This window comes from Pseudophryne corroboree, chromosome 1 (assembly GCF_028390025.1).
Source record: "Pseudophryne corroboree isolate aPseCor3 chromosome 1, aPseCor3.hap2, whole genome shotgun sequence".
In the NCBI taxonomy this organism is placed as follows: Eukaryota; Metazoa; Chordata; class Amphibia; order Anura; family Myobatrachidae; genus Pseudophryne; species Pseudophryne corroboree.
In genome coordinates this window covers 121,790,154-121,862,242 of record NC_086444.1, presented here as the reverse complement: position 1 = coordinate 121,862,242, position 72,089 = coordinate 121,790,154, and the positions used below count along the sequence as shown (strand labels likewise).

The 72,089-nt window shown below is 46.2% G+C and overlaps 1 protein-coding gene across 3 annotated transcripts; it reads left to right on the top strand.

Annotated features, from left to right (window-relative positions):
- Window positions 1-15,974: 15,974 nt before the first annotated feature.
- Window positions 15,975-68,532, top strand: MIER3 (MIER family member 3). 3 transcript variants are annotated; one of them, XM_063962644.1, is made up of 14 exons: window positions 15,975-16,047; window positions 26,454-26,478; window positions 29,774-29,833; window positions 31,257-31,402; window positions 43,492-43,626; window positions 50,584-50,704; window positions 56,194-56,279; window positions 56,384-56,456; window positions 56,574-56,722; window positions 59,878-59,956; window positions 60,760-60,854; window positions 61,287-61,414; window positions 62,778-62,923; window positions 63,020-68,532. In XM_063962644.1, the coding sequence occupies exons 4-14, from the start codon at window positions 31,304-31,306 to the stop codon at window positions 63,472-63,474; spliced, it is 1,566 nt and encodes a 521-aa protein (XP_063818714.1). In that variant the 5' UTR covers window positions 15,975-16,047; window positions 26,454-26,478; window positions 29,774-29,833; window positions 31,257-31,303; the 3' UTR covers window positions 63,475-68,532. The 3 variants fall into 3 exon arrangements, with proteins under 3 accessions (XP_063818714.1, XP_063818705.1, XP_063818722.1); XM_063962652.1 differs by lacking the exon at window positions 15,975-16,047 and adding an exon at window positions 16,314-16,427; XM_063962635.1 differs by lacking the exon at window positions 29,774-29,833 and having other exon boundaries at window positions 15,998-16,047.
- The last annotated feature ends 3,557 nt before the right edge of the window (window positions 68,533-72,089 follow it).

Below are 72,089 nucleotides of genomic sequence, written 5' to 3'. Positions count from 1 at the left end.
TAAGGGAGGATGGGTATGGAGCACATAGGATGGATGCAGGGAGCCGCTGAGCCCAGTGTGTGATGATGAATATACTGTAGTTTACGAGTTGGCCTCCCTTTACCACCCACCCATTTCCCCCTGCTGGGTGACTCACCAGACTGCTGACTCACTGCAACGGTTTGCCACTGCTCCGGACTCCCGACGCTCCTCATTCAATACTGTGGGAGAGACGCCGTCACCGCCACGCAGTGAACTGGAAGGCGGAGCTCCAGACTCTGCTTACATAGAAACACAGACTGTGGGGTATATTTACTAAAATTCGTATTTTCCCGTCTGAGGTCAAAGTTCAATCACGAATGACATCGAAAGTGTAAAGTTGCAACTTTTTGAATTTATTACGACTAATTTACTAAGCTGTCGTATTCTGCATTTTCGGATTTACCGATGTCGATGTCATTCGTTTTTTTTTGCAGTGTTTTACGTGAGTGACTTGTAAAACACTGCCGACTTTAATACAATGAATCTCGGCCGGATCTGAGAGATCCGTGCTGGGCTTCATTGTGCACCTTTTTAAAAATTGAAATCAGTGTTAAAATAAAAATAAAAATTGCGTGGGGTCCCCCCTCCTAAGCCAAACCAGCCTCGGGCTCTTTGAGCCGGTCCTGGTTGAAAAAATATGGGGAAAAAAATGTCAGGGGTTCCCCCATATTTAAACAACCAGCACCGGGTTCTGCGCCTGGTCCTGGTTCCAAAAATACGGGGGACAAAAAGCGTAGGGGTCCCCCGTATTTCTGAAACCAGCACCGGGCTCCACTAGCCAGATACATAATGCCACAGCCGGGGGACACTTTTATCTAGGTCCCTGCGACCCTGGCATTACATAACCAACTAGTCACCCCTGGCCGGGGTACCCTGGAGGAGTGGGGACCCCTTCAATCAAGGGGTCCCCCCCCTCCAGCCACCCAAGGACCAGGGGTGAAGCCCGAGGCTGTCCCCCCCATCCAAGGGCTGCGGATGGGAGGCTGATAGCCTTTTTGTCAAAAAATGAATATTGTTTTTAGTAGCAGTACTACAAGTCCCAGCAAGCCTCCCCCGCAAGCTGGTACTTGGAGAACCTCAAGTACCAGCATGCGGTGGAAAACCGGGCCCGCTGGTACCTGTAGTACTACTACTAAAAAAATACCCCAATAAAAACAGAAGACACACACCTTGAAAGTAAAACTTTAAAACATACATCCACACCTCCATATACACATACTTACCTATGTTCACACGAGGGTCGGTCCTCTTCTCCATGTAGAATCCATGGTGTACCTGTTGAAAAAATTATACTCACAAAATCCAGTGTAGATGGCTCCTCTTTTAATCCATTTGTAATCCAGGTACTTTGCAAAATAACAAAACGGACACCCGACCTCGCACTGAAAGGGGCCCCATGTTTTAACATGGGACCCCTTTCCCCGAATGCCAGGAACCCCCTCTGACTTATGTCTGAGGGTTCCATCAGCCAATCAGGGAGCGCCACGTTGTGGCACCCTCCTGATTGGCTGTGTGCTCCTGTAGTGTATGACAGGCAGCACACGGCAGTGTTACAATGTAGCGCCTATGGGCTCCATTGTAACCAATGGTGGGAACTTTGTGGTCAGCGGTTGACCGAAAGTAACCTCACCGCTGACCACAAAGTTCCCACCATTGGTTATAATGGAGCGCATAGGCGCTACATTGTAACATTGCCATGTGCTGCCTGTCATACACTACAGGAGCACACAGCCAATCAGGAGGGTGCCACAACGTGGCGCTCCCTGATTGGCTGATGGAACCGTCTTAGACATAAGTCAGAGGGGGTTCCTGGCATTCGGGGAAAGGGGTCCCATGTGAAAACATGGGGCCCCTTTCAGTGCGAGGTCGGGTGTCCGTTTTGTTATTTTGCAAAGTACCTGGATTACAAATGGATTAAAAGAGGAGCCATCTACACTGGATTTTGTGAGTATAATTTTTTCAACAGGTACACCATGGATTCTACATGGAGAAGAGGACCGACCCTCGTGTGAACATAGGTAAGTATGTGTATATGGAGGTGTGGATGTATGTATTAAAGTTTTACTTTCAAGGTGTGTGTCTTCTGTTTTTATTGGGGTATTTTTTTAGTAGTAGTACTACAGGTACCAGCGGGCACGGTTTTCAACCGCATGCTGGTACTTGTGGTTCTCCAAGTATCAGCTTGCGGGGGAGGCTTGCTGGGACTTGTAGTACTGCTACTAAAAACAATATTCATTTTTTGACAAAAAGGCTATCAGCCTCCCATCCGCAGCCCTTGGATGGGGGGGACAGCCTCGGGCTTCCCCCCTGGTCCTTGGGTGGCTGGAGGGGGGGCACCCCTTGATTGAAGGGGTCCCCACTCCTCCAGGGTACCCCGGCCAGGGGTGACTAGTTGGTTATGTAATGCCAGGGCCGCAGGGACCTAGATAAAAGTGTCCCCCAGCTGTGGCATTATGTATCTGGCTAGTGGAGCCCGGTGCTGGTTTCAGAAATACGGGGGACCCCTACGCTTTTTTTCCCCTATATTTTTGGAACCAGGACCAGGCGCAGAGCCCGGTGCTGTTTGTTTAAATATGGGGAACCCCTATCATTTTCCCCCCCATATTTTTGCAACCAGGGCCGGCTCAAAGAGCCCAAGGCTGGTTTGGCTTAGGAGGGGGGACCCCACGCATTTTTTTTTTTTAAATAACACTTTCCCACCCCTTCCCACTGAAAAACATGCACGGATCTCATGGATCCGTGCATGCCTATCCAAACACGGGGGGAAAAAGCAGGTCTGTTTTTTTTTAGCACTTTTTCACGAATTGTATTTCAGCACGGCAGTGTTTGGCTATTGTCGGCAGTGTTTGTGATTTGCACTTTTTAGTAAATGACCGATTTCTACCAAATTGCAGGCGTATTTGACCGATGGTGTATTGATTCGTAATTTTTTCCTAGGACTTCCAAAATAATACGAATGCCCTCATCACTGCCGAGATTTTTGCTTCGTAAATTCCCGAGATGACACTTTGAAGAAAAAACGTCATCTCGGTCAAAATCGGGACCTTAGTAAATATACCCCTGTGATGGCAGATAAGAACCACTTGGCCTTTCTAGACTGCCACTTTTTTATCCTTTAGGTAACCTTAACCCTGTTTTGATCCTTTATTCTTTGTAAGAAGTAGGTGGAAGATCGTTGTATGTGTATATAATATATATTATTTTGGATGTCTGCGCTGTAATATCGGAGGCGGCCATGACATACTGTACACTGAACTGCACCCATACTGCATACATTAAGGGTATCCCTGACGGGATGTAGTGGGCATCCCGACGGTCAGGATACCAGCTCCAGAATCCCGACACTTGTCAGAATGCCGGCACTGGAATCCGACAGCTGGAATTCTGAACGTAGGTATGCCGGGGAGGGTTAGGTTTAGGCTGTGGGGGGAAGTTAGGGTTATGCACTAGACAGAGGGAGGGTTGGGATTAGGGTTACTTTAGTGCAGTGCCCCTGTTGGGATTCTGAGCAGTTGGGATGCATGGGTCAGTATTTTGACTGCCGGCATCCTTACTGTAGGTCTCCCATACCCAACCTGTCCCTGACACAGGATCACTGGGTACTACATGGCACATGTCACAGCATAACACAGGCCCTACAACACCCAGGAGTCCCCAGCATCTGGAGGAGCACCCCACCACCACAGGCCAGTCACCCAGGGTAGCACTGTCAGCCAAAGACCCAGCACCCAGAGAAGCAACCCCCCCCCCCCCCTCCCCAAAGACCCAGCACCAACAGGAGAATCACACACACAGATCCAGCACCCCTACACTTCCCTCACACACACATCCAGGAACCAGAGGAGCTCCCCCCACCAGAACCAGCACCCAAGTGACCACCTTCACACACAGAGACCCACCACCTATGAGAGCACACCCCACCCACACACCCTGGAGAGCACCCCTCATCCCCTCCCCCAGACCCAATACCCTGGACAGTAACCCCCAGACCCAACATGCACATATCCCCATTTCCCTGCAGGTGCTCAGGCCAGTGGCCCTGCTCGGCGGGGTGGCAGCTTACTTTGTCCTCGGCGGGGTGGGAGTGCAGCTGCTGGGAGTGCTGGAAAGGAGACCTCCTGAACTCCCGATTCTAGCATTGCTCCCTCCGCTCACCACACCATGCTATCCCTGCAGTGCTGCCGCCGCTTTCTTGTTCCCGGACAGCAAGCTGCCTCTGCGCAACCTTCCTGACACACCCCCTGTCAAGGCGCTATAGCATACACTCAGTTGTCAAGTCTCCCGCTGGAGAGCGCTCAGCCCTGGTGAGTTTATAGCTCCGCCCACACACGTCCTCAACCGCTGAGCTGCCCCTCTGATCTCGGCAGCCAGACACGCCATCCATGATGTGTTTCAAAACTCTGTCGGCACTAGGCTTAGAATTGCAATTGCCTATAGCTAGCGCCGGCTCTGGGAGGGGGTCCCTGCATGGAGGTTGTGAAGTGCGGTCTTTCAACTGACCACACATCGCTCCTCCTGTAAATCAACCGGCGCCTCTGATGTTTGGGGGGGCGAGCTGCCCCCTTGCCCCCCCCTGTTCCGACGCCTCTAATGGTGACTGAAAATCACAGCGAAAAATACAAAATAAGTATATCCTGTGAACTACCTATATCAAACAAAAACGCTGACGCACTTAGCCACCCTCAGGGTACAGAATATAGGGATAGCAGTATGAGTGAGATACACGGAGTAGATATCACACAGCAGCTATATGCACACACACAGTCACATGTACAATGCAGAAATTATGACAAACAATAAAACTGCACTGGACTAGCAATACTAAGTAACACCAAGTAACGCTATATAGGCTTATAGTTATATCAGTGCACAGTAAAGACTGGATGTATATCACAGGGTACTTGCACTAAATAACCCTGCAGTAATGCACTGTTTATTAACTAACACTGGCCCTCATTCCGAGTTGTTCGCTCGCTAGCTGTTTTTAGCAGCAGTGCAAACGCTAAGCCGCCACCCTCTGGGAGTGTATCTTAGCTTAGCAGTAGTGCGACCGAAAGGATCGCCGCGCTGCTACAAAAAAAATTGTGCAGTTTCAGAGTAGCTCGATACTTACTCCTAGCTAGCGATCACTTCAGACTGTTTAGTTCCTGTTTTGACGTCACAAACACGCCCTGCGTTCGTCCAGCCACTCCTGCGTTTTTATCTGGCACGCCTGCGTTTTTTAGCACACTCCCTGAAAACGGTCAGTTACCACCCAGAAACACCCACTTCCTGTCAATCACTCAACGATCAACAGTGCGGCTGTGAAAGTACGACGCGCGTGCACACTGCGCCCCATACGCATGCGCATAATTGCCGTTTTTTAAACTAATCGTTGCGCTGCGAACAACGGCAGCTAGCGATCAACTCGGAATGACCCCCATTGTCTAAAGACATGTAGAATACTTAAGTGTCCTGTAAATGCACAGCGCTGATGAGGCAGGCGGGTTTACAGAAGAGACATTGCCCATGCAGTCCCAGAATCAGCTCAGCATGTAGTGATGGCACCAAATTCTGACAGGGAGTGAGGGAGAGAAATATGCAGCTCCAGGGCGAGAACATTTCAGTAAATGGTGCCAGGGGCTGGGGGAGGAGCTATAGGCCAGAGCCTTATCCCCTTGCAGAACTTCACCATCGGGTACTGCGGGCCTTGTAAAACGGATTAATAATGTAATCCGACCAGTGCCCTTGCCCTGGTGGTCTAGTGGGGTCCCTGTACTACCACAGTGTTCACGCCAGCGCGCGCGGCCCGTATCCCAAAGGCCGCGCCGGATCGCGGTTTGCAGCGGGTCCCCCCTGGGGGACCCTCTTACCTCCTCCCTTGGTGTGACCACGCGATCCCGGAGAGCAGCGGCAGGTGTGTGTGTGCTAGGCAGCGCCGGAGCCCTCCGCTGTAAGTACCTGGCAACGCGGGAGTATACAGTGCCGCCGGGGGAGGTGATGGAGCTGCAGCATGAGATGTCAGAATGACATCTAGCACTGTGAGTGCCTATGCTGCAGCCCTGGAAGTCTTCTTTTTCTTCTTATAAAAGCTTTTTTCAGGGCTGCTGGAGCAGCCCCCAGTTAGTGACCTGCCTGCAGGGCACCAACTTACAAACTGTGAGCTCCTGTGCACGGAGGCGGGGTTATAGAGGAGGCGGCGCTGTGCATCCTGGGAACAGTCAAAGCTTTCAGCCTGTTGGTGCCTCGGATCAAGATCCTACTCTACACCCTGATGTTATCTAGAGATGAGCGGGTTCGGATTTAACGCCAGAATTAACGCCAGTTCGGTTTTATCCGGATTTTTTCTATTGGCTATCCAAAACACGTGACATCCGTGAGCCAATAAGATGCCGTTTTGAGAACCGAGTAAATCCGAGTAAAACCGAACCCGCTCATCTCTAATTTTATCCCTGTGGAACCCCAGTGTACCCCACTGCAGAAATGTTTTTGTAGAGCTTGGCTGCACAGGCATTTGCGCACTTGCAAAGCGAAAAAACACTCCCCTATAGGTGGCGACTATCTGATCGCAACGCTGCAAAAAGTAGCTAGTAAGCAATCAACTCAGAATGACCCCCACAGTGTAGGAACCACTGACCTATTGCATAAACCCCCACAAAGTTAACTAATAGCAAGTAGAAAAGAAAGGAGGGGAAAAATTTACTCAGGTTCACAGTTAGTCTGGGTATAAGTACCCTAGAGGTGCATATACACACTGCCCAGTGTGTATGCTGCGAGATGATGTGAAAATCCCTGGCAGGAAAATCGCACAGTGCATACACACTGAGCGATTTTCACCCGGCCCAGTGATTTTCACGATGTCGAACCACTTTCAACAGTAGGAGACTGTGGAAAGTGGTTCACTCGGTCGGTAAAACAGGCCGACGGGCAGCGGCGGCCGGCAATGATGCAGGAGTGTGCATCAGCACTCACCGCTCATCTCCCAGCCATACACTTTAGGCTATTTTAAACTCAAAGTGGCTCAAAACGCCAAAAGTGAGCTTCTTTGAGCTTAAAATCATCCAGTGTGTATGCAACTTAAGATCCTCTGATATTATCACCGATATATAAAGGGGCATAGGGGCCGATTCAGACCCTGACGCTGATGTGCAAAAATCAACTGCATTCCCTTCAGAATGCAGTTTAAGACCTGGAGGGGGGCAGGAACGGGGAGTCAACGGCAGTTTTTGTGGTCATCAACGCTCCATTTTAGTATCGCGGTCCAGACAACAGAGAGGTAGCCATCTGCCTTCACAGCTAGGCTGCACAGACAGAGGGCTACTCAAAACATGCAAAAGCATCGCCGCCATACGATGCTCTTCCATGTCTGCGGGGTAGCTGGATCTGGCGTCCCCCCGTATGTCAAAGGAATTGATCGTAGATGTGCGAGAAAATGATCAAGTCTGAATTAGGCCCCTACTCATTTAGCCACATCAACCAACATTCCAACATAATGCGGCCAGCCACTAGAATTTTCCTATTCAATTAGCAGCGCAAATGTATTAGTGCAAATTTTAAGTAGGATTTAAGGACCTAATTCACACCTGATCGTAAAGCGAAAAAACACACATCTACCACCAAAATCTTTGCCATGCGGGGGGATGCCCAGCACAGGGCAAGTCTGCCCCGCATGCCGGCTCCTGCCCCCCCCTCCCCCCTCCACCTCACGTGCCTAGCGGTAAATCCGCCACTGCTCAGTGTCAGAGAATATGCTGCTCCAATGATCACTGCAGTTGTATAGTGGGATACCGATGCCTGCACTGACAAATCACATGGGGAATATAGCGTATTCATGCTGATCTTGGAAGGCGCGGATCAAAAGAGAGGAGGTCGTGTGTGTAGCCTCTGTGCCCCCTCTCACTGGCTTTTTCCTGTCGTGGCTCCGTCTGTGACTAGGCGCGCCAAGAGCATCCCCGTCCAGCTGGGTGCGTGCTCCCGCGACGGAGACGCACCCCATTCACTTGAATGGTGAGCGTCTCCATCCGAGTGCCCGGACAGCGACGCTCAGAATGGGAGCGTCTCTGTGCACTCCCAGCGTGACTAGGTGAACGGATTGCGATGGAGCCGCCTCAGATGAGCGCGGCTCCATCTGTATATGTATATTCTCCCGTATGCAGAGTTGTACGCATCACGCTTTGCCGCAATGTGTTTGTTTAGTTGACTGCTAGTCATCATCATCATCAGTGTGCACTTTCACCTACCGTGTACTAGATGCACTCTCATATCCAGGTCTGTATAGGCCGCAGTTCAGCCAATAAACTCTCACTGAAAGTTGCACATGTAAGAAAAGGATCTGTTTCGCCCGTACTCCTGAGCATTAGCCGTGCAAAAGCTTGCAAGACGTGTGACGCCAACAGCCATTCATTCACATCAGGGGGGTGAGGAGGAAGCAGGGCCGGATTTAGGGGGGGACGAAGGGGGCGGTCGCCCCCCCCTAACACAGTCATAGCCACACCCACTTTTGAGCTGAAGAGAGCTCTCCAGGGAGAGCCTGAGGCAGAACGCTGTCCTGCAGCATCTGCAGCCTATACCACAGCAGCACAGAGGAGCCAGGAGAGCAAGGGTTATAGAGCATATGCCCCTCACTTGCAGGTGTGTGGGTACTAGGGCTAATAAATACAATTACCCCACAGCACAGTAACATGTACATAGAACAATCACAAAGCACTATCTCAGTCTCACTCAAAAAGTTCAGTTTTTCAGGAATTGAGAGAGGAGGAGTTAGGATTGCAGATGGGAGGAGTTGGGACTAGAGAGGGGAGGAGTCAAGATTAAACAGTAAACCGCCCCCCCTAAAAGAAAAGTCTAGATCCGTCCCTGGGAGGAAGCCAGAGGCACAACTGCCACATGACCTTTGAAGAGGGTTGTTATCGGGATCCCGGATGTCAACATACCATATGCTTGATTGTATTGAGATTTGGGAAATTTGGAGGACAAGTCACCACCTTGAACTTTGAACAGGGTGCATTATCCTGCTGAAAGAGGACACTGCTATCTGGGAACACCATTGCCCTGAAGGGGTGTACTTGGTCTGCAACAAAGGTGGTGCGTATCAAAGTAACATTCGCATGAATGCTAGGACCCAAGGTTTCCCAGCCTGACATTGCATTCTGGTGCCATCTCTGCCCCAGGTAAACAACGCACATGCACCCGGTTTTCCACATGGTGTAAAACAAAACGTGATTCATTGTACCATTTCACCTTCTTCCAATGCTCCGTGGTCCAGTTGGGATGTAGTTATAATCCCGGCGGTCGGGATCCTGGTGGTCAGCATACCGATGCCGCGATCCCAGCCGTCAGAATGCCTATTCCACTCGTGGGTGTCCCAGGGGCTTCATTGTGCTCGCCCCCCTGTCGGCATTCTGGCGGCCCAGATCCCAGCGTCGGTATGCTGACTGCCGGGATCCCTCGCACCGGTCACCCGTCCCCCAGTTCTGATGCTCACGTGCCCATTATAGGTGATTTTGGTGGTGGACAGAGGTCAGCAGGGGCACTTTTCTATAATAGCCAGCATTAACTTTTTCAGCACGTTATGCTACAGTAGCTCTTCAGTGAGATCAGACCAGACAGGATGGTCTTCGCTCCTCACATGCCTCAATGCCTTGGGCGCACATGACCCTGTTGCCGGTTCTCCGGTTCTCTTCCCTTGGACCACTTTTGGTAAGTACTAATCACTGCATACTGGGAACACCCCACAAGATCTGCCGTTTTGGAGATGTTCTGACCCAGTCATTTACATATAACATGTAGCGTAACGCTGTATATAACAAGATACACTGTAAGAGATGTGCAGTAATTATACAGACAGTATATACATATTACATGACTCACAATGCTGTATATATAACATGCAAACTAATGACATATGCTGTGCTTTTATTTTATATATATATATATATATATATATATATAAAATATATATATATAAAATAAATATATATATATATATATATATTAAAAAAAATAATATATATATATATATGTGTAACAGCACAAAAAAATAAGATTTTACTTACCGATAAATCTATTTCTCATAGTCCTAAGTGGATGCTGGGACTCCGTAAGGACCATGGGGAATAGCGGCTCCGCAGGAGACAGGGCACAAAATAAAAGCTTAAGGATCAGGTGGTGTGCACTGGCTCCTCCCCCTATGACCCTCTTCCAAGCCCCAGTTAGGATACTGTGCCCGGACGAGCGTACATAATAAGGAAGGATATTGAATCCCGGGTAAGACTCATACCAGCCACACCAATCACACCGTACAACTTGTGATCTGAACCCAGTTAACAGTATGATAAACGCAAGGGAGCCTCTGAAAAGATGGCTCACAACAATAATAACCCGAATTTTTGTAACAATAACTATATACAAGTATTGCAGACAATCCGCACTAGGGATGGGCGCCCAGCATCCACTACGGACTATGAGAAATAGATTTATCGGTAAGTAAAATCTTATTTTCTCTGACGTCCTAGTGGATGCTGGGACTCCGTAAGGACCATGGGGATTATACCAAAGCTCCCAAACGGGCGGGAGAGTGCGGATGACTCTGCAGCACCGAATGAGAGAACTCCAGGTCCTCCTCAGCCAGGGTATCAAATTTGTAGAATTTAGCAAACGTGTTTGCCCCTGACCAAGTAGCTGCTCGGCAAAGTTGTAAAGCCGAGACCCCTCGGGCAGCCGCCCAAGATGAGCCCACTTTCCTTGTGGAATGGGCTTTTACTGATTTTGGCTGTGGCAATCCTGCCACAGAATGTGCAAGCTGAATTGTACTACAAATCCAATGAGCAATCGTCTGCTTAGAAGCAGGAGCACCCAGTTTGTTAGGTGCATACAGGATAAACAGCGAGTCAGATTTTCTGACTCCAGCCGTCCTGGAGAGTGCATACAGGATAAACAGCGAGTCAGATTTTCTGACTCCAGCCGTCCTGGAAACATATATTTTCAAGGCCCTGACAACGTCAAGCAACTTAGAGTCCTCTAAGTCCCTGGTAGCCGCAGGTACCACAATAGGTTGGTTCATGTGAAATGCAGAAACCACCTTAGGTAGAAATTGAGGACGAGTCCTCAATTCCGCCCTGTCAGAATGAAAAATTAAGTAAGGGCTTTTATATGATAAAGCCGCCAATTCTGACACGCCTGGCTGAAGCCAAGGCTAACAGCATCGACACCTTCCATGTGAGATATTTTAAGTCCACAGTGGAAAGTGGTTCAAACCAATGTGACTTTAGAAAACTCAACACCACATTGAGATCCCAAGGTGCCACTGGAGGCACAAAAGGAGGCTGTATGTGCAGCACCCCTTTTACAATGTCTGAACTTCAGGTACTGAAGCCAGTTCTTTTTGGAAGAAAATCGACAGGGCCGAAATTTGAACCTTAATGGACCCTAATTTTAGGCCCATAGACAGTCCTGTTTGCAGGAAATGAAGGAAACGACCCAGTTGAAATTCCTCTGTAGGGGCCCTCTTGGCCTCACACCACGCAACATATTTACGCCAAATGCGGTGATAATGTTTTGCGGTTACGTCCTTCCTGGCTTTGACCAGAGTAGGAATGACTTCTTCTGGAATGCCTTTTTCCCTCAGGATCCGGCGTTCAACCGCCATGCCGTCAAACGCAGCCGCGGTAAGTCTTGAAACAGACAAGGCCCCTGCAGTAGCTGGTCCTGTCTTAGAGGTAGAGGCCACGGTTCGTCCGTGAGCATCTCTTGAAGTTCCGGGTACCAAGTCCTTCTTGGCCAATCCGGGATCACGAGTATAGTTCTTACTCCTCTCCTTCTTATGATTCTCAGTACTTTTGGTATGAGAGGCAGAGGAGGGAACACATACACTGACTGGTACACCCACGGCGTTACCAGAGCGTCCACTGCTATTGCCTGAGGGTCCCTTGACCTGGCGCAATATCTGTCCAGTTTTTTGTTTAGACGTGACGCCATCATGTCCACCTTTGGTTTTTCCCAACGGTTTACAATCAGGTGGAAGACTTCTGGGTGAAGTCCCCACTCTCCCGGGTGAAGGTCGTGTCTGCTGAGGAAGTCTGCTTCCCAGTTGTCCACTCCCGGAATGAACACTGCTGACAGTGCTATCACATGATTTTCCGCCCAGCGAAGAATCCTTGCAGCTTCTGCCATTGCCCTCCTGCTTCTCGTGCCGCCCTGTCTGTTTACGTGGGCGACTGACGTGATGTTGTCCGATTGGATCAACACCGCCTGACCCTGAAGCAGAGGTTTTGCTTGACTTAGGGCATTGTAAATGGCCCTTAGTTCCAGAATGTTTATATGAAGAGATGTTTCCATGCTTGACCACAAGCCCTGGAAATTCCTTCCCTGTGTGACTGCTCCCCAGCCTCTCAGGCTGGCATCCGTGGTTACCAGGATCCAATCCTGAATGCCAAATCTGCGGCCCTCTAGTAGATGAGCACTTTGCAGCCACCACAGGAGAGACACCCTTGTCCTTGGCGACAGGGTTATCCGCTGATGCATCTGCAGATGCGATCCGGACCATTTGTCCAGTAGATCCCACTGAAATGTTCTTGCATGGAATCTTCCGAATGGAATCGCTTCGTAAGAAGCCACCATTTTTCCCAGGACCCTCGTGCACTGATGCACTGAGACCTGGCCTGGTTTTAGGAGGTTCCTGACTAGCTCGGATAACTCCCTGGCCTTCTCCTCCGGGAGAAACACCTTCTTCTGGACTGTGTCCAGAATCATTCCTAGGAACAGTAGACGTGTCGTTGGAATCAGCTGCGATTTTGGAATATTTAGAATCCACCCGTGCTGACGTAACACTACCTGAGATAGTGCTACTCCGACTTCTAACTGTTCCCTGGATCTTGCCCTTATCAGGAGATCGTCCAAGTAAGGGATAATTAAAATGCCTTTTCTTCGTAGAAGAATCATCATTTCGGCCATTACCTTGGTAAAGACCCGAGGTGCCGTGGACAATCCAAACGGCAGCGTCTGAAACTGATAATGACCGTTTTGTACTACAAACCTGAGGTACCCTTGGTGAGAAGGGTATATTGGGACGTGGAGATAAGCATCTTTGATGTCCAGAGACACCATATAGTCCCCTTCTTCCAGGTTCGCTATCACTGCTCTGAGTGACTCCATCTTGAATTTGAACCTTTTTATGTAAGTGTTCAAGGATTTCAGATTTAAAATTGGTCTCACCGAGCCGTCCGGCATCAGTACCACAAACAGCGTGGAATAATACCCCTTTCCTTGTTGCAGGAGGGGTACCTTGATTATCACCTGCTGGGAATACAGCTTGTGAATGGCTTCCAAAACTGCCTCCCTGTCGGAGGGAGACTTTGGTAAAACAGACTTCAGGAACCGACGAGGGGGAAACGCCTCGAATTCCAGTTTGTACCCTTGCGATACTACCTGTAGAATCCAGGGATCCACTTGCGAGTGAGCCCACTGCGCGTTGAAATTCTTGAGACGGGCCCCCACCATATCTGAGTCTGCTTGTAAAGCCCCAGCGTCATGCTGAAGACTTGGCAGAAGCAGGGGAGGGCTTCTGCTCCTGTGAAGCGGCTGCATGGTGCAGTCTTTTTCCTCTTCCTCTGCCCCGGGGCAGAAAAGAGTGGCCTTTTGCTCGCTTGTACTTATGGGAACGAAAGGACTGAGTTTGAAAAGACGGTGTCTTTTTCTGCTGATGTGGAGTGACCTGGGGTAAAAAGGTGGATTTTCCAGCCGTTGCCGTGGCCACCAGGTCCGATAGACCAGCCCCAAATAACTCCTCCCCTTTATACGGCAATACTTCCATGTGCCGTTTGGAATCCGCATCCCCTGACCACTGTCGCGTCCATAACGCTCTTCTGGCAGAGATGGACATAGCACTTACTCTTGATGCCAGGGTGCAAATATCCCTCTGTGCATCACGCATATATAGTAATGCATCCTTTAAATGTTCTATAGTTAACAAAATATTGTCCCTATCCAGGGTATCAATATTCTCAGTCAGGGAATCCGACCATGCGACTCCAGCACTGCACATCCAGGCTGAGGCGATTGCTGGTCGCAGTATAACACCAGTATGTGTGTATATACTTTTTAGGATATTTTCCAGCCTTCTATCAGCTGGTTCTTTGAGGGTGGCCGTATCAGGAGACGGTAACGCTACTTGTTTAGATAAACGTGTGAGCGCCTTATCTACCCTAGGGGGTGTTTCCCAACGCGCCCTAACCTCTGGCGGGAAGGGATATAATGCTAATAATTTTTTAGAAATTAGCTGTTTTTTATCGGGGGAAACCCACGCTTTTTCACACACCTCATTTATTTCCTCTGACTCAGGAAAAACTATTGGTAGTTTTTTCTCACCCCACATAATACCCTTCTTTGTGGTACTTGTAGTGTCAGAAAGGTTCAATGCCTCTTTCATTGCCGTGATCATGTAACGTGTGGCCCTACTGGACATTACGTTTGTCTCGTCACCGTCGACACTAGACTCAGTATCTGTGTCAGGGTCTGTGTCGACCCACTGAGGTAACGGGCGTTTTAGCGCCCCTGACGGTGTCTGAGACGCCAGGACAGGCACTAATTGATTTGCCGGCTGTCTCATGTCGTCAACAGTTTTTTGCAAATTGCTGACATTATCACTTAATTGTTTAAATACAATCATCCAGTCAGGTGTCGACTCCCTAGGGGGTGACATCACCAACACAGGCAACTGCTCCGCCTCCACATCATTTTCCTCCTCATACATGTCGACACACGCGTACCGACACACAGCACACACACCGGGAATGCTCTGATAGAGGACAGGACCCCACTTAGCCCTTTGGAGAGACAGAGGGAGAGTCTGCCAGCACACACCCAGCGCTATATATATATACAGGGATAACCTTATAAAAGTGTTATTCCCTTATAGCTGCTGTTATTATCGTTATTTGCTGCCAAAAATGCCCCCCCTTCTCTTTTTTACCCTGATTCTGAAGCAGGACTGCAGGGGAGAGTCAGGGAGCCGTCCTTCCAGCGGAGCTGTGAGGGAAAATGGCGCTTGTGTGCTGAGGAGATAGGCTCCGCCCCTTCACGACGTCCTTATCTCCCGCTTTTTTGTGTAAAAATGGCAGGGGATTAAAATACATCCATATAGCCCAGGAGCTATATGTGATGTATTCTTTTTGCCACCTAAGGTATATTGTTATATTGCGTCTCAGGGCGCTCCCCCCCAGCGCCCTGCACCCTCAGTGACCGGAGTGTGAAGTGTGCTGAGAGCAATGGCGCACAGCTGCGGTGCTGTGCGCTACCTTAGACTGAAGACAGGATGTCTTCTGCCGCCGATTTCACCGGACCTCTTCGTCTCTTCTGGCTCTGTAAGGGGGACGGCGGCGCGGCTCCGGTGACCCATCCAGGCTGAACCTGTGATCGTCCCTCTGGAGCTAATGTCCAGTAGCCTAAGAAACCCGATCCACTCTGCACTCAGGTGAGTCCGTTTCTTCTCCCCTTAGTCCCACGATGCAGTGAGCCTGTTGCCAGCAGGACTCACTGAAAATAAAAAAACCTAAACTAAACTTTTATTCTAAGCAGCTCAGGAGAGCCACCTAGATTGCACCCTTCTCGGCCGGGCACAAAAATCTAACTGGGGCTTGGAGGAGGGTCATAGGGGGAGGAGCCAGTGCACACCACCTGATCCTTAAGCTTTTATTTTGTGCCCTGTCTCCTGCGGAGCCGCTATTCCCCATGGTCCTTACGGAGTCCCAGCATCCACTAGGACGTCAGAGAAACATGATTTAATGTAAGAGATGAGCAGATGTTTTCTATCGTGTATCACATGAAATAGAATGCTGTATACGGTGCAGTATATAATATAACATGAAATACTGGGAGAAACGTATATGGCCAGGCGACTCCTCCCCCTCCTGGTCCTCAGCTTCAGGCCCCACCCCATCCTCCAGGCCTCCGGACACCTCTGGCTAGGCGCTCTGTGATTGGCTGGCTCTTTCCATCCGGGTACTTTGCGCAGTTGCAGCTCGTTCGCCTAGAGGTACCAATATGGCGGAGGTAAGCGAGAAAACCGGGCCGGAGCGGGGGGAGGGACCGTTCACACGTAAATCCCGGGATCGGGAGCCCCCGAAATCGGCCAAATCCTCTCAAATCCCGTCACTCACAGTCCCATCTACCAGCACGGGAAGTCAGGGGCCGGGGGAGCCGCCACACACACTGCAAATAGCTCGTAGGCCGCGGGAGGGAACGGACTGTCCGGGGCGGGGGTGGGACCGGGGACTGATAGGCGGCGGCCAGGTCGGGGGTTTCCGGTGTAGGGGTCCGATGGGAGATCTCGGTGTACCCGGTTACCACAGAATCTCCTTCGTCCCATTCACTTAACTCATAAGCCTAAGTTTCTGTGATATGATGGGCAGCGTTCCTCTGTCATAGCCCTGGTGTGTATGCCCCGGCCACTGCCTCACTGGCCCCTCTATCACTGCACATAGGGCAAGTACCCCACCGGCCCCACTGTCACTGCACACAGGGCAAGTAATCCACCGGCCCCACTGTCACTGCACACAGGGCAAGTAATCCACCGGCCCCACTGTCACTGCACACAGGGCATGTAATCCACCTGACCCACTGTCACTAAACACAGGCCAAGTAACCCACCGGCCTCACTGTACACCGGGCAACTGCCCCATCACTGTACACAGGGCAACTGCCCCATCACTGTACACAGGGCAACTACCCCATCACTGTACACAGGGCATCTGCCCCACTGTCACTGCACACTGGGCAAGTACCCTACTGTCGCTGCACACTGGGCAAGTACCCTACTGTCGCTGCACACTGGGCAAGTACCCTACTGTCGCTGCACACTGGGCAAGTACCCTACTGTCGCTGCACACTGGGCAAGTACCCTACTGTCGCTGCACACTGGGCAAGTACCCTACTGTCGCTGCACACTGGGCATCTGCCCCACTGTCACTGCACACAGGGCAAGTACCCCACCAGCCCCACTGTCACTGCACACAGGGCATCTGCCCCACTGTCACTGCACACAGGGAATTTGCCCCATCACTGTGACAGGGCTGTCTACTTTATGTGTACCCCGGCTACTGCCCCACCAGCCCAGCAATAAACACAGGTCTATCTATTGTATGTGTTGATCCATCATTGTCCCACCAGTCCCTAAGTACACAAAAGTCTTTCTAGTTTTGCGTACATTACGCCTTGTCCCGTGACCACACACAGATCTGTCTCACACAGTATATATTCACCCAGCATTTACCCAGCTGTCTCATCACTACATGCAGATCTGTCTTATGCTGTATGTCTGTTACCAGCATTGCCCTACCTGTCCCATAATTATACGCAGATCTGTCTTGTACTGTATGTCTGTTACCAGCATTGCCCTACCTGTCCCATCACTACACGCAGATCTGTCTTATGCTGTATGTCTGTTACCAGCATTGCCCTACCTGTCCCATCATTATACGCAGATCTGTCTTATGCTGTATGTCACCAGCATTGCCCTACCTGTCCCATCATTATATGCAGATCTGTCTTATGCTGTATGTCACCAGCATTGCCCTACCTGTCCCATCATTATACGCAGATCTGTCTTATGCTGTATGTCTGTTACCAGCATTGCCCTACCTGTCCCATCATTATACGCAGATCTGTCTTATGCTGTATGTCTGTACCAGCATTGCCCTACCTGTCCCATCATTATACGCAGATCTGTCTTATGCTGTATGTCTGTACCAGCATTGCCCTACCTGTCCCTTCATTATACGCAGATCTGTATTATGCTGTATGTCTGTTACCAGCATTGCCCTACCTGTCCCATCATTATACGCAGATCTGTCTTATACTGTATGTCTGTTACCAGCATTGCCCTACCTGTCTTATCATTATACGCAGATCTGTCTTATACTGTATGTTTGTTACCAGCATTGCCCTACCTGTCCCATCATTATACGCAGATCTGTCTTATACTGTATGTCTGTACCAGCATTGCCCTACCTGTCCCATCATTATACGCAGATCTGTCTTATGCTGTATGTCTGGTACCAGCATTGCCCTACCTGTCACATCATTATACGCAGATCTGTCTTATGCTGTATGTCTGTACCAGTATTGCCCTACCTGTCCCATCATTATACGCAGATCTGTCTTATACTGTATGTCTGTACCAGCATTGCCCTACCTGTCCCATCATTATACGCAGATCTGTCTTATGCTGTATGTCTGTACCAGCATTGCCCTACCTGTCCCATCATTATACGCAGATCTGTCTTATGCTGTATGTCTGTACCAGCATTGCCCTACCTGTCCCATCATTATACGCAGATCTGTCTTATGCTGTATGTCTGTACCAGCATTGCCCTACCTGTCCCATCATTATATGCAGATCTGTCTTATACTGTATGTCTGTACCAGCATTGCCCTACCTGTCCCATCATTATATGCAGATCTGTCTTATGCTGTATGTCTGTTACCAGCATTGCCCTACCTGTCCCATCATTATATGCAGATCTGTCTTATGCTGTATGTCTGTACCAGCATTGCCCTACCTGTCTTATCATTATACGCAGATCTGTCTTATACTGTATGTCTGTACCAGCATTGCCCTACCTGTCACATCATTATACGCAGATCTGTCTTATGCTGTATGTCTGTTACCAGCATTGCCCTACCTGTCCCATCATTATACGCAGATCTGTCTTATGCTGTATGTCTGTACCAGCATTGCCCTACCTGTCTTATCATTATACGCAGATCTGTCTTATACTGTATGTCTGTTACCAGCATTGCCCTACCTGTCTCATCATTATACGCAGATCTGTCTTATACTGTATGTCTGTAACCAGCATTGCCCTACCTGTCTCATCATTATACGCAGATCTGTCTTATACTGTATGTCTGTAACCAGCATTGCCCTACCTGTCCCATCATTATACGCAGATCTGTATTATGCTGTATGTCTGTTACCAGCATTGCCCTACCTGTCCCATCATTATACGCAGATCTGTATTATGCTGTATGTCTGTTACCAGCATTGCCCTACCTGTCCCATCATTATACGCAGATCTGTCTTATACTGTATGTCTGTACCAGCATTGCCCTACCTGTCCCATCATTATACGCAGATCTGTCTTATACTGTATGTCTGTACCAGCATTGCTCTACCTGTCCCATCATTATACGCAGATCTGTCTTATACTGTATGTCTGGTACCAGCATTGCCCTACCTGTCCCATCATTATACGCAGATCTGTCTTATGCTCTATGTCTGTTACCAGCATTGCCCTACCTGTCCCATCATTATACGCAGATCTGTCTTATGCTGTATGTCTGTTACCAGCATTGCCCTACCTGTCACATCATTATACGCAGATCTGTCTTATGCTGTATGTCTGTTACCAGCATTGCCCTACCTGTCCCATCATTATACGCAGATCTGTCTTATGCTGTATGTCTGGTACCAGCATTGCCCTACCTGTCACATCATTATACGCAGATCTGTCTTGTGCTGTATGTCTGGTACCAGCATTGCCCTACCTGTCCCTTCATTATACGCAGATCTGTCTTATGCTGTATGTCTGTTACCAGCATTGCCCTACCTGTCCCATCATTATACGCAGATCTGTCTTATGCTGTATGTCTGTTACCAGCATTGCTCTACCTGTCCCATCATTATACGCAGATCTGTCTTATGCTGTATGTCTGTTACCAGCATTGCCCTACCTGTCCCATCATTATATGCAGATCTGTCTTATGCTGTATGTCTGTACCAGCATTGCCCTACCTGTCCCATCACTACATGCAGATCTGTCTTATACTGTATGTCTGTTACCAGCATTGCCCTACCTGTCCCATCATTATACGCAGATCTGTCTTATACTGTATGTCTGTTACCAGCATTGCCCTACCTGTCCCATCATTATACGCAGATCTGTCTTATACTGTATGTCTGTACCAGCATTGCTCTACCTGTCCCATCATTATACGCAGATCTGTCTTATGCTGTATGTCTGTTACCAGCATTGCCCTACCTGTCCCATCATTATATGCAGATCTGTCTTATACTGTATGTCTGTTACCAGCATTGCCCTACCTGTCCCATCATTATACGCAGATCTGTCTTATACTGTATGTCTGTTACCAGCATTGCCCTACCTGTCCCATCATTATACGCAGATCTGTCTTATACTGTATGTCTGTACCAGCATTGCTCTACCTGTCCCATCATTATACGCAGATCTGTCTTATGCTGTATGTCTGTAACCAGCATTGCCCTACCTGTCCCATCATTATACGCAGATCTGTCTTATGCTGTATGTCTGTACCAGCATTGCCCTACCTGTCCCATCACTACACGCAGATCTGTCTTATACTGTATGTCTGTTACCAGCATTGCCCTACCTGTCCCATCATTATACGCAGATCTGTCTTATGCTGTATGTCTGGTACCAGCATTGCCCTACCTGTCACATCATTATACGCAGATCTGTCTTATGCTGTATGTCTGTTACCAGCATTGCCCTACCTGTCCCATCATTATACGCAGATCTGTCTTATGCTGTATGTCTGTTACCAGCATTGCTCTACCTGTCCCATCATTATACGCAGATCTGTCTTATGCTGTATGTCTGTTACCAGCATTGCCCTACCTGTCCCATCATTATATGCAGATCTGTCTTATGCTGTATGTCTGTACCAGCATTGCCCTACCTGTCCAATCACTACATGCAGATCTGTCTTATACTGTATGTCTGTTACCAGCATTGCCCTACCTGTCCCATCATTATACGCAGATCTGTCTTATACTGTATGTCTGTTACCAGCATTGCCCTACCTGTCCCATCATTATACGCAGATCTGTCTTATACTGTATGTCTGTAACCAGCATTGCCCTACCTGTCCCATCATTATACGCAGATCTGTCTTATGCTGTATGTCTGTTACCAGCATTGCTCTACCTGTCCCATCATTATACGCAGATCTGTCTTATGCTGTATGTCTGTTACCAGCATTGCCCTACCTGTCCCATCATTATATGCAGATCTGTCTTATGCTGTATGTCTGTACCAGCATTGCCCTACCTGTCCCATCACTACATGCAGATCTGTCTTATACTGTATGTCTGTTACCAGCATTGCCCTACCTGTCCCATCATTATACGCAGATCTGTCTTATACTGTATGTCTGTTACCAGCATTGCCCTACCTGTCCCATCATTATACGCAGATCTGTCTTATACTGTATGTCTGTACCAGCATTGCTCTACCTGTCCCATCATTATACGCAGATCTGTCTTATGCTGTATGTCTGTTACCAGCATTGCCCTACCTGTCCCATCATTATATGCAGATCTGTCTTATACTGTATGTCTGTTACCAGCATTGCCCTACCTGTCCCATCATTATACGCAGATCTGTCTTATACTGTATGTCTGTTACCAGCATTGCCCTACCTGTCCCATCATTATACGCAGATCTGTCTTATACTGTATGTCTGTACCAGCATTGCTCTACCTGTCCCATCATTATACGCAGATCTGTCTTATGCTGTATGTCTGTAACCAGCATTGCCCTACCTGTCCCATCATTATACGCAGATCTGTCTTATGCTGTATGTCTGTACCAGCATTGCCCTACCTGTCCCATCACTACACGCAGATCTGTCTTATACTGTATGTCTGTTACCAGCATTGCCCTACCTGTCCCATCATTATACGCAGATCTGTCTTATGCTGTATGTCTGGTACCAGCATTGCCCTACCTGTCACATCATTATACGCAGATCTGTCTTATGCTGTATGTCTGTTACCAGCATTGCCCTACCTGTCCCATCATTATACGCAGATCTGTCTTATGCTGTATGTCTGTTACCAGCATTGCTCTACCTGTCCCATCATTATACGCAGATCTGTCTTATGCTGTATGTCTGTTACCAGCATTGCCCTACCTGTCCCATCATTATATGCAGATCTGTCTTATGCTGTATGTCTGTACCAGCATTGCCCTACCTGTCCAATCACTACATGCAGATCTGTCTTATACTGTATGTCTGTTACCAGCATTGCCCTACCTGTCCCATCATTATACGCAGATCTGTCTTATACTGTATGTCTGTTACCAGCATTGCCCTACCTGTCCCATCATTATACGCAGATCTGTCTTATACTGTATGTCTGTAACCAGCATTGCCCTACCTGTCCCATCATTATACGCAGATCTGTCTTATGCTGTATGTCTGTACCAGCATTGCCCTACCTGTCCCATCACTACACGCAGATCTGTCTTATACTGTATGTCTGTTACCAGCATTGCCCTACCTGTCCCATCATTATACGCAGATCTGTCTTATACTGTATGTCTGTTACCAGCATTGCCCTACCTGTCCCATCATTATACGCAGAACTGTCTTATACTGTATGTCTGTTACCAGCATTGCCCTACCTGTCCCATCATTATACGCAGATCTGTCTTATACTGTATGTCTGTACCAGCATTGCTCTACCTGTCCCATCATTATACGCAGATCTGTCTTATGCTGTATGTCTGTAACCAGCATTGCCCTACCTGTCCCATCATTATACGCAGATCTGTCTTATGCTGTATGTCTGTACCAGCATTGCCCTACCTGTCCCATCACTACACGCAGATCTGTCTTATACTGTATGTCTGTTACCAGCATTGCCCTACCTGTCCCATCATTATATGCAGATCTGTCTTATGCTGTATGTCTGTACCAGCATTGCCCTACCTGTCCCATCATTATACGCAGATCTGTCTTATGCTGTATGTCTGTACCAGCATTGCCCTACCTGTTCCATCATTATACGCAGATCTGTCTTATGCTGTATGTCTGTACCAGCATTGCCCTACCTGTCCCATCATTATACGCAGATCTGTCTTATGCTGTATGTCTGTACCAGCATTGCCCTACCTGTCCCATCATTATATGCAGATCTGTCTTATGCTGTATGTCTGTTACCAGCATTGCCCTACCTGTCCCATCATTATATGCAGATCTGTCTTATGCTGTATGTCTGTACCAGCATTGCCCTACCTGTCCCATCATTATACGCAGATCTGTCTTATGCTGTATGTCTGTTACCAGCATTGCTCTACCTGTCCCTTCATTATACGCAGATCTGTCTTATACTGTATGTCTGTTACCAGCATTGCCCTACCTGTCCCATCATTATACGCAGATCTGTCTTATACTGTATGTCTGTTACCAGCATTGCCCTACCTGTCCCATCATTATACGCAGATCTGTCTTATACTGTATGTCTGTACCAGCATTGCCCTACCTGTCCCATCATTATACGCAGATCTGTCTTATACTGTATGTCTGTACCAGCATTGCCCTACCTGTCCCATCATTATACGCAGATCTGTCTTATACTGTATGTCTGTTACCAGCATTGCCCTACCTGTCCCATCATTATATGCAGATCTGTCTTATGCTGTATGTCTGTACTAGCATTGCCCTACCTGTCCCATCACTACACGCAGATCTGTCTTATGCTGTATGTCTGTACCAGCATTGCCCTACCTGTCCCATCACTACATGCAGATCTGTCTTATGCTGTATGTCTGTTACCAGCATTGCCCTACCTGTCCCATCATTATACGCAGATCTGTCTTATGCTGTATGTCTGTTACCAGCATTGCCCTACCTGTCCCATCACTACACGCAGATCTGTCTTATGCTGTATGTCTGTTACCAGCATTGCCCTACCTGTCCCATCATTATACACAGATCTGTCTTATACTGTATGTCTGTTACCAGCATTGCCCTACCTGTCCCATCATTATACGCAGATCTGTCTTATGCTGTATGTCTGTTACCAGCATTGCCCTACCTGTCCCATCATTATACGCAGATCTGTCTTATGCTGTATGTCTGTTACCAGCATTGCCCTACCTGTCCCATCATTATATGCAGATCTGTCTTATGCTGTATGTCTGTACCAGCATTGCCCTACCTGTCCCATCATTATACGCAGATCTGTCTTATGCTGTATGTCTGTACCAGCATTGCCCTACCTGTCCCATCATTATACGCAGATCTGTCTTATACTGTATGTCTGTAACCAGCATTGCCCTACCTGTCCCATCATTATACGCAGATCTGTCTAATGCTGTATGTCTGTACCAGCATTGCCCTACCTGTCCCATCATTATACGCAGATCTGTCTTATACTGTATGTCTGTTACCAGCATTGCCCTACCTGTCCCATCATTATACGCAGATCTGTCTTATACTGTATGTCTGTTACCAGCATTGCCCTACCTGTCCCATCATTATATGCAGATCTGTCTTATACTGTATGTCTGTACCAGCATTGCCCTACCTGTCCCATCATTATACGCAGATCTGTCTTATGCTGTATGTCTGTTACCAGCATTGCCCTACCTGACCCATCATTATACGCAGATCTGTCTTATGCTGTATGTCTGGTACCAGCATTGCCCTACCTGTCCCATCATTATACGCAGATCTGTCTTATGCTGTATGTCTGGTACCAGCATTGCCCTACCTGTCCCATCATTATACGCAGATCTGTCTTATGCTGTATGTCTGTTACCAGCATTGCTCTACCTGTCCCATCATTATACGCAGATCTGTCTTATGCTGTATGTCTGTTACCAGCATTGCCCTACCTGTCCCATCATTATACATAGATCTGTCTTATACTGTATGTCTGTACCAGCATTGCCCTACCTGACCCATCATTATACGCATATCTGTCTTATACTGTATGTCTGTACCAGCATTGCCCTACCTGACCCATCATTATACGCAGATCTGTATTATGCTGTATGTCTGTACCAGCATTGCCCTACCTGTCTTATCATTATACGCAGATCTGTCTTATACTGTATATCTGTACCAGCATTGCCCTACCTGTCTTATCATTATACGCAGATCTGTCTTATACTGTATGTCTGTACCAGCATTGCCCTACCTGTCTTATCATTATACGCAGATCTGTCTTATACTGTATGTCTGTACCAGCATTGCCCTACCTGTCTTATCATTATACGCAGATCTGTCTTATACTGTATGTCTGTACCAGCATTGCCCTACCTGTCTTATCATTATACGCAGATCTGTCTTATACTGTATGTCTGTACCAGCATTGCCGTACCTGTCCCATCATTATACGCAGATCTGTCTTATGCTGTATGTCTGTTACCAGCATTGCCCTACCTTCCCATCATTATACGCAGATCTGTCTTATACTGTATGTCTGTACCAGCATTGCCCTACCTGTCCCATCATTATACGCAGATCTGTCTTATACTGTATGTCTGTACCAGCATTGCCCTACCTGTCCCCTCATTATACGCAGATCTGTCTTATACTGTATGTCTGTTACCAGCATTGCCCTACCTGTCCCATCATTATACGCAGATCTGTCTTATGCTGTATGTCTGTACCAGCATTGCCCTACCTGTCCCATCATTATACGCAGATCTGTCTTATGCTGTATGTCTGTTACCAGCATTGCCCTACCTGTCCCATCACTACACGCAGATCTGTATTATGCTGTATGTCTGGTACCAGCATTGCCCTACCTGTCCCATCATTATACGCAGATCTGTCTTATGCTGTATGTCTGTACCAGCATTGCCCTACCTGTCCCATCATTATACGCAGATCTGTCTTATGCTGTATGTCTGTTACCAGCATTGCCCTACCTGTCACATCATTATACACAGATCTGTCTTATGCTGTATGTCTGGTACCAGCATTGCCCTACCTGTCCCATCATTATACGCAGATCTGTCTTATGCTGTATGTCTGTTACCAGCATTGCCCTACCTGTCCCATCATTATACGCAGATCTGTCTTATGCTGTATGTCTGTTACCAGCATTGCCCTACCTGTCCCATCACTACATGCAGATCTGTCTTATGCTGTATGTCTGTAACCAGCATTGCCCTACCTGTCCCTTCATTATACGCAGATCTGTCTTATACTGTATGTCTGTACCAGCATTGCCCTACCTGTCCCATCATTATACGCAGATCTGTCTTATACTGTATGTCTGTACCAGCATTGCCCTACCTGTCCCATCATTATACGCAGATCTGTCTTATGCTGTATGTCTGTTACCAGCATTGCCCTACCTGTCCCATCATTATACGCAGATCTGTATTATACTGTATGTCTGTTACCAGCATTGCCGTACCTGTCCCATCACTACACGCAGATCTGTCTTATACTGTATGTCTGTACCAGCATTGCCCTACCTGTCCCATCATTATACGCAGATCTGTATTATACTGTATGTCTGTACCAGCATTGCCCTACCTGTCCCCATCACTACACGCAATGTTGTAAATATATATGTAACTGTAATGACGGCACATCTATAAATATAAAATCTAAGTTGGCATTAATTCACACTGCTAATTTGTTTCCTTGTCTCTTCTCTTTCTGCACAGCCTTCGTTTGACAGTTCGAGCCCAGGTTTGTCCTGTTTTTATTTTCTATATTTTCTTTTTAGCCTGTATCCTTGCTACATTTGGGCTCGTTGTGAGTTTATCTGTAGCCATGGAAGAGCGCAGGTTAGAGCTCTCTGCAGTCCGTGTCATTTGCTGATAAGTCATCTGTTTGTTTTAATTATAAATGTTTTTGTAATATGAGCACTAATTTTCCTGTGATTCTTTTAAGTTGTTTTTTTTTTAACCTATGTATTCTCACGTTGCATATGTCACATATGATACATTCTGCATCACTCTTGACTTCTCTATTTTTAAGAACATCACACTGTTTAGTAAATGTAATTACAAATCGATATTAAAATGTCAGTACTGCACTAATCACATCTTAAAATGGAAATAATGCACGGATGAGAAATAAAACCTGTTAAAAAAATCTCAAAACTTGCTATATAGCATTTCCAAGAGCTTGGATTCATATTTCTTACATTACTTTTGCCAATATGTGATAGTCGGCGAGCTACAGGTTGTTCAGGAATGTCTGCCAGTCTGTCCGTATTTGTAAAGCAGTGATCATTTACAAAGGCAAAACCAGGTTGATTTTGCCTTGTTAAAGATTGCTGCTTTAAAAATAAGAACATCCTGCACGTCACTGGCTATTACGTATTGCCCCTTATCTGCTTTATAACCATACAGTACGTCAGGGGTGGTGAACGTGCGGCCCTCCAGCTGTTGTTAAACTACACATCCCAGCAGGTCCTGCAACAGTTTTAGCATAGCCAAATAGCAAAACTGTGGTAAGGCATGCTGGAATGTGTAGTTCAGCAACTGCTGGAGGACCAAAGGTTCCCTACCCCTGCAATAAAGTGTATGCGAATACCCGCATTAGATTTTAGTAACTTAACTTTTATAATAATTTATAACCAGCACTAACTTGTGATTAGAGATTGTTTTTCAATATAACAACTGCTTAATCAACATAAGCAACTTTAATAAAGCCTCACCTGCCTTTTTTTTTTTTTAAACGACAATTAAATATAGTGCCAAATCTTGCCACGCCCCACCAGTACGCAACCCCTTTGCTGTCTAGTGCTGAAACTGCGCGTGGGACCATTTCGTTTGGTTCCCTGGGATGTAGTTAGATGACATTCTATAAGCATCACGTCAGAAAATGATTTATTTCCATTGAGGGTATAGGACAGGGCATGGAACCCTGTTATTTTCAGGCCTTGTACATAGATTATTGTATATTTATGAGAATTAGACAACTGGATGTTGGGGAAAATGTTTGGTTGCACTTAACTCATTGTTTTGGAAATAATCCTAGAAGGTTAGAGTTAATAATTATTTCTGAATGAAACTAAAGCTGGGTACACACTTGTGCGACTGCCAAACGTCCCAATGGTCAGGCTGCGTTACCGCTGGCGCGGTCCAGCAGGGATTTTGCATGGCACTAGGTCACTACAGATGTCTTCCATCTGCCCCGCAGCAGTGCCAGCAGTGCCAACTGGAAGGCATCGCTAACGACCCGCGCTCTATCTAATTTTAGCCTGTAAAACAAAAATATATGAGCTTACTTTCCAGCTTTATTTCCACACCTGCCTAAAACTTTTGCATAGTACTGTACTTTAGCAAACTGAAAGTCCAAACAAATGATATAACCTTTACTTGGATGGGCAGAAAATGTAACGTCAAAGTAAAAAAAAAGTACAATTGTACCGGCCATGAAACAGTGAACACTTTCCATTATGTAATTATTGGTCTTGTTCATGTTAGTGTATATGGTACCGATGCAGCGGCTGTATTTGAGTTTTTTGCCGTTAATAAAGTAAGAGTGTGAATGACTTTTATTCTGACTGGGTTGTGTTCAGTTGAGCACAAAAGTCTGGTTATCAGCCTGTTTCTGATTGTTCCTTTGTTAAGCTAAGTTGTATCTTGGTCTGTAACATTCTACCTCTGGGATTACTTTTAACTCTAAAGTGGAGTTTTATCAAACTTTCTAAAGAGGGTAAAAGTTAAGAACATGCTGTACAGTAACCTTTTGCCATAAAATATATGTATATGTAGTGTTCCCGCCTGGCAGTTTCAGCAGGGTGCCACGCCCTGTCCAATTTTAGCACTAAAATGCACTCTGCCCTTACAGAGGTTCCTCACTGATCACACTTTGACCTCAGTAGTGCTGCTGCTGCTGCATGCGCTGGTGGTTGGTGCACCTCACCCTGTCCCTCCACCCCCATGCGGGCTGAAATGTCCCGGGGAGGGAGTTGTGGATGAACACTGCATCTGTTCAAAGTGTAGGGAGAACTTTGGAGCAGCGCAGCATTTTACGTAAGTGCTGGGCACACCTCCTAGAATGGTGGAAGTGGGGTTGGGGGGGGGGGAGGGGGGGCACACCCATCCCATCCCATCCCCAGGAGGCCACTCCCACTCTTACTTGCTATGCACCTTTGCTTGTCCCCTTCTGAAGGTTTGATAAATATCCTCTGACATAAGGTTGGTGGACGTTTTTATGTTTATTTCTGAACACACTGTCAGTGGCCAGAAGTGGAAAAGGTCATTTCTCCTAGTGTAGTGCCATGGGAATACATACTGATTACCGTCAGACGGGATCCCGGCTGTCTTGATCCCGTCCTCCAGAATGCTGGCAGTGGGGTGAGCGCTAGAAAGCCCCTTGCGGGCTCACTGAACTCGCCACGCTGCGGGCACGATGGCTTGCTGCACTCGCCACAGATAATAGTCTCCCTCTGTTTGTTTTTTCCTCCATTATTGTTTGACATTCTCAGAATATAAAAAAAAAAAAAAACACTTATAATTACTTTCACACTTAATTTAGGAAATGGCACCAGTCCCACCTGGCAGAATAGTACTACTAATACTTGTACCTTGACAAAGGATTGAACTTACTATAATATTTTATTTTTCTTTGAATGTTTTGATTGGGTTAAGATCCTTTATAATCCATTCTAGTTCTAAATAAGTTGTGTTTTTATAGCAATTAAAATATAAACAAACCTAACCCTGCATAGCAATAAATATCTCTTATAAACGTAAACTTGAATAATCTCCTTGTAAATAGTGTATTCGGTACTCTAGATCGGACAGAGGGAAGAATAGGTCTACAGACAGTACATCAGATTTACAAATACTCTGTGTGGCCCTAAGTTCTAGACTAGATGCCCCAGTAGTTCTCCCAGTCAGGGAGTGTGTGCATGAGATTTGTCCTTGGTAATTACCTAGCAAGCTTAGTGGAGTCATATCAAAACGTAGGAACACAATGTGAGTCTCGAAAATACTGTTTTTATTTCAATTTTTCTCTGAATTAGATAACTACTGAAGCATTTCACAATGAAATATTCAATCAGAGTGACAAAGAGAAAGTAAAGGTAATTTGTGAAACAACGTTCTTTTTTTATTTATTTTTTTATTTTGTTTTTTTGCTTAAGTGAGACTGGTGCTTCAAGAAATTGGAGGGCTTATTGTCAGTGTATTTAAGCTTTCTTTTATGGTTTGTTAATGGTAATTGGTTGTCAGTCCCACCTGGTAGTATGTCTTCTATTTTTGCTTTAATATCGATGCCAAGTGTGCATAGTTCCGGCAGAAGAGTCCGTAGAAGATCAGATGTTGAGATATTCCTGACTGAAAGTCATTTTATGGCACATCTACCTATTGTTTGTTTACTTATTGGGGGTGGGAGGAGGGGGCATAATTAAAATAATGTACTCGTTATCTCTTAGAGAGCATGTAACTACACACAGGTGCAGGCATTTTGTAGGCAGGTCTGATATAATGAAGAATGCAGCCTGTTGATTCACTGCAATTGCAGGTCAGTTCTCATGAAAATGGGTTCAGCTGACGTGTTAGCATCCAATGTGTGGTGAGACAGGTGCACTCTAAAGGGCCCTACATATTAATAGATCCACCGCCGAGCTGCCCGACGGTGGAGGCCGACCCGGGGGTGGGGGTGGGGGGGCAGTGACGGGGGGAGTGAAGTTTCTTCACTCCCCCCGTCACCCGGCTCCATAGAAGTGCAGGCAAGTATGGACGAGATCGTCCATATTGGCCTGCATGCACAGCCAACGGGGCACCAGCGATGAACGAGCACGGGGCCGCGCATCGTTCATCGCTGGTGCCTACACACTGCACGATATGAACGTTATCTCGTTCATTAATGAACGAGATCGTGCATATCTTGCAGTCAAATCGCCCAGTATGTAGGGCCTATAACATCTGGACAAAGGCAATATACACTGCATAGATCTGTCAAATAATAACTGGTGAACATTCCTCCTGAATTTGCATCATGCTCACTGAAAGCAGAAAAATGCTTACAGCTGTCATAAATGCTTATATTGAGGTCACATGGTATTGTGTATTATAATAATGTATTTAAAAACTGTATACTATTTTTAGCGATGGAGTGGTTTGGGCACCACGTTATGAATATTCTAATCTGGTATTGGTTTAAAATAGATGTCAGGCTGAACTGAGGTAATTATTAGGTGTGCCCTCTGCACCTCTGATGATGCATACATAATGTTCTCACTTGGGTATTGCAAATTTAGATTTGCTTGTGACAGATTTAAGAACAGTAAATGCGGCTTCTCACATAATGAGTTAAAATGTCAGGACATGAAAAAAATTCAGTAAAGATTCAGGTTTTATTCTCTAATGTACTTCTATAAAACATATTTCATATTTATTATATTTTTATATGATAAATGTTATGACAAACCTCACCAATCTTATTTATTTTAAGTAACAATTTTTTCTTTTGTGTGTTCCTCTCTTGGGGCTTTTTTTTTGCAGTCGGCTCTCTGTCATCTGAAGATCATGACTTTGACCCTACGGCTGAAATGTTGGTACATGATTATGATGATGAGAGAACTCTTGAAGAGGAAGAAATGAAGGAGGACGGCAAAAACTTTAGCTCTGAAATTGAAGACTTAGAAAGGGTATGTCACTTTTATCCGTCCTAACCATAATACACATGCAAGTTTAATCGTAACCAGTCCCATGCAACTTAAATGGACACATTACGTTATTTGAATCTTTTTATAAGTGGGTGAGGGGGGGTAAATAAAGGAATATTTGTAGATATATGAAACTTTCCCCCCCCCACCCCCGAAACCCATTGGGAGATATATGAACAAGATGTGGCTGTAGTAGCTTGGGTGCTTTATATATTCTCAGTGAAGTCCTGGCTCCTTACCCTCTGCATCCGCTAGCCTTGAGTCGGTCTGTTGTTTTCCTACTCAGAATCTGTATAGAAGAGATAACAAACTAAGAGAAATTGTCCTCCATCTGCAGACTACTTAAGTCAAATAAACGAGGGTTTAAATTGGATGGCCGTCCAGTGTCGCCCAATAGACATAAAAAAAATAAATAATTTCATGTAAGTGCAAAAATCCCTTTTTCTCATGCATCCATTGGGGGACCATGAGGAGTTGCCAAAGCAGTACCCTACTGGAGGGGATGCTATGATATTGCTGTGGTCATAATTCTTGTATCCAAAACCGACCTCTTTAGACAAAAACATACTGAACCTTAAAAGCTTAGACAGAAGACCAGGCGGTTGCCTTGCACAGCTGGTTCAGAGGTGCCCAACCTGGTGGAATGTGTTCTCAAGTTTGCAGGAATACCTGCTTCATTATTTGCCTGCTAAAGTACGTGCTTCATATAATTAATCTAAAAATCTGATGGGTCGTTGGCTAATCTCTTGTCTCTCATAGAGGAGACTGTAATCCCTTTAGATGGTGCTGAAGAGTCACATTGCCCTAGACCTGAAGACTAGTATTTTGTTGTGATGAATGTCAAGTTTGAAGTGGTGCAGGCACTGCCTCTATTGCAGTTGTCAGTAATTTGTCACCAAAGGTGTGACATTCATCTTTGGTAGCAACTGGATTAGCTGGCTGGATAGGTGATGATGTGATTTGTTCTGTTAATAAAGTAGTTTCATCTGAAATTGAACTACCTTGATGGTTGAGACCACCTCGTCTGAGAGCCAGTGGGAAGTCCTATTATACCTCTTTCACACCAAGCTTCTGACCTGGGATATTGCTGGGGCAACCCGGGTCCTGGTTTAGTGTGAAAGGGACAACTGTAAACCATGGTCGAACCCAGCACTGACCTGGGTTGCTTGTGGTGTGACATGGTTTATATGACCTGGGTTACGCTAAAGTGAACAGAGGCGGATCACCAGCACTTGGAGATGATGTAAGTGGGGGTGGGCCGGGACCGTTTTCGTGCGGCTGCGTGACGTCACATGCGGTGTTCCGGGGAAAAGAAATAGCCACTGACTGCGCTGACGGGTCAAACTTCGTTCCGATGGGTCCGCAATTTAATTGTGGACGCATCGGGAGGCGGCCTCACACATGTTGTGAGCAGATGAACTCAGACCTGGCTGCGTATGCAGCAATCTGCGTTCATGTCTGAATAATACCCTATATATGGCCAATTTCTGGAACTCCATCTTGTATCTTTGAGAAGAAGATGGGTTTTCAGGGTATTCAAGTTCAAATTAGTATAAAGCTCCCTCTGGTTTAAAGGCTAAAAAAGATTTCAATAGAAACCCAAACTATTCAGGAATTCTTTGACTTCAATGACTGGCCCCTAGAAGGCTAAATACTGCGACTTGTGTCCAGGAAACCATCTAAGAGAGCTTCACAGGTCTAAGATGTATCTCCAGTCTGTGATTGCTCTAACTCAAGTATTTGTATTTGAAGTGGAAGAGAACCACTAATCTTTGAAGAGATGACCACCCACTAGGGCAGTTTCTCAGTGATCAGTGAAATGTTAAGCTCTGAAGGCTTGGCTGCTGGTTATTTTAGCTGACCAAGCCTCTTCCCCTTTGCTGTCCTCCACGAGGAGTGGTCTTTTCCCCACTAGAATAAAATCCTCCTAGTGTTCCAGAAGGTTGAGCGATGAGCAACTGTATATGTTTTCATTTATGAATACTAGGGAAAAGGGTGTTTTTATTTTTATTACTCAGGAGCCACATTAACTCTAAAAGGAATGGACTAAAGCATTATTTTTTATTTTGCTTCAGCATTCCAGGCCTTGGGCCAGAGTGCCGGCTGCTAACATTAAAGCATCATGCACCAACATTCAGATACAGTCAAACAAGGCCATAAATGGACTGGTTTTCTGGAATATATGCCTTCTAAAAGCTGTTATGACCATCTAGCAACCACTTGATTAACCGAGACCTTAACCAGAATGGGTCAAGAAATTAGTCTTTAAATGTCTATTTGAGTCATTCATTAGCAAGCCAGCTTTTTCACATTGTACCTATTCTTTCCTGGAAAGCTACTTGGAAAAAAAACTGCAGCAAAGGGACTCCTCTGTGTCATAAATGTTGACACATCTCCCTCACTAATACTCTTGATTCTTCCGTATCTGATTTGCCCGCTACTTCTCCTCAAAGATCAGAGTCCTGTTAACTCCTGTGACTGGGGAATGGCAGTGGCATCTGCTCAGTGTAGCTGAAGATGACAGGAAGCTTGCGGAAGGGTCCCCATAGGACATGTTCTGTACCGTTAAAAAAAGAAAAAGAATTAGGATGGAGCATGAGGGAACAATTACCCTTGCCCGATACCCAAGTGTGATTTACATGTCGAGTGAAGCATACAAGGGAGTACGCCAGGAGTTCTCAACCCTAATCCTCAAGTACCACCCACAGGTCATGTTTTGAAGATGTGTGTATTCATGCACAGGTGAGTTAATCTATTTTGTTGTGTCCGTAATTATCCCACCTGTTTCCACAGACAGATATTCGCAAAACATGCCCTGTTAGCGGTACTTTAGAATTGTGGTTGAGCATCCCTGGATTAGGATATTAATGTAGTCAAGAACGGTCTCACAGGTCACACCACCTGCAGACAAATGTGATGAAGTGACCTCAACCTCTCATGATGTGTGAAGAATGTACACTCCAGACTATCCACTATGAAGTTTAGTGTGTTATTTTCACCCAGTAAAAACTATCTCTGAAGTCTTCCCCTAGAGGGAGCTCTGGTACTGCTGCTTTTGTCTGGTGTAGCAGAAAAAGTGAAAGTGGACAAATATAGAACCATCATCGCTGGAGAACAATCGATGGATCTTTAACACAAGGGGTTTAATAGAGTATAGTATATTATTACTCATTGAACCATTGATTGTTCTTCAAAGATGATTAGATACCTTCAACCATTGATGGCAGAAAAGTCAATGGAGAAGCCTACCTCAGGCCCAACACTGATTAGACTACAAATTTTACCATGAATTCGGTTTCTCCTCCTCTTCTGGCCCAACAGTGACTAGACTGCATACGCTGATAGGAAATGGGCTATGCCTCAGGCACAGCCATGACTTCTTTACAGACTGACAGGCATTGGGCTCCTTCCCCACAAGCCCAGCAATGATTAGACTATAAATCTTGACAATAATTAGGTGGAGATGTATCAAACCTTCTAAAGAGGAAAGGTGTCCCATAGCAACCAATAATATTAACTCCTTTATGTAGTACATTCTATAAAATGATTGCTGGAATCTGGTTGCTAGGGGCAACACCTCCACTTATCATCTTTAGAAGGTTTGGTACAACCCCCATTCCCACTTAGGTGGCTCCTCCTCCTCAGACCCAGCACTGACTACACTGGAAGCGGACAGGATTTGAGCTCCGCTAACTTGGCTAGAGCAGTACAGTAAGTGGCTCCCTGTTTTCTCTGTCAGTGCTTAGTGAGAGAGCTGACTGTAGTTGGCCCTTGCCTGACCCCTGATCCAGTACTGATGGCAGTACAGTTATATTTGCAAAACCCTAATGGCCATAGACTGCAGCTCATGAATGTTCTTTCTCTAGCATTGGGAAAGAGGAGAGAGACGGATAACTGTCTCCAGAGTGCAGTCCGCTGTTACAAATAGGGCTATTCATGTCCTACGGTGGTAGGTACCCCATTGAGAGATCTGATAGAAAGATTAGTGGGGGAAGCAGTATGAGGTACACCTATTCCCCCTTCCTAATACACAGGCCTGGCAGCAGTGGCAACAGATGACGTTAATGAAACAACCGCTCCACATAGTGTGCTGGCTCCAGATTAGGTGCTATAGAGGGGGAGGAGCCAAACTTCAGTTAGTCCAAGGTCCTACAGCCACCTCTATATCCATGCTTCCAGTGTTCTCCAGTGGGTGCAGATGAAAATGGTTACTTATAGATGCTGTAAATGATGTGAGCTGGATTAGTCTCATAGGGGGGAATTCAATTGAATACGTTGTTTAGCTCTGGGAATGAGTTCTCGGAGCTATTCAATTGTCCGCATTGTGCCCAGCACTTAAGTAGGGAGATGCAGTTTACTGCGCCTAATGCCCGATAGTTGCACATCAGGAGGGTGTGAGCAAAAATCCTCTAGCTGCAGGTTTATAGTGTGCACAGTTGAATAGCTCCAGGCACTCATTGCAGAGCTAAACAACATCACATTCGATTGAATTCGCCGTAAAGCCCCATATTCCTGATAATATAATTACTGTACACATGAAGCTGACAGGCAGTCCAGCATCGTAACCGATTGGTGGGATGAGCCTTGCTCTAACAATTCTTTATGGCTAATTCTGAGCTGAAAACAACAAGCAAATAACATTACACCTTGGTGAAACCATGTTACACTGCAGGTGAGGCAGATATTCTATGTGCAGATAGATACAGGTTAGAGAGGGGCCTGTCCAAGCTGAAACCTAAATAAAGCATTGTAACAATAAAGCTATCCAGTGTTCGTGGACTACATGCTAAAACAGCCAGTGTTTACCCTGCATGCACAAAGTAAAAGTGTATTTGCATCCCTTGCATTGCAAATGTCTTTGTCCAGGTACACAATTACTTTTCTCTAACGTCCTAGTGGATGCTGGGAACTCCGTAAGGACCATGGGGAATAGCGGGCTCCGAAGGAGGCTGGGCACTCTAGAAAGATTTATGACTACCTGGTGTGCACTGGCTCCTCCCACTATGACCCTCCTCCAAGCCTCAGTTAGATCTTGTGCCCGGCCGATGTTGGATGCACACTAGGGGCTCTCCTGAGCCCTTAGAAAGAAAGTATAGACTTAGGTTTTTTATTTTCAGTGAGACCTGCTGGCAACAGGCTCACTGCAGCGAGGGACTAAGGGGAGAAGAAGCGAACTCGCCTGCTTGCAGCTGGATTGGGCTTCTTAGGCTACTGGACACCATTAGCTCCAGAGGGATCGACCGCAGGCCCAGTCCTTGGTGTTCGGTCCCGGAGCCGCGCCGCCGTCCCCCTTACAGAGCCAGAAGCAAGAAGAGGTCCGGAAAAACGGCGGCAGAAGACATCAGTCTTCACCAAGGTAGCGCACAGCACTGCAGCTGTGCGCCATTGCTCCTCATGCACACCACACACTCCGGTCACTGAGGGTGCAGGGCGCTGGGGGGGGGGGGGGGGGCGCCCTGAGCAGCAATATAAACACCTTGGCTGGCAAAAATACATCACATATAACCCCCAGGGCTATATGGATGTATATTAACCCCTGCCAGATTCCATAAAAATGCGGGAGAAAAGTCAGCGAAAAAGGGGCGGAGCCTATCTCCTCAGCACACTGGCGCCATTTTTCCCTCACAGCTCCGTTGGAGGGAAGCTCCCTGGCTCTCCCCTGCAGTCTACACTACAGAACAGGGTTAAAACAGAGAGGGGGGGGCACTAAATTTAGGCGCAGTATAAATTATATAAAAGCAGCTATAGGGGACATAACTCAGTTAGTCCCTGCATTATATAGCGCTCTGGCGTGTGCTGGCATACTCTCACTCTGTCCCCCCAAAGGGCTTTTGTGGGTCCTGTCCTCATTGGAGCATTCCTTGTGTGTGTGCGGTGTGTCGGTACGGCTGTGTCGACATGTTTGATGAGGAGACTTATGTGGAGGCGGAGCAGATGCCGATAAATGAGATGTCGCCCCTGGGGGCCGACACCAGAGTGGATGGATAGGTGGAAGGTATTAACCGACAGTGTCAACTCCTTACATAAAGGGCTGGATGACGTAACAGCTATGGGACAGCCGGCTTCTCAGCCCGCGCCTGCCCAGGCGTCTCAAAGGCCATCAGGGGCTCAAAAACGCCCGCTCCCTCAGATGGCAGACACAGATGTCGACACGGAGTCTGACTCCAGTGTCGACGAGGTTGAGACATATACACAATCCACTAGGAACATCCGTTACATGATCCCGGCAATATAAAATGTGTTACACATTTCTGACATTAACCCAAGTACCACTAAAAACAAAGGGTTTTATGTGTGGGGAGAAAAAGCAGGCAGTGTTTTGTTCCCCCATCAAATGAGTGAATGAAGTGTGAAAAAGCGTGGGTTTCCCCGATAAGAAACTGGTAATTTCTAACAAGTTACTGATGGCGTACCCTTTCCCGCCAGAGGATAAGTTACGCTGGGAGATATCCCCTAGGGTGGATAAGGCGCTCACACGTTTGTCAAGGTGGCACTGCCGTCTTAGGATACGGCCACTTTGAAGGTACCTGCTGATAAATAGCAGGAGGCTATCCTGAAGTCTGTAATTACACACTCAGGTACTAGACTGAGACCTGCAGACTCTTGCAGCGTGGTCTGTACCCCTTTCAAACAGGGATACTATTTTGCGAACATAAGACGTCGTCTTATATATGAGGGATGCACCGAGGAATATTTTGCCGGCTGGCATCCTAAATTATTGCAATGTCCATTCTGTCAGGAGGGTATTGGAGACCCGACACTGGACAGGTGATGCTGACTTTAAAAGGCACATAGAGCCTTATAAGGGTGAGGAATTGGTTGGGGATGGTCTCTGGGACCTCGTATCCACAGCAACAGCTGGGATGAAAATATTTTACCTCAGGTTTCCTCACAGCCTAAGAAACGCACTGTATTATCAGGTACAGTCCTTTCGGCTTCAAAAAAGCAGGCGGGTCAAACGAGGGAAGAGGGAAAAAGCTGCACCAGCAGCCAGTTCCCAGAATCAAAATTCTTCCCCTGCTTCCTCTGAGTCCACCGCTTGACGCGGGGGCTCCACAGGCGTAGCCAGGTACGGTGGGGGGCCGCCTCAAAAATTTCAGCGATCAGTGGGCTCGCTCACAGGTGGATCCCTGGATCCTTCAAGTAGTATCTCAGGGGTACAAGCTGGAAGTCGAGGCGTCTCCCCCCCGCCGTTTACTCAAATCTGCCTTGCCGACAACTCCCTCAGGCAGGGAGGCTGTGCTAGAGGCAATTCACAAGCTGTATTCCCAGCAGGTGATAGTCAAGGTGCCCCTACTTCAACAAGGACGGGGTTACTATTCCACACTGTTTGTGGTACCGAAACCAGCCGGTTCGGTGAGACCCATTTTAAAATGGAAATCCTTGAACACTTACATAACAAAGTTCAAGATGAAATCGCTCAGGGCGGTTATTGCAAACCTGGACGAGGGGGATTACATGGTATCCCTGGACATCAAGGATGCTTACCTGCATGTCCCTATTTACCTTCCTCACCAGGAGTACCTCAGATTGTGGTACAGGATTGCCATTACCAATTCCAGACAACCGTTTGGACTGTCCACGGCACCGAGGGTGTTTACCAAGGTAATGGCAGAAATGATGATACTCCTTCAAAAAAAAAAAAAAAGGGAGTTTTTATTTATCCCATACTTGGACGATCTCCTTATAAAGGCAAGGTCCAGGGAGCAGTTACTGGTCGGAGTAGCACTATCTCAGGAGGTGCTACAACAGCATGGCTGGATTCTGAACATTCCAAAGTCACAGCTGGTTCCTTCCACTCGCTTACTGTTCCTGGGGATGATTTTGGACACAGAACAGAAAAAAGTGTTTCTCCCGCAGGAGAAAGCCAAGGAGCTGTCATCTCTAGTCAGAGACCTCCTAAAACCAAAAAGGGTATCGGTGCATCGTTGCACACGAGTCCTGGGAAAAATGGTGGCTTCATACGAAGCAATTCCATTCGGCAGGTTCCATGCGAGGACCTTCCAGTGAGACCTCTTAGATAAGTGGTCGGGATCGCATCTTCAAATGCATCAAATGATAACCCTGTCTCCAAGGACCAGGGTGTCTCTACTGTGGTGGATGCAGGGTGCTCATCTTCTAGTGGGCCGCAGTTTCGGCATACAGGACTGGGTCCTGGTGACCACGGATGCCAGCCTTCAAGGCTGGGGAGCAGTCACACAGGGAAGAAACTTCCAGGGCCTATGGTCAAGTCAGGAGACTTCCCTACATATAAATTCTGGAACTGAGGGCCATTTACAATGCCCTAAGTCAGGCAAGACCCCTGCTTCAAAACCAGCCGGTACTGATACAGTCAGACAACATCACGGCAGTCGCCCATGTGACCCAACAGGGCGGCACAAGAAGCAGGATGGCAATGGCAGAAGCCACAAGGATTCTCCGATGGGCGGAAAATCACGTACTAGCACTGTCAGCAGTGTTCATTCCGGGAGTGGACAACTGGGAAGCAGACTTCCTCAGCAGACACGACCTACACCCGGGAGAGTGGGGACTTCATCCAGAAGTCTTCCTGCTGTTGGTAAACCGTTGGGAAAGGCCACAGGTGGACATGATGGCGTCCCGCCTCAACAAAAAGCTAAAGAGATATTGCGCCAGGTCAAGGGACCCTCAGGCGATAGCTGTGGACGCTCTAGTAACACCGTGGGTGTACCAGTCGGTTTATGTGTTCCCTACTCTGCCTCTCATACCAAAGGTACTGAGAATAATAAGATGGCGAGGAGTAAGAACGATACTCGTGGTTCCGGCTTGGTACCCGGAACTTCAGGAAATGATATCAGAGGACCCATGGCCTCTGCCGCTCAGACAGGACCTGCTTCAGCAGGGGCCCTGTCTGTTCCAAGACTTACCGCGACTGCGTTTGACGGCATGGCGATTGAGCGCCGGATCCTGAAGGAAAAGGGTATTCCGGAAGAAGTCATTCCTGCGCTTATTAAAGCCAGGAAAGATGTTACGGCAAAGCATTATCACCGCATGTGGCGGAAATATGTTGCATGGTGCGAGGCCAAAAAGGCCCCAACAGAGGAATTTCCACTAGGTCGATTTCTACATTTCCTGCAAGCAGGAGTGAATATGGGCCTGAGTCTAGGCTCCATTAAAGTACAGATCTCGGCTCTGTCGATTTTCTTTCAAAAAGAATTAGCTTCAGTACCTGAAGTTCAGACATTGTGAAAGGAGTGCTGCATATTCAGCCCCCGTTTGTGCCCCTGTGGCACCTGGGGATCTCAACGTGGTGTTGAGTTTTTCTTAAAATCACATTGGTTTGAGCCACTAAAAACCGTGGATCTAAAATATCTCACGTGGAAAGTGGTCATGTTATTGGCCTTGGCTTAAGCCAGGCGAGTGTCAGAATTGGCGGCTTTATCATGTAAAAGCCCTTATCTGATTTTCCATATGGATAGCGCAGAATTGAGGACTCGTCCCCAATTTCTTCCTAAGGTGGTGTCAGCGTTTCACCTGAACCAGCCTATTGTGGTGCCGGCGGCTACTAGTGAATTGGAGGACTCCAAGTTGCTAGACGTTGTCAGGGTCCTGAAAATATATGTTTCCAGGACGGCTGGAGTCAGAAACTCTGACTCGCTGTTTATCCTGTATGCACCCAACAAGCTGGGTGCTCCTGCTTCTAAGCAGTCTATTGCTCGCTGGATTTGTAGTACAATTCAGCTTGCACATTCTGTGGCAGGCATACCACAGCCAAAATCTGTAAATGCCCATTCCACAAGGAAGGTGGGCTCATCTTGGGCGGCTGCCCGAGGGGTCTCGGCTTTACAACTTTGCCGAGCAGCTACTTGGTCAGGGGCAAACACGTTTGCAAAATTCTACAAATTTGATACCCTGGCTGAGGAGGACCTGGAGTTCTCTCATTCGGTGTTGCAGAGTCATCCGCACTCTCCTGCCCGTTTGGGAGCTTTGGTATAATCCCCATGGTCCTTACGAAGTTCCCAGCATCCACTAGGACGTTAGAGAAAATAAGAATTTACTCACCGGTAATTCTATTTCTCGTAGTCCGTAGTGGATGCTGGGCGCCCATCCCAAGTGCGGATTGTCTGCAATACTTGTAAATAGTTATTGTTAACTAAAGGGTTATTGTTGAGCCATCTGTTGAGAGGCTCAGTTGTTTTCATACTGTCAAACTGGATATAGTATCACGAGTTGTACGGTGTGATTGGTGTGGCTGGTAAGAGTCTTACCCGGGATTCTAAATCCTTCCTTATTATGTCTGCTCGTCCGGGCACAGTGTCCTAACTGAGGCTTGGAGGAGGGTCATAGTGGGAGGAGCCAGTGCACACCAGGTAGTCATAAATCTTTCTAGAGTGCCCAGCCTCCTTCGGAGCCCGCTATTCCCCATGGTCCTTACGGAGTTCCCAGCATCCACTACGGACTACGAGAAATAGAATTACCGGTGAGTAAATTCTTTTTTTTTTTTTTTTTTGTCTTGCCCTCCTGTGTTCTCCTGAGTCATTTCAAGGTCATTACTATTTAAGGCGTTTCAACACCATAAAGATTGTTCATGTTTGTCTAAGCTACCCGTTGTTGGGAGGGACAACCTGACTGAGTACCCTCTAACCAACCACTATGTTTCCACATTGTCTTGTACGGGGAAGAAGATAATCGAAACTATAATTTTTTTTATTTTTATTTTTCGCAACCCTGTAAATGTTATATATGACCATATATATTTGCATCAAGTAAATTGCTTACAAGAAAATACAGCAGCACACATGTGGCTATGTTTAGAGATTCGCCAGTCATGGGCATAACTATAGTGGGTGCTTTTGCTATTGGGCTTAGAGGGGCCTGGACCCAGGTTATAAGGTTGTATGTCAATTTCCCAGATTTGCCTGCTAAGAAATTGGGTCTGATCCCTTGCCCAGCCTGAATTGTGTAACACTACATTTTCAGTGAGAGATGTGTGTACTGGATGTTATAATGGTTAGGGGACACTGTAATGTGGCATATTTTGAAGTGGAGGCCACTAATGTGTCATTATCTGATGTGCTCATTGTAATGTGGAGGGTACTATGATGTTACATAATAAGAACTGGGGCACTGTAATGTGGCACAGTATGAAATAGTGGCATAATATGAATTGAGGCACTCTAACGTGCCATAATTTGAACTGGGGGGAACGCTAATGTAGTTTTCATTCTAGCACCCTGCACCTTTCAAAATCCGTGCAGTTCCTCTTTCCTGCCTGGGGTTTCGCTCTCTGCTGTGATGCTTCTCAGCACACTCTGATCTGTTACTCAGTGCTGCGATACAGACCTCTGTGTGCTTAGAAGCACCAGAGCGGAGAGCGACACCCCAGGCAGGAAACAGGAACTGCACAGGATTTGAAAGGTGCAGGGTGCTAGAATGAACGCTACTAATGTGGCACAGAGTGAACAGTGGGCACTGTAATGTGACCTAATATGAACTGGGGGCACTGTATGTCATAATGTGAACTGGGGATACTGTGTTGCATAATGTGTACTGGCAGCCCAACCTGGTTTTGCCTTGTTAATGATTGCTACTTTAAAAAAACGGGGGGACTCGCACAAAGTCCTGCAACTCCGGCAACTCTCAGACTATTACATTTAGCCCATTGTGTTTAGTTATCTACACTAGAACCATATTTCACAGTAATAATTGTGGCTCTTTTGTAGAAGTAACTATCGCTATACATTACATACGATAGCCAATAACTTCAAGCAGAGATATGTGATATGGAGCATTAAGAGTTGGCCACTATAAATTCCAATGAGCTGCAAAAGTCTAAATTGTGGGCTCTTGTAGTGACAAATGACTACTTACAGAATAAAGAGTGTCTATCTGTGTAATACTAGTGATGCTTTGCCACGTTCCCGACAAGTGTGCATTGCAGGATGTCACATAGTAGATGAAGAATTAGTTATAAATCACTGTTCTTTTGAAAATATTTTTTTTCCGCTGAGGTGCAATAACCTTATAGGCCCTTTTGTATAGTTCATTTTAATGAGTTATGTTTGGCCTGGCACACGAGTGCCCATTGTAAGATTGGATTTGTATTTCCCCAGGAAGGAAACATGCCTCTGGAAGACTTATTAGCAATTTACGTCTATGAGCCTGCGGATCCAGTGATGGCCGTGTCAAGTGCCGGCAGTTCTCCCAGTGAACTCGCTGATGAGCTGCCAGACATGACACTGGATAAAGTGAGTGACTGTCGCTGGTGTTGCGGGAAACCTGCTTCACTGATGCCTAATTGGTTCTTTTCTTTAAGTGTTGCGTAGGTAACCATTCCTCTAACAGTACTTTAAAACATGTTGCTCATTGTGTTTTCTCTATCGTCCTAGTGGATGCTGGGGTTCCTGAAAGGACCATGGGGAATAGCGGCTCCGCAGGAGACAGGGCACAAAAAGTAAAGCTTTTCCAGATCAGGTGGTGTGCACTGGCTCCTCCCCCTATGACCCTCCTCCAGACTCCAGTTAGATTTTTGTGCCCGGCCGAGAAGGGTGCAATCTAGGTGGCTCTCCTAAAGAGCTGCTTAGAAAAAGTTTAGCTTAGGTTTTTTATTTTACAGTGAGTCCTGCTGGCAACAGGATCACTGCAACGAGGGACTGAGGGGAGAAGAAGTGAACTCACCTGCGTGCAGGATGGATTGGCTTCTTGGCTACTGGACATCAGCTCCAGAGGGACGATCACAGGTACAGCCTGGATGGTCACCGGAGCCGCGCCGCCGGCCCCCTTGCAGATGCTGAAGTCAGAAGAGGTCCAGAATCGGCGGCTGAAGACTCCTGCAGTCTTCTAAAGGTAGCGCACAGCACTGCAGCTGTGCGCCATTTTCCTCTCAGCACACTTCACACGCAGTCACTGAGGGTGCAGGGCGCTGGGGGGGGGCGCCCTGGGAGGCAAATGTAACCTATATAAAGGCTAAAAATACCTCACATATAGCCCCCAGAGGCTATATGGAGATATTTAACCCCTGCCTGGATTCACTAAATAGCGGGAGACGAGCCCGCCGGAAAAGGGGCGGGGCCTATCTCCTCAGCACACGGCGCCATTTCCTCTCACAGCTCCGCTGGTCAGGACGGCTCCCAGGTCTCTCCCCTGCACTGCACTACAGAAACAGGGTAAAACAGAGAGGGGGGGCAAATTTATGGCGATATTTTGATATATATAAAGCAGCTATAAGGGAGCACTTATTATAAGGCTATCCCTGTTATATATAGCGCTTTTGGTGTGTGCTGGCAAACTCTCCCTCTGTCTCCCCAAAGGGCTAGTGGGTCCTGTCTTCGTTAGGAGCATTCCCTGTGTGTCTGCTGTGTGTCGGTACGTGTGTGTCGACATGTATGAGGACGATATTGGTGTGGAGGCGGAGCAATTGCCAAATATGAGGATGTCACCCCCTAGGGAGTCGACACCAGAATGGATGCCTTTATTTATGGAACTACGGGATAGTGTCAACACGCTAAAGCAGTCGTTTGACGACATGAGACGGCCGGACAATCAATTAGTGCCTGTCCAGGCGACTCAAACACCGTCAAGGGCTGTGAAACGCCCTTTGCCTCAGTCGGTCGACACAGACCCAGACACAGGCACTGACTCCAGTGGTGACGGTGACGAATCAACCGTATTTTCCAGTAGGGCCACACGTTATATGATTTTGGCAATGAAGGAGGCGTTACATTTAGCTGATGCTACAGGTACCACTAAACAGGGTATTATGTGGGGTGTGAAAAAACTACCTATAGTTTTTCCTGAATCAGAAGAATTAAATGACGTGTGTAATGAAGCGTGGGTTGCCCCTGATAAAAAGCTGATAATTTCAAAGAAATTATTGGCATTATACCCTTTCCCGCCAGAGGTTAGGGAGCGCTGGGAAACACCTCCTAGGGTGGACAAGGCGCTAACACGCTTATCTAAACAAGTGGCGTTACCCTCTCCTGAGACGGCCGCACTTAAAGATCCATCAGATAGGAGGATGGAAAATATCCAAAAAAGTATATACACACATGCAGGTGTTATACTACGACCAGCTATAGCGACTGCCTGGATGTGCAGTGCTGGGGTAGTTTGGTCAGAGTCCCTGATTGAAAATATTGATACCCTGGACAGGGACAATATTTTACTGTCGTTAGAACAAATAAAGGATGCATTTCTTTATATGCGTGATGCACAGAGGGATATCTGCACACTGGCATCACGGGTAAGTGCTATGTCCATTTCGGCCAGAAGAGCTTTATGGACGCGACAGTGGACAGGCGATGCGGATTCAAAACGACATATGGAAGTTTTGCCGTATAAAGGGGAGGAGTTATTTGGAGTCGGTCTATCAGATTTGGTGGCCACGGCTACAGCCGGGAAATCCACTTTTCTACCTCAAGTCACTCCCCAACAGAAAAAGGCACCGACTTTTCAACCGCAGCCCTTTCGTTCCTTTAAAAATAAGAGAGCAAAGGGCTATTCATATCTGCCACGAGGCAGAGGTCGAGGGAAGAGACAGCAACAGGCAGCTCCTTCCCAGGAACAGAAGCCTTCCCCGGCTTCTACAAAAGCCTCAGCATGACGCTGGGGCTTCTCAAGCGGACTCGGGGACGGTGGGTGGTCGTCTCAAAAATTACAGCGCGCAGTGGGCTCACTCGCAGGTAGATCCCTGGATCCTGCAGATAATATCTCAGGGGTACAGGTTGGAATTAGAGACAGATCCACCTCGCCGTTTCCTGAAGTCTGCTTTACCAACGTCCCCCTCCGAAAGGGAGACGGTTTTGGAAGCCATTCACAAGCTGTACTCTCAGCAGGTGATAGTCAAGGTACCTCTTCTACAACAAGGGAAGGGGTATTATTCCACTCTTTTTGTGGTACCGAAGCCGGATGGCTCGGTAAGGCCTATTCTAAATCTGAAGTCCTTGAACCTGTACATACAGAAGTTCAAGTTCAAGATGGAGTCACTCAGAGCAGTGATAGCGAACCTGGAAGAGGGGGACTTTATGGTATCCTTGGACATCAAGGATGCGTATCTCCACGTTCCAATTTACCCCTCACACCAGGGGTACCTCAGGTTCGTTGTACAAAACTGTCACTATCAGTTTCAGACGCTGCCGTTCGGATTGTCCACGGCACCTCGGGTCTTTACAAAGGTAATGGCCGAGATGATGATTCTTCTTCGAAGAAAAGGCATATTAATTATCCCATACTTGGACGATCTCCTAATAAGGGCAAGGTCCAGAGAACAGCTAGAGATGGGATTAGCACTGTCGCAAGAAGTGCTAAAACAGCACGGGTGGATTCTGAATATTCCAAAATCCCAGTTAATGCCGACAACTCGTCTGCTGTTCCTAGGGATGATTCTGGACACGGTTCAGAAAAAGGTTTTTCTCCCGGAGGAAAAAGCCAAGGAGTTATCCGAGCTTGTCAGGAACCTCCTAAAACCAGGAAAGGTGTCTGTACATCAATGCACAAGAGTCCTGGGAAAAATGGTGGCTTCTTACGAAGCAATTCCATTCGGCAGATTCCACGCAAGAATTTTCCAAAGGGATCTGTTGGACAAATGGTCAGGGTCGCATCTTCAGATGCACCTGCGGATAACCCTGTCTCCAAGGACAAGGGTGTCTCTTCTGTGGTGGTTGCAGAGTGCTCATCTATTGGAGGGCCGCAGATTCGGCATACAGGATTGGATCCTGGTGACCACGGACGCCAGCCTGAGAGGCTGGGGAGCAGTCACACAAGGAAGAAACTTCCAGGGAGTATGGACGAGCCTGGAAACGTCTCTTCACATAAACATTCTGGAACTAAGAGCAATATACATTCATCCCGGGAGTGGACAACTGGGAAGCAGACTTCCTCAGCAGACACGATCTTCACCCGGGAGAGTGGGGACTTCATCCAGAAGTCTTCCACTTGCTGGTAACCCGTTGGGAAAGACCAATGGTGGACATGATGGCGTCTCGCCTCAACAAAAAACTGGACAGGTATTGCGCCAGGTCAAGAGATCCGCAGGCAATAGCTGTGGACGCGCTGGTAACGCCTTGGGTGTACCAGTCGGTGTATGTGTTTCCTCCTCTGCCTCTCATACCAAAAGTATTGAGAATTATACGGCAAAGAGGCGTAAGGACGATACTAGTGGTTCCGGATTGGCCAAGAAGGACTTGGTACCCGGAACTTCAAGAGATGATCACGGAAGATCCGTGGCCTCTACCTCTAAGGAGGGACTTGCTTCAGCAGGGTCCCTGTCTGTTTCAAGACTTACCGCGGCTGCGTTTGACGGCATGGCGGTTGAACGCCGGATCCTAAAGGAAAAAGGCATGCCGGAAGAAGTCATTCCTACTTTGATTAAAGCAAGGAAGGAAGTAACCGTGCAACATTATCACCGAATTTGGCGAAAATATGTTGCGTGGTGCGAAGATCGGAGTGCTCCGACGGAGGAATTTCAACTGGGTCGATTCCTACATTTCCTGCAATCAGGATTGTCTATGGGTCTCAAATTGGGATCTATTAAGGTTCAAATTTCGGCCCTGTCGATTTTCTTTCAAAAAGAATTGGCTTCAGTCCCTGAAGTCCAGACCTTTGTTAAGGGAGTGCTACATATACAGCCTCCTGTGGTGCCTCCAGTGGCACCGTGGGATCTCAATGTGGTTTTGGACTTTCTAAAATCTCATTGGTTTGAACCACTAAAGAAGGTGGATTTGAAATATCTCACATGGAAAGTGACCATGCTTCTAGCCCTGGCTTCGGCCAGGAGAGTGTCAGAACTGGCAGCTTTATCTTACAAAAGCCCATATCTGATTTTCCATTCGGACAGGGCAGAACTGCGGACTCGTCCGCATTTTCTCCCTAAGGTGGTGTCAGCATTTCATCTGAACCAGCCTATTGTAGTGCCTGCGGCTACAAGTGACTTGGAGGACTCCAAGTTACTGGACGTTGTCAGAGCATTAAAAATATATATTGCAAGGACAGCTGGAGTCAGAAAATCTGACTCGTTGTTTATATTGTATGCACCCAACAAGATGGGTGCTCCTGCGTCTAAGCAGACGATTGCTCGTTGGATCTGTAGCACAATCCAACTTGCACATTCTGTGGCAGGCCTGCCACAGCCTAAATCTGTAAAGGCCCACTCCACAAGGAAGGTGGGCTCATCTTGGGCGGCTGCCCGAGGGGTCTCGGCATTACAACTTTGCCGAGCAGCTACGTGGTCAGGGGAGAACACGTTTGTAAAATTTTACAAATTTGATACTCTGGCTAAGGAGGACCTGGAGTTCTCTCATTCGGTGCTGCAGAGTCATCCGCACTCTCCCGCCCGTTTGGGAGCTTTGGTATAATCCCCATGGTCCTTTCAGGAACCCCAGCATCCACTAGGACGATAGAGAAAATAAGATTTTACTTACCGATAAATCTATTTCTCGGAGTCCGTAGTGGATGCTGGGCGCCCATCCCAAGTGCGGATTATCTGCAATAATTGTACATAGTTATTGTTAACTAATTCGGGTTATTGTTGAAGGAAGCCATCTTTCAGAGGCTCCGCTGTTATCATACTGTTAACTGGGTTTAGATCACTAGTTGTACGGTGTGATTGGTGTGGCTGGTATGAGTCTTACCCGGGATTCAAAATCCTCCCTTATTGTGTACGCTCGTCCGGGCACAGTACCTAACTGGAGTCTGGAGGAGGGTCATAGGGGGAGGAGCCAGTGCACACCACCTGATCTGGAAAAGCTTTACTTTTTGTGCCCTGTCTCCTGCGGAGCCGCTATTCCCCATGGTCCTTTCAGGAACCCCAGCATCCACTACGGACTCCGAGAAATAGATTTATCGGTAAGTAAAATCTTATTTTAGATGGCATTAGATGGGAAATATGATTATTATTATTATTATTATTATTATTATTACATTTTTTTATTTTTTTTTATTTCCTACATTAAAGACCAGTCCAGTTTTTTCATATGTGATGTTTGTTATTCCATAAGTAAAAGTGTGAATCTACTTGTTAATGTCAGGTTACCTTCAGTGTTCATTCTGGAGCGGTGGTTGGGGAATCCTAACAAGCCACGTAGCCAATGCACCTAAGAGATTATTGGTGGCCTCTAACGTTTCAGAACTAATTTCTGTAGATTAAGAGCAGCCTCCCTGATTTCTATGTATGACAGTGGAGTTTCATTATACATCATACACCGGTGATTTAAGGAGATGTCTGTTTAGCTTCGGGCTGCGTCACCGTTACATGATGTCATTGAGGAGCTGGCTTCTAATGGGATAAAGTGATATTTAATCAAGTGGTTTTTGAACTGTCCTCTGGAGAGCATAAATTAGTCGTCCCATTGCTTGCACCCTTTCCTTAGGAATGTGGATAGCTAACCATACGGGTGTGGATCATAGGGTCAGCAGTCATTAGGTCAACCACTATTGGTCGACAGTGACTAGGCCGACACGGTCATTAGGTCGACGTGGAAAAGGGTCGACATGAGGTTTTTTAGTGTCATTTTCTTTGTAAAGTGACCAGGAACTCCAATTAGTGCACCGTGTCCCTCCACTTCGCTCGCCATGCTTCAGGTTACTATTCCCAATCGTAGTCCACGTGGATCGTACAGTATGAAAAAGTTAAAAAAATTTGAAAAACTCGTGTCGACCTTTGTCATGTAGACCTAGTGACCATGTCGACCAATAGTGCTTGATATAAGTGCTGTCAACCTAAAGACTGGATACCAACAATACATAGAAAGGGTATCCAGACTCTAGGTCAACACCTATTGGTTGACATTGAGTAGGTCGACATGACCATGGTCGACATGGGAAAAGGTCGACATGAGTCTTTTTTACTTTTTTTTATTTATTTTTTTACTTTTTCATACCTTACGATCCACGTGGACTACAATAGGGAACAGTAACCTGCGAGGGGACACTGCACTAATTTGGGTTCCCCGTCACTTTTACGAAGAAACGACGCCAAAAAAACAAACTTATGTCAACCTTTTTCCATGTCGACTTTGTTCATGTCGACCTAATGGCAGCATCGACCTATTCCCTGTGTCGACCTAGACACTGTCGACCCTGAGTCCCATACCCGTAGAAAGTAAGATCTGTTTTTTTTTTTTTTTTCTTTCTTTCATGGTCTGCATACGTATTAATAGGATACTTTTTGTTCATCGTGCCGTAGATCATAATGTACTTTGTTTTCTTAGGAGGAAATTGCTAAGGACCTTTTGTCAGGTGATGATGAAGAAACGCAATCTTCTGCCGACGACTTGACGCCTTCTGTCATTTCACATGAAACATCAGACTTTTTTCCACGCCCCCTAAGATGTGAGACTGGTTTTTAATGCTTTTATTATTCTCTATTTAGATGGCATCATAAGTTGTCCGCAGCGCCTGTACAATGAAGACATACAAATTCCACAATATGACTAAACCAACAACATTGGAGGTAGAGGGGTAGGATAGAGAGACTCACTAAGACTTGTGAAGTAAGCATTAATGAGTCACACAATGGGGGCATAGGGAGCAAACAGCAATTAGTGAGCCTGTACCCACAAAGTGAGCAAACAGACACAATCAGAGTCACTGGAGGGCAGAATGGAAATAAGGAACAGATGCGCATTAGTGACAGGGATAGTGCTAGTGGGAGAGAACTAGGGGAGAGGAACCTGCCCATGAGGAATTTGTTTATGAGGGAGAGAGGGTACACAATGCACAGTCAGGTGCTGAGCAAAGAGTTCTGATGGCTGATATGGATTAGTGAGTCTTGAGAGCTCATTTCAAGATGTGGAGACTATTTCCCCAGTCCTGACAAATTACAGCTATATAAGGAGCTGTTCATGTTGGGATATATAAACTGTACTTTCTTCTTCACTGACCCTTTTCATCTCTTTGTGTATTATCCTTGGTGTACATATGTGACTAGCTTTCCACTGTGCTGGCGTTCCCCTTATACAGTTGAAGCAACCCCCACTCCTCTGCAAGTCACATGACTTACTATATCTCATATATATATATATATATATATATATATATATATATATATATATATATATATATATATATATATATATATTATAGTATCATACTATAGACCATATCTCCAGAAGGATATAAATACATTAGAGAGTGTACAAAGAAGGGCAACTAAAATGGTGCATGGCCTACATCACAAAACTTACCCGGAAAGGCTAAAAGATCTTAACATGTATAGTATGGAGGAGAGAAGGGAAAGGGGAGACATGAGAGAAACTTTCAAATATAGCAAGGATTTTAACAAAGTTCAGGAGGGAAACATTCTCCAAAGGAAGAGAAGTATTAGAACTCGAGGACATACACTGAAACTGGAGGGAGGCAGGTTCAGGGGAAATTTAAGGAAAAATTACTTCACAGAAAGGGTAGTGGATAAGTGGAATAGCCTCCCATCAGAGGTGGTAGAGGCTAAGACTGTAGAGCAATTTAAACATGCTTGGGATAGGCATATGAATATCCTTACAAAGAATTAAGGATCAAAAAGGGTTGAGATTACCTAAAGGATAAAAAAGGGTCAGACTAGATGGGCCAAGTGGTTCTTATCTGCCATCAAATTCTGTGTTTCTCTGACGTCCTAGTGGATGCTGGGAACTCCGTAAGGACCATGGGGAATAGCGGCTCCGCAGGAGACTGGGCACAAAAGTAAAGCTTTAGGACTACCTGGTGTGCACTGGCTCCTCCCCCTATGACCCTCCTCCAAGCCTCAGTTAGATTTTTGTGCCCGAACGAGATGCACACATACTGGTGTTATACTGCGACCAGCAATCGCCTCAGCCTGGATGTGCAGTGCTGGGTTGGCGTGGTCGGATTCCCTGACTGAAAATATTGATACCCTAGATAGGGACAGTATATTATTGCCTGTAGAGCATTTAAAAGATGCATTTCTATATATGGGTGATGCACAGCGGGATATTTGCCGACTGGCATCAAGAGTAAGTGCGCTGTCCATTTCTGCCAGAAGAGGGTTATGGACACGACAGTGGTCAGGTGATGCGGATTCCAAATGGCATATGGAAGTATTGCCTTATAAAGGGGAGGAGTTATTTGGGGTCGGTCTTTCAGACCTGGTGGCCACGGCAACAGCTGGGAAATCCACGTTTTTACCCCAGGTCGCCTCTCAACATAAGAAGACGCCGTATTATCAGGCGCAGTCCTTTCGTTCCCATAAGGGCACGTGGGCAAAAGGTTCCTCATTTCTGCCCCGTGACAGAGGGAGAGGGAAACGGCTGCAGAAATCAGCCAGTTCCCAGGAACAGAAGCCCTCTCCCGCCTCTGCCAAGCCCTCAGCATGACGCTGGGGCTTTACAAGCAGACAGGGAGGCAGTGTTGGAAGCCATTCACAAGCTGTATTCCCAGCAGGTGATAATTAAGGTACCCCTCCTGCAACAGGGAAAGGGGTATTACTCCACACTGTTGTGGTACCGAAGCCGGACGGCTCGGTGAGACCGATTTTAAATCTAAAATCTTTGAACACTTACATACAGAGGTTCAAATTCAAGAGAAGGGGACTACATGGTGTCTCTGGACATAAGGATGCTTACCTTCATGTCCAAATTTACCCTTCTCACCAAGGGTACCTCAGGTTTGTGGTACAGAACTGTCACTATCAGTTTCAGACGCTGCCGTTTGGATGGTCCACGGCACCCCGGGTCTTTACCAAGGTAATGGCCGAAATGATGATACTCCTTCGAAGGAAGGGAGTTTTAGTTATCCCTTACTTGGACGATCTCCTGATAAGGGTAAAATCCTGGGAACAGTTGGAGGTCGGTGTAGCACTATCTCAGGTAGTGTTGCGACAGCACGATTGGATTCTCAATATTCCAAAATCGCAGCTGGTTCCGACGACTCGTCTTCTGTTCCTAGGGATGATTCTGGACACAGTTCAGAAAAAGGTGTTTCTCCCGGAGGAGAGAGCCAGGGAGTTATCCGAGCTGGTCAGGAACCTCCTAAAACCGAGCCAAGTCTCAGTGCATCAATGCACAAGGGTTCTGGGAAAAATGGTAGCTTCCTACGAAGCAAAGCCATTCGGCAGATTCCACGCAAGAACTTTCCAGTGGGACCTGCTGGACAAATGGTCCGGGTCGCATCTTAAGATGCATCAGCGGATAACCCGGTCACCAAGGACAAGGGTGTCCCTCCTGTGGTGGTTGCAGAGTGCTCATCTTCTAGAGGGCCGCAGAGTCGGCATTCAGGACTGGGTTCTGGTGACCACGGATGCCAGCCTGCGAGGCTGGGGAGCAGTCACACAGGGAAGAAATTTCCAGGGCTTATGGTCAAGCCTGGAGACATCATTTCACATAAATATCCTGGAGCTAAGGGCCATTTACAATGCTCTCAGCTTAGCAAGACCTCTGCTTCAAGGTCAGCCGGTGTTGATCCAGTCGGACAACATCACGGCAGTCACCCATGTAAACAGACAGGGTGGCACAAGAAGCAGTCAATGGCAGAAGCTGCAAGGATTCTTCGCTGGGCGGAAAATCATGGGATAGCACTGTCAGCAGTATTCATTCCGGGAGTGGACAACTGGGAAGCAGACTTCCTCAGCAGGCACGGCCTCCACCCGGGAGAGTGGGGACTTCACCCAGAAGTCTTCCACATGATTGTAAACCATTGGGAAAAACCAAAGGTGGACATGATGGCGTCCCGCCTAAACAAAAAATTGGACAGGTATTGCGCCAGGTCAAGGGACCCTCAGGCAATAGCTGTGGACGCTCTGGTAACACCGTGGGTGTACCAGTCAGTGTATGTGTTCCCTCCTCTTCCTCTCATACCAAAAGTACTGAGAATTATAAGACGGAGGGGAGTAAGAACTATACTCGTGGCTCCGGATTGGCCAAGAAGGACTTGGTACCCGGAACTTCAAGAGATGCTCACGGAGGACCCGTGGCCTCTACCTCTAGGAAGGGACCTGCTCCAGTAAGGACCCTGTCTATTCCGAGACTTACCGCGGCTGCGTTTAACGGCAGGGCGGTTGAACGCCGGATCCTGAAGGAAAAAGGCATTCCGGATGAAGTCATCCCTACCCTGATCAAGCCAGGAAGGATGTAACCGCAAAGCATTATCACCGCATTTGGCGAAAATATGTTGCGGGGTGCGAGGCCAGTAAGGCCCCGATGGAGGAATTTTCAACTAGGTCGATTCCTGCATTTCCTGTAAACAGGAGTGTCTATGTGCCTAAAATTGGGGTCCATTAAGGTTCAAATTTCGGCCCTGTCAATTTTCTTCCAGAAAGAACTAACTTCAGTTCCTGAAGTTCAGACGTTTTGTAAAAGGGGTACTGCATATACAGCCTCCTTTTGTGCCTCCAGTGGCACCTTGGGATCTCAATGTAGTTTTGGGGTTCCTAAAGTCACATTGGTTTGAACCACTTGAATCTGTGGAGTTAAAATATCTCACATGGAAAGTGGTCATGTTGTTGGCCCTGGCCTCGGCCAGGCGCGTGTCAGAATTGGGGGCTTTATCCTGTAAAGGCCCTTATCTGATCTTCCAGACAGGGCGGAATTGAGGACTCATCCTCAATTTCTCCCTAAGGTGTTTTCAGCGTTTCACGTGAACCAGCCTATTGTGGTACCTGCGGCTACTAGGGACTTGGAGGACTCCAAGTTGCTGGACGTAGTCAGGGCCCTGAAAATATATGTTTCCAGGACGGCTGGAGTCAGAAAATCTGACTCGCTGTTTATCCTGTATGCACCCAACAAGCTGGGTGCTCCTGCTTCTAAGCAGACTATTGCTCGTTGGATTTGTAGCACAATTCAGCTTGCACATTCTGTGGCAGGCCTGCCACAGCCAAAATCTGTAAAAGCCCATTCCACACGGAAAGTGGGCTCATCATGGGCGGCTGCCCGAGGGGTCTCGGCTTTACAACTTTGCCGAGCAGCTACTTGGTCAGGGGCAAACATGTTTGCTAAATTCTACAAATTTGATACCCTGGCTGAGGAGGACCTGGAGTTCTCTCATTCGGTGCTGCAGAGTCATCCGCACTCTCCCGCCCGTTTGGGAGCTTTGGTATAATCCCCATGGTCCTTACGGAGTTACCAGCATCCACTAGGACGTCAGAGAAAATAAGAATTTACTTACCGATAATTCTATTTCTCATTGTCCGTAGTGGATGCTGGGCGCCCATCCCAAGTGCGGATTGTCTGCAATACTTGTACATAGTTATTGTTACAAAAATCGGGTTATTGTGGTTGTGAGCCATCTTTACAGAGGCTCCTCTGTTATCATGCTGTTAACTGGATTCAGATCACAGGTTGTACGGTGTGATCGGTGTGGCTGGTATGAGTCTTACCCGGGATTCATAAATCCTTCCTTATTGTGTACGCTCGTCCGGGCACAGTATCCTAACTGAGGCTTGGAGGAGGGTCATAGGGGGAGGAGCCAGTGCACACCAGGTAGTCCTAAAGCTTTACTTTTGTGCCCAGTCTCCTGCGGAGCCGCTATTCCCCATGGTCCTTACGGAGTTCCCAGCATCCACTACGGACTATGAGAAATAGAATTATCGGTAAGTAAATTCTTATTTTCTATGTTACTAATGATCCATTGGTCTGAAAGATAACATGATATTACAAAATCACTTGGGAGTTGAATGAAAGAAGTCTGTTCAATGATATGTTTTTTACGTTTTCCTCTCCATAAATCTAGCACTGTGTTTGTTCTGAATAACCTATTTCTCTGCTCTCTGTACAGTTCTTATCTAGTGATGTACTCATGGACTTGCAAAGTGCTAAATTATTAATTTAAAAAATAAATGTAAAAAAAACCCAATTTCTTTTTATTGGAAATAGCGAACACCGCATGGGAAGGAGATAGGGAGTACGAGAGTGAGGATTTGGAAATGGAATTTGGAAATTCTTCAGAAGACTTAAGAAAGGTAACATTCTTAGGAAATTGTTATAACAAAAAAAAATATAAGCATGAGGTTTCATGCTGGCAATTAGACTAGTAGTAATTACCTTTACCTTTATGTCTGTCTAGGAAATAATGATTGGCCCACAGCATCAGGCAGAAATCCCACTATTCCAGGGACACTACATGGCAGATCTGTCCGGTAAGGAGCTGGAACCCCCTCTGTATTGAAAATATGAAATGTTCACAATCTGTATATAATTGTGCTGCTTGCAGTAAGCAGTGTGTATAGTAAGTATTGTGTATGATGTGATTGCAGCATATGAGCACCAGGATCAGTTAGTCTGGAGCCCAGATGTACTTCCAGAGAGCAGAGTGGAAGATTTTCTATTGGAAACTATGAGAGTTGACGACAAAAGGTTTATGGAGCGAGTTCCACATGGGATGATTATAAAGGATGATGAACAGGTAAATCTACTGTAGGATGTGATGATGGTCTAGCTGTGTCCACATCCTAAGGAGTAATTACAGGTACCCAGAAAGTAACGTCTTGTACACATGAAGTTGCGATGCCTACGCACGGGCATACGCATCGCGGCAAGTTGCATTTTACACCATGCTGCAACTAGTTACAGCCGGCGTTCGCTCATGGGATTGAATGGGTGTGTGCATAGGTGAGCATGGCTACATCTGTATGACATATAGGAATGAATGGGTGTGTGCATAGGTGAGCGTGGCTACATCTGTATAACACATAGGAATGAATGGGTGTGTGCATAGGTGAGCGTGGCTACATCTGTATGACACATGGGAATGAATGGGTGTGTGCATAGGTGAGCGTGGCTACATCTGTATAACACATAGGAATGAATGGGTGTGTGCATAGGTGAGCGTGGCTACATCTGTATGACACATAGGAATGAATGGGCGTGTGCATAGGTGAGCGTGGCTACATCTGTATAACACGTAGGAATGAATGGGTGTGTGCATAGGTGAGCGTGGCTACATCTGTATAACACATAGGAATGAATGGGTGTGTGCATAGGTGAGCGTGGCTACATCTGTATGACACGTGGGAATGAATGGGTGTGTGCATAGGTGAGCGTGGCTACATCTGTATAACACATAGGAATGAATGGGTGTGTGCATAGGTGAGCGTGGCTACATCTGTATAACACATAGGAATGAATGGGTGTGTGCATAGGTGAGCGTGGCTACATCTGTATGACACATGGGAATGAATGGGTGTGTGCATAGGTGAGCGTGGCTACATCTGTATGACACGTGGGAATGAATGGGTGTGTGCATAGGTGAGCGTGGCTACATCTGTATAACACATAGGAATGAATGGGTGTGTGCATAGGTGAGCGTGGCTACATCTGTATGACACGTGGGAATGAATGGGTGTGTGCATAGGTGAGCGTGGCTACATCTGTATAACACATAGGAATGAATGGGTGTGTGCATAGGTGAGCGTGGCTACATCTGTATAACACATAGGAATGAATGGGTGTGTGCATAGGTGAGCGTGGCTACATGTGTATGACACGTGGGAATGAATGGGTGTGTGCATAGGTGAGCGTGGCTACATCTGTATGACGCATAGGATTGAATGGGTGTGTGCATAGGTGAGCGTGGCTACATCTGTATGACACGTGGGAATGAATGGGTGTGTGCATAGGTGAGCGTGGCTACATCTGTATGACGCATAGGATTGAATGGGTGTGTGCATAGGTGAGCGTGGCTACATGTGTATGACACATGGGAATGAATGGGTGTGTGCATAGGTGAGCGTGGCTACATCTGCATGACACGTGGGAATGAATGGGTGTGTGCATAGGTGAGCGTGGCTACATCTGTATGACACGTGGGAATGAATGGGTGTGTGCATAGGTGAGCGTGGCTACATCTGTATGACACGTGGGAATGAATGGGTGTGTGCATAGGTGAGCGTGGCTACATGTGTATGACATGGGAATGAATGGGTGTGTGCATAGGTGAGCGTGGCTACATGTGTATGACACATGGGAATGAATGGGTGTGTGCATAGGTGAGCTTGGCTACATCTGTATGACACGTGGGAATGAATGGGTGTGTGCATAGGTGAGCGCGGCTACATCTGTATGACACGTGGGAATGAATGGGTGTGTGCATAGGTGAGCGTGGCTACATCTGTATGACGCATAGGATTGAATGGGTGTGTGCATAGGTGAGCGTGGCTACATGTGTATGACACATGGGAATGAATGGGTGTGTGCATAGGTGAGCGTGGCTACATCTGTATGACACGTGGGAATGAATGGGTGTGTGCATAGGTGAGCGTGGCTACATCTGTATGACACATAGGAATGAATGGGTGTGTGCATAGGTGAGCGTGGCTACATCTGTATGACACATGGGAATGAATGGGTGTGTGCATAGGTGAGCGTGGCTACATCTGTTTGACGCATAGGATTGAATGGGTGTGTGCATAGGTGAGCGTGGCTACATGTGTATGACACATGGGAATGAATGGGTGTGTGCATAGGTGAGCGTGGCTACATCTGTATGACACATGGGAATGAATGGGTGTGTGCATAGGTGAGCGTGGCTACATCTGTATGACACATAGGAATGAATGGGTGTGTGCATAGGTGAGCGTGGCTACATCTGTATAACACATAGGAATGAATGGGTGTGTGCATAGGTGAGCGTGGCTACATCTGTAGGACACATGGGAATGAATGGGTGTGTGCATAGGTGAGCGTGGCTACATCTGTATGACACATAGGAATGAATGGGTGTGTGCATAGATGAGCGTGGCTACATCTGTATTACACATGACTACTGTTAGCCTGTCATAGCATTATAATGCCGAAAATATTGTAGATGTAGAAACGCCTCCGAATTCTTTGTAAATATGAAGTAGTGATATCCTCATTTAGTCGGAACTACATATCCCAGCAAGTCCTGTCACAGGTTTACGGCTAGGACCTGCTGAAACTATGGCAGGGCTACTGGGAGGTATAGTACTACAGCGGCTAGAGTACTACAGGTTGCCTACCTTGTTGTAGATGGTATCCTTTGACAGGACATCTTGTATTTGTGCCTTGGACCCATGTTTATGTGTAGATCTGAGGACTCGGTGGTGATAGGGTGGCACACCCACATCCTTGAATACAGTAGGAGATGTTTGTAACAATTTATCGCAAAGGGAAAGAGTCATTCTGTGCATTGCTACCAATGAAATGCTTTTATTCTGTAAACTGCAGAAGATAAATGACAGACCGGCTGCTACGGGTAATGCCACCTCACCCCACACCCTCTTTTGCACTCTTTTTCATAAATTATACCACTGATGATTTCTAATGATAGAAATGGCAGCTAGGGGCTCTAATCCTATCCAGCTCTAGTTTCTAGTTATAACTATTATGAGTAAGGGCACGCATGCTTATCTCATGTAATATAATATAATTGATGCATAAACATGGACCAGTGAGAGGTACATGTATGGTTCATATGACATGTCTATCTCTCGCCTTTCCAGGGATGACACTGCCAAAGCAGGTCTTTTAAATGAGGGGGGATGGGACTTTTATACTGGTTAATTTGTGCACTCATTGAAGTATTTCCTTCTTTACCAGGCTCTGCATGAACTCTTCAAGTGCCAGTACAACGTCAGAGAGGCAATAGAGAGGTTCTGCAGTAGAAGGATATTACACGGTAAAATTCTGATGATATATAAATGTGCTGTCATGTTGAAGCAGCCTACGAGCTCTGATGCATTTGTTAAGGGGCATTTGACTTGGGCCTGCTTAAAAAAACAAAACCAAAAAAACGTATGGACAAGTATGAGATTAATTGTGGGATTAAAAAACCTGTAGCCCATCAGACAACTGAAACTTTAACAGCTATGTAGCGTATGACGGTGGGGGCCTGAACTGCATGTGACAGGTGGTGCCATGATATGAGGGAAATAGAGTTTTATAGTGGCAGCAAAGGGTCCACCTACAACACAGTGTTGTGATGTGTGTTTAACCCCTATGATGTACACAGGTTATGTGGTTCCCTAAATTTAAGCCTGCATTTCACTTTGTTTTAATCAACCAGAGAACCTGTGTAAATCATAAGTGTCCTGAATTAAAGGGATAGTATGGTAAGCCTAGTTATGATGCGCCTGTCTGAGTAAATCCTAATTCTGATGGCAGACGTATTTGGTGAGATCTGTAACTCGTTTCCGTAGTCTGTGTCGGAGACTCTGCCAGTCTAGATTGAAAGGTCTTCTGTTTGGGATAAAAAGGGGTTTTAAAGGAGGGCTTCAATCTCCCAAGGATGATTTATTGCCATGTAGAAGCTTTTTGTCAACTTTCTTTCACTTTGTGTATTTCTTACGTGCGTGAGCATAATGCATTTACTTCCATAAGAGAGATGTCCTATCCTGGGGCAGGTAGATGAACACAAGATAATATTGCCAGAAGGAGGACTTCCCCCAGGCACTGCTGACGGTTGTTGCTTCTGATTTTTAGATGAGATTAAGCCTTGGACGGAGGAGGAATGTAGAAATTTTGAACATGCACTTGTAATACATGGGAAGGATTTTCATCTAATACAAAAAAATAAGGTAATCTATGTACTGTGTTGTGTCCCCCAGGACAAGCTTTTATATACAGTAGCTGCATTTTGGTAATCCTAGTTTTGAATACACATTTTTCCTGTTTGGTGCTATTTGAAATACCGTACGTGTCATATGTTTAATGCTGAAGAAAATCTACTTTTTAATATAAAATATTTGTAATCATGTTAAATGGATCACTCCAGCTCCGCTATGACATTGGTTGGTCTGTAAGGGAGTTAAGCATGTGACGCTTGGTGCTTCCCTTTTGCGTGTGACTGACCAGTCTGGGTGCGAGAGGAGCTCTGTAGATCTGCCGATTCCATTATAACCGTTTCACTGAATGGACTGGTTTACTGACAGGCTTGAATCTATGGCTTCTGAGCGCTAAGCACACCCTTATGTTTAACTTAATATTCATGTGTTTGTTACATTGTACAGGTGAGAAGCCGGACAGTGGCAGAATGTGTAGCGTTCTATTACATCTGGAAGAAATCTGAGCGATACGATGACTTTGCCCAACAGACGAGGTTTGGAAAGAAAAGATATCACCATCACCCCGGAGTAACGTGAGTTTCTGTAGCTGTCGGGGTGTTTATTGTCCATCTGTTTGTCACCCGGCTAATTAAATGGAGAACTGCATGTAGCAAATCCCAAGTCCTATTCTTGTTTCTCTGCAGCTCCTGTTTACAGTGGCACCACAAGCAGAGTATAAATCATCTAGTGTTTGTTAATAAGTTAGGTCACTTACACATTAACAATTCCAGCAGCTAACGACGACATTGAGGCTTGGCCACGTAGCTGAATATGGGACAGGATGTAATAGAGTCCGAGTTCGCCCGACATGCAGGATGTCAGACGAACTCGTAGGTTTTTTTTGTTTTGTTTTTTAAAGTATTTTGCCTTGTAAATTACTGCCCCTTTAAAAAAACGTCTGAGTTTAGACGGCATTCAACACGTCAGGGGAATTTAGACTCCATTACATCCCGCCCACAGTCTAGTAGTAGGATCTATCAAGACAAGGAGAAAATGGAATGTGGGTTTCTATGCTATTCTATTACTGTATAGATTACCTTATACTCTTATTTATACAGTGAGCAGAAATCACATGGCGAGGAAAATATGTTCTTATTAGCCTATAACATCTCTCTCTCTCTCTCTCTCTCTCTCTCTCTCTCTCTCTCTGCCACGTGCACATTGCACATTCTCTCCATTTTCTCTCTCCTTAACACTCACTCTTTTCTCCTCTTTCCCTACCATGTACACACTCCTCTCTTCCCTCTACCGGGCACACACACTATTACTCTCTTCCTTTCTTTGTGTCTCTCTCCTCTTCTTTCTCTTTACTGCATGCACACTCTCTTTTTCTCTCTGCCTTCTTTCTTCTCTCTCTCCCCTCCGTATATGTATACATATGTTGGCATACGGTAGGGAGGGGGGCTGGCCGCTGTGTAGGAGAGTGATCACACTCACCTGTCTTCTGGAGCCTCAGGAGGTTGCGGCTACTGTGGCAGGACAGTGCTTCTCCATTAAGTGCTGTACTCCTATGTAGCGTGAAGCTGCTGCTGGAAGACCCGGACCCCCACTTCTCAAATTTAAGTGGCAAAGGGTCTCCTGAGGCTGAGGGAAACGAAGTCCCTTGAAGAATAAAATCAGGAAATTAAAATAAAGAAAGAAGTTGATACTCAGCAGTGACCGTCTTCCCTCTGCACAAATTCAAAACTGAGGGATGGTGGGGGGGGATAGAGGGAGAGGAGCCGGTTTCACTTCTTAGATTATTTAAAGTGCCAGCTCCCTGTAAAGCCACCATCATCACCCCACGGTATTGAAATTGTGCCAGTGTCCCCTAGTGGCTGACAGAAAAAAGCTGATAGGGTTGTTACGTCATTATTTGTTCTATGGATGTTAAATCAGGATTTGGCTCTTCTCTAGGGATTACATGGACCGTATGGTAGATGAAGCCGAAGGACTTGGAGGAGCCGAAAATCAATCAGCCTTAACCTGCCAAAGCAGGACAGATTCCATCCCTGATTCCCAGCTTAATTTATTGAACTCTATAACTGCTAATGACCTGACAGGTGAGACGGTCTCAGAACCCTGTGAAGACTCGTTCATAGCAGCACAAAGCACTTGTGGAATAACCGATTTATAACCTTATCCTTCTTCTCTTTCAGCGCTTACTAACAGTGTAGCCACCGTATGCAATAATACAGACGTGAACTGTTTGAACGATAATTTCCCAGCTTTGGACACATTATCCCGGGTCCCAGGAAATCACGTGCCTGTCGGAACAGAAGACATGCTCAACCTGCCCAGCAATGGGGAAAGTGATTGTTTTAACTTATTTGAGACCGGATTTTATCCTTCTGAGCTTAACCCTGTGAGCTTATGCCATGAGGAAGCCGAGCGGCCAGCCAAAAGGATAAAAATGGGGATCTCCGTCCCAGAATCCTTTATCAGTGATGTCTCTGTAAATAACCTTGGTGTGGACTTTGAAAACCATACGCACCACATTACCAGTGCCAAAATGGCTGTATCTGTGGCAGACTTTAGCAGTCTATCTGCAAACGAAACAAATAGTTTTATAAGTTCGCACACACTACACCATACTGCTCTGCAGTCGGAGTAATTCCACCTCCAGCCCCCCACAGACATTGGGGGCACAGTTGCTGAAAATCTGATCATAAACTTCGGGTTTGCTTAGTCTTTCACTGGAAGTTTGAACTTTTTTGCTATGACATCAGTGATGTCTTTGTATGTAAAGAACTATATCTTGATTTTTGTCAAGAAAATTAACTTCATTTTGGTCCATTAATGTGGAAAGAGACATTGTTCAGCAGAGTTGGGAACTCAGATTACGTTCTGGGGAAGCAGCTTCAGGCTTAACTTCTATTTTTGTTAAAAATCTGTAGATAACTGGGTCTCCATCCCCAAATTATTTCAACCAGCACAGGTTCTGGATCGTTCAAATTGGCATCTCCTGGCCTAAGCAGTGCAGTGTAGAAACCAATGTTTACAGGTACCCATCTGACCCCTGCTTAATGTAGCATTTTATTTTTATTTCTTTTACCGTTTTATTTTTTAAGCAGGGCTAGGATGCTCTAATTAGAACTGACTGCACAAATCGCCCATCATCATTATTATTATTATTATTTTAAAACACCATCTCACAAGAGATGCAAAAGAAGAGCACTTGCGCTTAAACTCCACCAATATCTGGCTCACAGGGACAGTATGCGCTTCGGTTCTAGAAGCCATGTACTCTGCGGCTAACATGACGATCTAATACAGCCAGAGTGGATCTGTGTACGTTAGCAGAATGTGTTTCCTTTTTGTGGTATTGCCTTTTTGATTAGGGGGGTAACACTTGTCTACAGCTTTTTAAAGATTGTAAAATAAATTTACACATTAATCTGTGTATCTTAAACGTTCCTAAGAAAGCGAATAATGTCCAAGCTTTAGGTGGTGAACTTTGTTCTACAAACTTTGTGTTTCAGCATAGTCTGGGTAGAGGGAGAATGTACTGTAAGAGGCACTTGACGTGCCCCTTCTCTGTAGTAAGACGCAGAGCCATTCAATGCTAACTTTTTAAACTGTGGTCCAAGATGCCCTGAGTTAATGTCCTTATTTCACAGGGTTATCACTTATGACTCAATCCCCCTGTGTAGGCTACTAAATGGGCCAAAGCTTTCCAATACTCCCCTCTGCATCCAATAAGCTGCTCTGATTGTGTGTTCTCGCTTTGCAGAGTTATTGCAGATGTGACCATTTAAAGATGGGGGGAAAAAATTAATTGCACATATCTGCTTGTGCTTCCTCTGCCAAAGAGTCCTTCAAGTCACTGTTCACTTTGCCTTTCTACCCTGTCTTCTGTCCGCCACTGAGCGCTACAGTACATCTCCGCCGCTGCTCAGAACAAGCGCTAACAAAGCTTCTCCTGCTTGCGTCACACGTGATGCTGCCATACTACCGTACAGAGACGTACATTCACCTTTCATTCAATACAAGTGTGAGGAGTTGTGCGGAAAACGTAGATTATAGGTAGAATGGAGAGGGTGGGATATTTATTAAGCTTACTGTGAACTGTTCAGCCAAGCGGCTTGTGCGACTGCTTGTCGCACATTTTGAAGGATAAAACGTTTTACACTGCTAAAATAAATGGATAGTTTATTCTGTACCTTGACCATATTCAGTATGCAGTTGAACAGTCATTATTGATACGTTTTGCATAGCAGTCCCTGGCTTTTTGTTGGTAGTTTTTATTTTATATATCCAAGATGCATTTGCTACTACAAGCTGGGATGACGCATCTCTTCGCTTTACACAGTCATCATCTTATGTACTAAAAGATCATGAATCCCCCACCCTGAAATGGGTTTGCAGTGCCCTATAAAACACCTCCCATAAACATGCCCGAACGCTTCAATCTGTTGCACTTTTTTTAATGATCATTCTAAATAGCAAATGCAGTAATATTCAGTTTATCTATGCATTGCTGGAGACTCAGTATACAAATGAGGAGACACTCTAGAGTTTATTGCCCATCCTTTTGGTTGTTAGTAAACTTGTACAGACACTTTTAGTCATTTAACAAAAACAAAAAAAACGTATGTAAAAGTTTATTTTTGACCAAATATTTTTTCCTTCTTTCTGATTCAATAATAAGAGTTAAGCTGGCAAGTTGTGCTTTTGCAATGCTGTTTTACTGTAGCCTATAATTCTATCATTTCTGTCCGAGCCTGCAAAGCTTTTAACCTTTTTGTTTGTTTGTTTGTTTGTTTGTTTTGGTTTCCCCTCATTGCTAATTGTGTGGGCAAGAGAGTGTTTGGATACTGTGAGCTAGCACTAAATATTTACCTCTAATTCTCATTATGAGGCAATAATTGCAAGACTTTTGTAAATACCTGTACATTTTCTTACCTTGGATATCTATTTCTGTAATATTGTTTTCAGATTTCCTGCAGTGTATAGTAACATTTTTGTGCATGCATAATGTGACATAATGTGTACCACTATTAACTTTACCCATGTAAAATAGCTATTTATTGTTCCTTTTTGTTTTTCCTTTTATGTTTGTACTCTTAAAGCCAGACTTTCTGTTAAGATGTCACTCTAGGTATTAACCCCTGAGCTGCCACAAGGTTCCTGTAGCGCAGTGTATATATTAAGAGGTATGTTTACGGACTGTACTCTTCCTGATGAAGCACAGTATGGTTGGCCTGTGTGGCAAGCTCATGGGTGCCTAGAATTGCATTGTTTTAAAGTGTGTAGCTGGGGCCTAAACTGACTGGAGACAGCAATTTTTGGGACCAAACCAAAATTCATGCTAATGCGGACTCTACACTGGGAATCGGTGACACAGAGGGTGATGTACAGATTTGTTCCCACTCATTCATACTTCATTCGTGGGAGTGTGCACCCCATACAATCCTATGGATCGCGGGTGTATATGCAGTGATTGGTTGCTATGTGCAATTTGTCCACTTACTCTCTAGAAGGCTTAATACAGCTCCCCCACAGTGAACTGAGAGAGAACATTGGTTTGCGGAACATAATTGCCACCCCCATTCTGTGTAGGCCACACATACGCATTAATATGGGCATGACGAGTCCTGCAAACGTGAAGAATCTATCTTGCCTTTTTGAATTTAAAAGTTTAAGCACAATTTTTCTAGGAAACCGATAAATTCTTTGTTTTTGCAGCAATTTATTTCATGCAGACAAAACCAAAAATATCCATATATATATTTTTTTAACAGAGTGTCTGTGAATCTCTGTTCCATGAGGCAGTGTAACGGGCCGTGTTCTAGCAATACTGCAAGCAGGTAATGCATCAATTTAAATGGCAGTCGCCGACTGCTGAGAGAATCAGTGGTGTTAATTGTGTTTCCCTACTAGAGGCAAGTGTGTGCCGCACACTGACCATTTATTTTTGACCGTTGCTTTTTTTTATATTTTGAGTACTAGAGCCACAAGACTGAGCGAGAACCTATATTCGGGAAAGGTGCAGTCTCCTTCAGCCAAATACCAGATGTTTGTCTCACCATTAACTCTTTAATAACTGGGGTCGAAGAGTTGTGATCCATGGTAACCAAATAGTAGCTTCCACTAAGTCGGTGCCAGTTGCTCGTAGTCAGTATTTATAAAGGGACAACACTACAGCTCTGTACGATTTGGTAACTATATTGTTACCGCAAGTTACAACCCATTCCTGCCATTCCATCATTGACAATGAGACTCCAATGCATGACTGCTTCATATCAATTGCTAATTGGTGGCCAAGGGGAGTTAGAAACAAAAAACCCAGAAACAGTTTCTATGAAATTACCAATGTCGCTCATGGGTGCAAATCTGCAAGAAAGCTACAGTAGCAAATTGGCAAGTAGCCGCTATACGTCTGGTACAAATTAGACGGTGAAGTTCGGTGTCCGCTTTGTTTTCTTGCAGATTTGCTCCTTTAAGTAATGGGGTCCATACATCTAGGCTGTATAGGGGCATATGCCCCGGGGTCGGGTGGATAAGAGAAATACATGTTGGATTTTCCCAGACTCACCGATCCTGACCCAATAATGGTCTGGATCAGCAAGTTGGATATTTTTAACATAGTTTTTCACTGTTCCACTGAAAGATTGGCAATCAGTGTCTGCCGCTCAGTAAATCGGATCTCTGATTGGCAGAAGGGAGAATCGGGGGCGTAGATGTATGGCCCACATAACATTCGTAAGCACCACTGTCATGCTACAAGTTGCCATTTTGGAACATGTCCAATTGTAAAAACCAAATGGATTGTCAGCATATAACCACAGTGCTTTGGGTCTCTTTTTTTGTTTGGACATAAAGTACAACCATATTTAGCGTACCGATGCAAAATGTAGGCAGCCATTTTGTGTGCTGAACCAATAACAATGCAGCACATTATTAGTTCAGTTACTAGTTCCTAGTGACTATTGGTTCAGCTTCTGAAATGGCTGCCTCCGTCGTGTTTAGGGATGTGCTACTCTTAGGACTGCACCTTTTATTTTTAAAGTCTATTAACTAGCATGCTTCTATATTTCACTTTAAAACTATTTTTCCCCTCGTACATTTTTGTTATGTGAATGTTTGTTTTTTATTATATTTTTTTTGTTTTGTTATGGCTGAATTTACTTGAAGGGTGTACAAAAATGTTCTAAGTAAGTACTATAGTGTGTACAATTAGGTCCACAGTTGTGCAGTGTTATTTTCCTTGGCATATTGGCAAACCTAAAAATGAAGGACCCTTGGTAACATCCTGGTACTTTATGTCAGTTGTTCAACAAAGTAATTGGGAGCATTTATACGGCGCCTGGTAAGCCTGTGTTACACCTCCTACAAGCAATGAGAAATTCTATTTTTTTTCCTAAGATCTGAAAAATCATACGCCTCTAATTGAATTATAGGTGTCTGTTCATGCGTTCAACTGTATAAATATTCGTATTGTATCACCAGTTTTTATTTCCAGCTTCAACAGAAAATTACCCGTATAGCCCTAAGGAACAGTGGGTGACAATCAGAACAACATTTGGTATCAGAGGCTTGAGGAGGTCACTATTCGTAATATTTTTGTACATAAACGCTGACTTTTATTTTATTTTTAACATTATTTTGTATTTTTGTTGTACTTAAATATCTGGTGTACAGTTCCAGAAATAAAAGTCTGGAAATCTTACCTCCTCATGTTGAGTGTATTAGATTTCTCTCCATTTAACTTCTCTTCCTTTCCTTTTTCACCATCGCTGTAAATCTAAATACACATGGCTCATGTTTTAAGGGGTCAGGTATTTGAGCCCCAGAAGTTTAACAGATTCTGTATAGTTACATAATATGTGTCTCCTTTCTGAAACAAGTGTAGTTTAGTTTTCTTAATATAGTGCCGTATGAGCTCAGCTGGAAGCTCCTGAAGAGTTTTCTGCATTTATTTTATATGTTTGTTACTTTCATGCAGGGCTGGATGGCACCAGCCTGCCTGCTTCGTGGGACTTGGGGGCGGGGGGTAGAACGGCCTAACCTCTTGAAGGGTTAATGGTCCCGTTCCCTGCTGACAGGACACTGAGCTCCTGAGGGAGCCATTCGCAAGCCACACCACAGCGAGCGTACATTCCCACAGCACGCTGCCACCCCTAACAGAGCCAGAAGAATGAAGAGTGACGAGTACTAAGCCGGCGTCCCGGTTAGCGGGGCGCCGGCCATTATAGCGGCATGAGGGTAGGGAGATGCATGGCTTTAAACGGGGTGGAATGCGTCTCCAGACACAGTACACAGCTGCGTCTCCGTACACTGTACACAGTATCCACACTGGCAAAAACAGCCTTAAAACAGTTTTCTCTCCATTTTAAGCAACAGATTACCTCAGCCAGTATAAAAAAAGCGGGAAGACCGCGTGCCATTGAAGGGGTGGGGCCTTCACTATGAGAGGAATCCAGCAGCTCACCAGTGCCATTTTCCCTCTGCAGTGGACACAGACTCCAGTTTACCTCAGCGGTACCAGGGGGTCATAGGGGGGAGCGATTATTAGTGTACTAAGTCCCCTATCAGGGTACTTAGTCTGCGACCCGGCTAAGCTTGGCATTAGCGATAAGGGTGCGATGGGGGCTGGCTCCAAATAACTCTGTCTCCCTGAAGGGCTCTTTGTGGGTTAATTGTGCTTAACCTTTCCTGTGTGTGTGTGCTGTCACATTTACATTATGTCCGGCAAAGAGTGTGTTTCTTGTACAGCGGAGTGTTCCTCTTCACCAGGGGGCTCACTACTGGCTACTCGGGGCAGTGCAACTTCCCAGAATAACGGGGTTAAACCGAAGTGGGTTAATTCCATTAAAGGAATGATCTCCAATATTTCTACGAAATTAACCCGCAATGAGAGACGCAATACTTAAGACAGACTGTGGATGAGTTTATGAATAGAGACTCAGTCTCCAAACCAGCGTCTCAATCCCCTCCCATCTGTCCGCAAAAACAATCTCTGGCCCATTCCTGCAGTCTGACGCTGCCGGGTTAGACATGGAGGAGGGTGAGGTGGATTTTGAGATGGGGATGCTGCTCTGTCACAGGTTATAGAGGCTCTTATAGAGGCTATCAGAGATGTTCTGCAAATTCCTGATAAGGTGTTAGAGGAGTGTGAGGAATCTTATTTTAATGTAAAAAAGAAGTCCTCAGTCACTTTTCCTGCGTCAAAGAAATTGAATACCCTGTTTGAAGAACCGTGGGTTAATCCTGATAAGAAATTTCAAATCCTTAAAAGGTTGCTCTCATCTTTTCCTTTTCCTTTTTCTCTGGAAGATAGGGAAAAAATAGGATTTTTGTTACCTACTGGTAAATCCTTTTCTCGTAGTCTGTTGAGGATGCTGGGTTCCACATTAGTACAATGGGGTATAGACAGGTCCACCAGGAGCCATTGGCACTTTAAGAGTTTGAGAGTGTGGACTGGCTCCTCCCTCTATGCCCCTCCTACCAGACTCAGTCTAGAAAGTGTGCCATAGGAGACGGACATCTTCGAGAGAAGGATTTAACACAGATAGTGATGAGATTCATACCAGCTCACACATACATGGCACATCAAGCTAACTTGCTTGAAACTCGCAGCAACTGCTGAAACATTACTTACCAAGTAACAATGCAGTACTTAACCAAAACAAAGTTTCTCTTACGTCCTAGAGGATGCTGGGGACTCCGTAAGGACCATGGGATATAGACGGGCTCCGCAGGAGACATGGGCACTTTAAGACCTTTTAATGGGCATGAACTGGCTCCTCCCTCTATGCCCCTCCTCCAGACCTCAGTTAGATCCTGTGCCCAGAGGAGACTGGTTGCACACTAGGGGAGCTCTACTGAGTTTCTCTGGAAAAAGACTTTGTTAGGTTTTTTATTTTCAGGGAGCACTGCTGGCAACAGGCTCCCTGCTTCGTAGGACCGAGGAGAGAGAAGCAGACCTACTTTACTGATAGGCTCTGCTTCTTAGGCTACTGGACACCATTAGCTCCAGAGGGTCGGAACACTTGGTACGCCTAGCTGTTCGTCTCAGAGCCGCGCCGCCGCCGTCCTCCTCTCAGAGCCGGAAGATAGAAGCCGGGTGAGTATGAGAAGCAAGAAGACTTCAAAGGCGGCAGAAGACTTCAGATCTTCCTGAGGTACCGCTGCACGCCATTGCTCCCACACACAAAGCACAGCAAGGGTGCAGGGCGCAGGTGGGGCACCCTGGGCAGCAATGATTATTTCATAAAAGTTCACTGGCACACACAGATACTGCATGGGCAGTATATACAGACCCCCGCCAGTATAAAAATTATAGAGGGGGCGGAGCTTAGTCCCTCAGCTCTAACCAGCGCCATTTTCTCCACAGCTTGCTGCAGAGGCGCTGCTCCCGGACTCCCTTCACCGCTGTATACAAGTAACGGTGCAAAACAGGGGGGGGGGCACATTAATTTGGTGCTAGTATCCGGAGCTCAGCTCTATCTTTGTGGAAGATCAAATAAGGGCTTTTACAGGATAAAGCCCCAATTCGGACACGCATCTAGCAGAAGCTAAGGCCAACAACGTGACCGTCTTCCATGTAAGAAATTTGACCTCAACTTCCTGTAGAGGCTGAAAGCAATCCGACTGGAGGAACTGCAACACCACGTTATGGTCTCAAGGCGCCGTAGGCGGTACAAAGGGAGGTTGGATGTGCAGAACTCCCTTCAAAAAAGTCTGAACCTCAGGGAGGGCAGCCAATTGTTTCTGAAAGAAAATGGACAGGGCCGAAATCTGGACCTTCACAGATCCTAACCTCGGGCCCATCTCCACACCTGCTTGCAGGAAGAGGAGAAAACGTCCGAGTTGAAACTCCACCCTAGGGAACTTCTTGGATTCACACCAAGAAACATTTCTTCCAAATACGGTGGTAATGCTTAGACGTTACCCCTTTCCTAGCCAGGGTAGGAATGACCTTCTTTGGAATGCCCTTCCGAGCAACTATCAGGCGCTCAACTTCCATGCTGTCAAACGTAGCTGCGGTAAGTCTTGATAGGCGAATGGCCCCTGCTGCAGCAGGTCCTCCCGAAGAGGAAGAGGCCTCGGCTCTTCTTGCAGTAGATTCAAAGTCCGTGTACCAAGTTCTTATTGGCAAGTCTGGGGCAATGAGGATAGCTTGAACCCTTGTTCTCCTTATGAGCTTTAGGATTCTTGGGATGAGTAGGAGTGGTGGAAACACGTACACTGACTGGAACACCCACGGAGACACCAGGGCGTCCA

Bases quoted from the DNA above. Each gene is read 5' to 3' on its own strand.
- MIER3 (XM_063962635.1), top strand. The intron at 60,855-61,286 runs GTAATCTATGTA...TACATTGTACAG, and splicing joins ATCTAATACAAAAAAATAAG to GTGAGAAGCCGGACAGTGGC. The intron at 62,924-63,019 runs GTGAGACGGTCT...CTTCTCTTTCAG, and splicing joins AACTGCTAATGACCTGACAG to CGCTTACTAACAGTGTAGCC.